Source organism: Seriola aureovittata, chromosome 16 (assembly GCF_021018895.1).
Source record: "Seriola aureovittata isolate HTS-2021-v1 ecotype China chromosome 16, ASM2101889v1, whole genome shotgun sequence".
NCBI lineage: Eukaryota > Metazoa > Chordata > Actinopteri > Carangiformes > Carangidae > Seriola > Seriola aureovittata.
The window spans coordinates 5,131,097-5,203,185 of record NC_079379.1 but is presented as its reverse complement, the minus strand read 5'-3'; the positions used below and the strand labels follow the sequence as shown (position 1 = coordinate 5,203,185).

General features: G+C 36.1%; 3 protein-coding genes and 1 long non-coding RNA gene across 9 annotated transcripts in view; all 4 read right to left on the bottom strand.

Annotated features, from left to right (window-relative positions):
* The window catches only part of LOC130183340 (vesicle-associated membrane protein 2-like), a 9,070-nt gene extending 8,320 nt beyond the window's left edge, over positions 1-750 (bottom strand). Inside the window, exons 1-2 of the mRNA XM_056398645.1 lie at positions 686-750; positions 322-442 (exon numbers count right to left, since the gene is read on the bottom strand). Coding sequence (XP_056254620.1) covers positions 322-323 — 2 coding nt within the window. The 5' untranslated portion in view covers positions 324-442; positions 686-750. The remainder of the gene's footprint in view (positions 1-321; positions 443-685) is intronic.
* Positions 751-20,778: 20,028 nt separating this feature from the next.
* LOC130183514 (non-homologous end joining factor IFFO1-like) lies at positions 20,779-41,112 on the bottom strand. 5 transcript variants are annotated; one of them, XM_056399042.1, is made up of 9 exons: positions 40,130-41,112; positions 31,941-32,001; positions 29,461-29,556; positions 29,035-29,178; positions 28,768-28,955; positions 28,559-28,673; positions 27,344-27,445; positions 27,070-27,200; positions 20,779-24,676 (listed from the first exon to the last, which is right to left on the bottom strand). In XM_056399042.1, exons 1-9 carry the CDS (start codon positions 41,110-41,112, stop codon positions 24,523-24,525), a joined length of 1,974 nt encoding a protein of 657 aa, XP_056255017.1. In that variant the 3' UTR covers positions 20,779-24,522. The 5 variants fall into 5 exon arrangements, with proteins under 5 accessions (XP_056255017.1, XP_056255020.1, XP_056255019.1 ...); XM_056399045.1 differs by having other exon boundaries at positions 28,559-28,670; XM_056399044.1 differs by having other exon boundaries at positions 28,768-28,952.
* Positions 41,113-43,669: 2,557 nt separating this feature from the next.
* LOC130183515 (glyceraldehyde-3-phosphate dehydrogenase-like) lies at positions 43,670-52,757 on the bottom strand. 2 transcript variants are annotated; one of them, XM_056399047.1, is made up of 12 exons: positions 52,657-52,757; positions 52,194-52,241; positions 47,312-47,411; positions 46,806-46,915; positions 46,584-46,674; positions 46,188-46,303; positions 45,778-45,859; positions 45,430-45,581; positions 45,134-45,212; positions 44,677-44,760; positions 44,226-44,323; positions 43,670-44,049 (listed from the first exon to the last, which is right to left on the bottom strand). In XM_056399047.1, the coding sequence occupies exons 2-12, from the start codon at positions 52,214-52,216 to the stop codon at positions 43,980-43,982; spliced, it is 1,005 nt and encodes a 334-aa protein (XP_056255022.1). In that variant the 5' UTR covers positions 52,217-52,241; positions 52,657-52,757; the 3' UTR covers positions 43,670-43,979. The 2 variants fall into 2 exon arrangements, with proteins under 2 accessions (XP_056255022.1, XP_056255023.1); XM_056399048.1 differs by having other exon boundaries at positions 52,672-52,690.
* An 8,436-nt stretch (positions 52,758-61,193) lies between these two features.
* LOC130184077 (uncharacterized) lies at positions 61,194-70,443 on the bottom strand. Its single transcript, XR_008829925.1, has 4 exons — positions 70,009-70,443; positions 69,220-69,400; positions 63,742-63,893; positions 61,194-62,102 (listed from the first exon to the last, which is right to left on the bottom strand). It is a non-coding gene; the product is annotated as an uncharacterized LOC130184077 (long non-coding RNA).
* Between the last annotated feature and the right edge of the window lie 1,646 nt (positions 70,444-72,089).

Sequence of the window (72,089 nt, the reverse complement as noted above, 5' to 3'; positions counted from 1 at the left end):
GTGTAGGTGATTCAGCCGGTGAGTCATGGTAATATTTCTGCAGGCTAACAGCAGCAGCCCAGACATTTCCAGAGCAGTTGCAAGTTTAGTTTTTGCAAAATTAAAGTAATAAAACAAATGATCAAAATGCAGGAAATATGAATGAATAGGAAATATGGTATAGTTTAAACACAGTGACACTACAATGACCTGGATGTTTCTTTAAGATCACAAACAAGCTGCTGTTTGGAGCCGATTGACTTAACTTGCATTTAGGATAGTAAACAGATAGTTAACGATTTTAGAGGTTTGTAAATAATTTTAAATGAATAAAGTACTCACATCTCAGCGGCAGGATGATGGAGATAATCTGAGTCCGAGAGAGAGGGAGGGAGGGTGAGAGAGATATAAAGGGAGAGAGAGGGAGAGAGAGAGGGAGGGCGAGACAGAGAGAGAGAGAGAGCTAGAGAGACACACAGAGAGAGATACTCCAGTTGAATATAAATGAAGGAGGATGACTCGAGTCTTCTTCTCTGTGCCTGATCTTGATTCACTTTCTCTTTCAAACAAAAAATTACAAATTACAATTGAAACAGCTGTCCAGACTAAAATTTCTGCGTCATACTCACACACACACACACACACACACACACACACACACACACACACACACTGTGTTGAGTGTTCCAGTCAGAGGCTGTAATACCTTTAACGGAAATAATTAAAAATAGTCCGTCAATAGGTGAAATTCAGGAAATCCTGTCCACACAGCCGAATCTGCAGCTCAGAACCTCTCAGACACATAGAGGAGTAAATGGTAAATGGACTGTACTTATATAGCACCTTTGCCACCACTCAAAGTGCTTTACAATGGAGGCCACATTCACCCTTTGACATATACATTAAAACGGTTTTTTTTCTACCATACACACACATTCACACACTGATCATACGTTCAGTATCTAGCAAACGGACACTTCCAAATGCAGATTGGACGACCCACTCTACCTCCTGAGCCACCGCCGTTAGATGCATACTGAACGGACTACAGTGAGATTAAAATCAAACGCACCCCCTCATTGGCCCAGACGCAGGTGTGTTAATTAACTTCCGTGTTCTGCGTGTTCGCTTTGATTCAAACGTGTCGGTGTTTGTGTACCTTCGTTGTTTCTTTTCATTTTGTCACCTGTAGGGCTTGAAAAGAACTCAATAATTGACATTTTTTTTGACTATAAAGTTAATCATTATATCAGCTGGATTTTTTCGGCGCTGCATTTACGACTTAGCTGGTATTTCGTAAGAAAACTGCACATGCAGTTTGAATCCTGCGAGAAGTATCATACAGACGTCTGATACAGGTAAGTGCAGTTTTACCATGTGCTGTATAATTACAGTATAGTGGGCTGTACACTGAGCAAACAGGAAAACACCTGTGTGATGTGTTGCAGTAAAACACCTATAGTATAGGTGAAAATATATTTTTAGTGACACTGTAGGTCCTATACAGTGTCACTAAAAAAACATTTTTCTTTTATAACTTTCTCTCTGTGTAGCTTCTGGGGCAGTACTGGTGTTTTACTGGACTCCATTATAATTAGAGGCATAATATGACAAACATTATATTCATTCAGTCGCCAGTTTATTAGGTACACCTGCTAAAACTAATGCACTCCAATAAAACAGTCCTGTGATAAATCCTGACTTCACCAAGGTTTCAATGCCCAGGTTTTCTTGATTGTTGAATTATTGAGTTTGCCCTAATTAATATAAATGAAAATGCCTCATTATAGAGCAATACAATCGCCTCAACCTTCATGAATGGAGGGTTTATTGCACAACTGTTGTATTAGATTCCACCAGTTTTAGCTATGTGTACCCAATAAAGTGACAATTGAGGGAATATGAAGATGCTAAATAGAAGAAACAACATACAATACAATATAATTTTTTCATAATCATAAACAGATGTTCCCATGTCCCCCAGTTTCTCAATTAATTGTCCATAAAATGTATTACATAAACATTGTGATATGAATTACATGTACTGTAAGCCGTGATCAGTGGTGGAAAAGGTATTCAGATCATTTACTTCAGTAAATTACAAATACTCCCTTACCAGTAAAAATGTCAGTATATACTAAGGCATAAAAATTTCATAGTATAGTAAGGCATAATAATGTCAAAAAAATGTCATAGTATAGTAAGGCATAAAAATGTCAGTATAGTAAGGTATCAAAATGTCATAGTATAGTAGGGCATAATAATGTCATGAAAATGTCATAGTATACTAAGGCATAAAAATGTCATAAAAATGTCATAGTGTAGAAAGGCATAAAAATGTCATACTATAGTAAGGCATAAAAATGTCATAGTGTAGAAAGGCATAAAAATATCATACTATAGTAAGGCATAAAAATGTCATAGTATAGTAAGGCATAAAAATGTCATAAAAATGTCATAGTATAGAAAGGTATAAAAATGTCATAAAAATTTCATAGTATAGTAAGACATAAAAATGTCATAGCTTACTATGACATTTGATTTATGATGATAATATCATAAAAATATCATAGTATAGTAAGGCATAATGTCATAAAAATGTCATACTATAGTAAGGCATAAAAATGTCATAGTATAGTAAGGCATAAAAATGTCATACTATAGAAGGGCATAAAAATTTCATAGTATACTAAGGCATAAAAATGTCATAAAAATGTCATAGTATAGAAAGGTATAAAAATGTCATAAAAATTTCATAGTATAGTAAGACATAAAAATGTCATAGCTTACTATGACATTTGATTTATGATGATAATATCATAAAAATATCATAGTATAGTAAGGCATAATGTCATAAAAATGTCATAGTAAGGCATGATAATGTCATAGAAATGTCATAGTATAGTAAGGTATAAAAATGTCATAGTATAGTAAGGCATAAAAATTTCATAGTATACTAAGGCATAAAAATGTCATAAAAATGTCATAGTATAGAAAGGTATAAAAATGTCATAAAAATGTCATAGTATAGTAAGGCATAAAAATATCATAGTATAGTAAGGCATAATAATGTCATATAAATGTCATAGTGTAGTAAGGCATAAACATGTCATAGTATAGTAAAGCATGAAAATGTCATAAATGTGTCATAGTATAGTAAGGTATTGAAATGTCATAGTATAGTAAGGCATAAGCATGTCATAGTATAGTAAGGTATAAATATGTCATAAAAATGTAATACTATAGTAAGGCATAAAAATATCATACTATAGTAAGGCATAAAAATGTCATAGTATAGTAAGGCATAAAAATGTCATAGTAAGGCATGATAATGTCATAGAAATGTCATAGTATAGTAAGGTATAAAAATGTCATAAAAATGTCATAGTATAGTAAGGCATAAAAATTTCATAGTATACTAAGGAATAAAAATGTCATAAAAATGTCATAGTATAGTAAGGCATAAAAATTTCATAGTATACTAAGGCATAAAAATGTCATAAAAATGTCATAGTATAGAAAGGTATAAAAATGTCATATTATAGTAAGGCATAAAAATGTCATAAAAATTTCATAGTATAGTAAGACATAAAAATGTCATAGCTTACTATGACATTTGATTTATGATGATAATGTCATAAAAATATCATAGTATAGTAAGGCATAATGTCATAAAAATGTCATACTATAGTAAGGCATAAAAATGTCATAGTATAGTAAGGTATAAAAATGTCATAAAAATGTCATAGTATAGTAAGGTATAAAAATGTCATAAAAATGTAATACTATAGTAAGGCATAAAAATGTCATAGTATAGTAAGGCATAAAAATGTCATATTATAGAAGGGCATAATAATGTCATAAAAATGTCACAGTATAGTAAAGCATAAAAATGTCATAGTGAGGCATGATAATGTCATAAAAATGTCATAGTATAGTAAGGCATAATAATGTCATAAAAATGTCATAGTGTAGTAAGGCATAAACATGTCATAGTATAGTAAAGCATGAAAATGTCATAAAAGTGTCATAGTATAGTAAGGTATTGAAATGTCATAGTATAGTAAGGCATAAGCATGTCATAGTATAGTAAGGTATAAAAATGTCATACTATAGAAAGGCATAAAAATGTCATAGTATTAATGTCATAGTAAAGCATGAAAATGTCATAGTAAAGCATGAAAATGTCATAAAAATGTCATAGTATAGTATGGTATAAAAATGTAATACTATAGTAAGGCATAAAAATGTCATAGTATAGTAAGGTATGAAAATGTTATAAAAATGTCATAGTATAGTAAGGTATAAAAATGTCATAGTATAGTGAGGTATAAATATGTCATAAAAATGTAATACTATAGTAAGGCATAAAAATATCATAGTATAGTAATGTATTAAAATGTCATAGTATAGTAAGGTATAAAAATCTCATAAAAATGTCATAGTATAGTAAGGTATAAAAATGTCATAGTATAGTAAGGCATAAAAATGTCATAGTATAGTAAGGTATAAAAATGTCATAGTATAGTAAGGCATAAAAATGTCATAGTATAGTAAAGCATGAAAATGTCATAAAAATGTCATAGTATAGTAAGGTATAAAAATGTCATAAAAATGTAATATTATAGAAAGGCATAAAAATGTCATAGTATAGTAAGGTATAAAAATGTCATAGTATAGTAAGGCATAAAAATGTCACAGTATAGTAAAGCATGAAAATGTTATAAAAATGTCATAGTATAGTAAGGTATAAAAATGTCATAGTATAGTAAGGTATAAAAATGTCATAAAAATGTAATACTATAGTAAGGCATAAAAATGTCATAGGATAGTAAGGTATGAAAATGTCATGAAAATGTCATGGTAAAGTAAGGTATAAAAATGTCATGGTATACTAAGGTATGAAAATGTCATAAAAATGTCATGGTATAGTAAGGTATAAACATGTCATGGTATACTAAGGCATAAAAATGTCATAGTATAGTAAGGCATAATAAGTTCATAAAAATGTAATACTATAGTAAGGCATAAAAATGTCATAGGATAGTAAGGTATAAAAATGTCATAGTATACTAAGGCATAAAAATGTGATAGTATAGTAAGGCATAATAATGTCATAGGATAGTAATGTATTAAAATGTCATAGTATAGTAAGGTATAAAAATGTCATAAAAATGTCATATTATAGTAAGGTATAAAAATGTCATAAAAATGTAATACTATAGTAAGGCATAAAAATGTCATAGTATATTAAGGTATTAAAATGTCATAGTATAGTAAGGCATATTAATGTCATAGTATAGTAAGGTATAAAAATGTCATAAAAATGTCATAGTATAGTAAGGTATAAAAATATCATAGTATAGTGAGGTATAAAAGTATCATAGTATAGTAAGGCATAAAAATGTCATAGGATAGTAAGGTATAAAAATGTCATAGTATACTAAGGCATAAAAATGTGATAGTATAGTAAGGCATAATAATGTCATAGGATAGTAATGTATTAAAATGTCATAGTATAGTAAGGTATAAAAATGTCATAAAAATGTCATATTATAGTAAGGTATAAAAATGTCATAAAAATGTAATACTATAGTAAGGCATAAAAATGTCATAGTATATTAAGGTATTAAAATGTCATAGTATAGTAAGGCATATTAATGTCATAGTATAGTAAGGTATAAAAATGTCATAAAAATGTCATAGTATAGTAAGGTATAAAAATATCATAGTATAGTGAGGTATAAAAGTATCATAGTATAGTAAGGCATAAAAATGTCATAGGATAGTAAGGTATTAAAATGTCATAGTATAGTAAGGTATAAAAATGTCATAAAAATGTCATAGTATAGTAAGGTATAAAAATGTCATAGTATAGAAAGGCATAAAAATGTCATAGTATAGTAAGGCATAAAAATATCATAGTATAGTAAGGCATAATAATGTCATAAAAACGTCATAGTATAATAAGGCGTAAAAATGTCATAGTATAGTAAGGCATAAAAATATCATTGTATAGTAAGGCATAATAATGCCATAGGATTGTAAGGTATTAAAATGTCATAGTATAGTAAGGTATAAAAATGTCATAAAAATGTCATAGTATAGTAAGGTATAAAAATGTCATAAAAATGTAATACTATAATAAGGCATAAAAATGTCATAGTATAGTAAGGTATTAAAATGTCATAGTATAGTAAGGCATAATAATGTCATAGTATAGTAAGACATAAAAATGTCATAGTATAGTAAGGCATAAAAATATTATTGTATAATAAGGCGTAATAATGTCATAGGATAGCAAGGTATTAAAATGTCATAGTATAGTAAGGTATTAAAATGTCATAGTATAGTAAGGCATAAAAATGTCATAGTATAGTAAGGTATAAAAATGTCATAAAAATGTCAGTATAGTAAGGTATAAAAATGTCATAGTATAGTAAGGCATAAAAATGTCATTGTATAGTAAGGCATAAAAATATTATAGTATAGTCAGGCATAATAATGTTATAAAAACGTCATAGTATAGTAAGGCATAAAAATGTCATAGTATAGTAAGGCATAAAAATATCATAGTATAGTAAGGCATAATAATGTCATAAAAATGTCAGTATAGTAAGGTATCAAAATGTCATAGGATAGTAAGTTATAAAAATATCATAGTATAGTAGGGCATAGTAATGTCATGAAAATATCATAGTATAGAAAGGCATAATAATGTCATAAAAATGTCAGTAGGTATAAAAATGTAGTAAGGTATAAATATGTCATAAAAATGTAATACTATAGTAAGGCATAAAAATGTCATAGGATAGTAAGGTATTAAAATGTCATAGTATAGTAAGGCATAAAAATGTCATAGTATAGTAAGGTATAAAAATGTCATAAAAATGTCATAGTATAGTAAGGCATAAAAATATCATAGTATAGTAAGCTATAATAATGTCATAAAAACGTCATAGTATAGTAAGGCATAAAAATATCATTGTATAGTAGGGCATAGTAATGTCATGAAAATATCATAGTATAGAAAGGCATAATAATGTCATAAAAATGTCAGTAGGTATAAAAATGTGGTAAGGTATAAATATGTCATAAAAATGTAATACTATAGTAAGGCATAAAAATGTCATAGGATAGTAAGGTATTAAAATGTCATAGTATAGTAAGGCATAAAAATGTCATAAAAATGTCTTAGTATAGTAAGGCATAAAAATATCATTGTATAGTAAGGCATAATAATGTCATAAAAATGTCTTAGTATAGTAAGGCATAAAAATGTCACAGTATAGTAAGGTATAAAAATGTCATAGTATAGTAGGGAATAATAATGTCATGAAAATGTCATAGTATAGAAAGGCATAAAAATGTCATAGTATAGTAAGGCATAAAAATATCATAGTATAGTAAGGCATAATAATGTCATAAAAACGTCATAGTATAATAAGGCGTAAAAATGTCATAGTATAGTAAGGCATAAAAATATCATTGTATAGTAAGGCATAATAATGCCATATGATAGTAAGGTATTAAAATGTCATAGTATAGTAAGGTATAAAAATGTCATAAAAATGTCATAGTATAGTAAGGTATAAAAATGTCATAAAAATGTAATACTATAATAAGGCATAAAAATGTCATAGTATAGTAAGGTATTAAAATGTCATAGTATAGTAAGGCATAATAATGTCATAGTATAGTAAGACATAAAATGTCATAGTATAGTAAGGCATAAAAATATTATTGTATAATAAGGCGTAATAATGTCATAGGATAGCAAGGTATTAAAATGTCATAGTATAGTAAGGTATTAAAATGTCATAGTATAGTAAGGCATAAAAACGTCATAGTATAGTAAGGTATAAAAATGTCAGTATAGTAAGGTATAAAAATGTCATAGTATAGTAGGGCATAAAAATGTCATAGTATAGTAAGGCATAAAAATATTATAGTATAGTAAGGCATAATAATGTCATAAAAACGTCATAGTATAGTAAGGCATAAAAATGTCATAGTATAGTAAGGTATTAAAATGTCATAGTATAGTAAGGCATAATAATGTCATAGTATACTAAGGCATAAAAATGTCATAGTATAGTAAGGCATAAAAATATTATTGTATAATAGGGCGTAATGATGTCATAGGATAGCAAGGTATTAAAATGTCATAGTATAGTAAGGTATTAAAATGTCATAGTATAGTAAGGCATAAAAATGTCATAGTATAGTAAGGTATAAAAATGTCATAAAAATGTCAGTATAGTAAGGTATAAAAATGTCATAGTATAGTAAGGCATAAAAATGTCATTGTATAGTAAGGCATAAAAATATTATAGTATAGTAAGGCATAATAATGTCATAAAAACGTCATAGTATAGTAAGGCATAAAAATGTCATAGTATAGTAAGGCATAAAAATATCATAGTATAGTAAGGCATAATAATGTCATAAAAATGTCAGTATAGTAAGGTATCAAAATGTCATAGTATAGTAAGGTATCAAAATGTCATAGTATAGTAAGGTATAAAAATGTTATAGTATAGTAAGGGATAAAAATGTCATAGTATAGTAAGGCATAATAATGTCATAAAAATGTCATAGTATAGTAAGACATAAAAATGTCATAGTATAGTAAGGCATAAAAATATCATTGTATAGTAATGCATAATAATGTCATAGGATAGTAAGGTATTAAAATGTCATAGTATAGTAAGGTATAAAAATTTTATAAAAATGTAATACTATAGTAAGGCATAAAAATGTCATAGTATAGTAAGGTATAAAAATATCATAGTATAGTGAGGTATAAAAACGTCATAGTATAGTAAGGCATAAAAATGTCATAGTATAGTAAGGTATTAAAATGTCATAGTATAGTAAGGTATACAAATGTCATAGTATAGTAAGGTATAAAAATGTCATAGTATAGTAAGGTATAAAAATGTCATAGTATAGTAAGGCATAAAAATGTCATAGTATAGTAAGGTATAAAAATGTCATAAAATTGTCATAGTATAGTAAGGTATAAAAATGTCATAAAAATGTCATAGTAAGGCATAGAATATCATAGTATAGTAGGGCATAATAATGTCATGAAAATGTCATAGTATAGTAAGGTATAAATATGTCATAGTATAGTAAGGCATAAAAATATCATAGTATAGTAAGGCATAATAATGTCATAAAAACGTCATAGCATAGTAAGGCATAAAAATGTCATAGTATAGTAAGGCATAAAAATATCATTGTATAGTAAGGCATAATAATGTCATAAAAATGTCATAGTATAGTAAGGCATAAAAATGTCATAGTATAGTAGGGCATAATAATGTCATAGTATAGTAAGGTATAAAAATGTCATAAAAATGTCATAGTATAGTAAGGTATAAAAATGTCATAAAAATGTCATAGTATAGTAAGGGATAAAAATGTCATAGTAAGGCATAAAAATGTCATAGTATAGTAAGGCATAAAAATGTCATAGTATAGTAAGGCATAAAAATATAATAGTATAGAAAGGCATAATAATGTCATAAAAATGTCACATTATAGTAAGGTATTAAAATGTCATAAAAATGTCATTGTATAGTAAGGCATAATAATGTCATAAAAATGTCATACTATAGTAAGGCATAAAAATGTCATAGTATAGTAGGGCATAATAATGTCATAGTATAGTAAGATATAAAAATGTCATAGTATAGTAAGGTATAATAATGTCATAAAAATGTCATAGTATAGTAAGGTATAATGTCATAGTAAGGCATAAAAATGTCATAGTATAGTAAGGTATAAAAATGTCATAAAAATGTCATAGTATAGTAAGGTATAAAAATGTCATAAAAATGTCATAGTATAGTAAGGTATAAAAATGTCATAGTATAGTAAGGCATAAAAATGTCATAGTATAGTAAGGTATAAAAATGTCATAGTATAGAAAGGCATAATAATGTCATAAAAACAGTAGACAACAATACTATACAACAATAGTATAGTAAGGCATAAAAATATCATTGTATAGTAAGGCATAATAATGTCATAAAAATGTCATAGTAAGGCATAAAAATGTCATAGTATAGTAGGGCATAATAATGTCATAGTATAGTAAGGTATAAAAATGTCATAGTATAGTAAGGTATAAAAATGTCATAGTATAGTAAGGTATAATAATGTCATAAAAATGTCATAGTATAGTAAGGTATAATAATGTCATAAAAATGTCATAGTATAGTAAGGTATAAAAATGTCATAAAAATGTCATAGTATAGTAAGGGATAAAAATGTCATAGTAAGGCATGAAAATGTCATAGTATAGTAAGGCATAAAAATATCATAGTATAGTAAGGCAAAATAATGTCATAAAAATGTCATAGTACAGTAAGGCATAAAAATGTCATAGTATAGTAAGGCATAAAAATATCATAGTATAGTAAGGCATAATAATGTCATAAAAACGTCATAGTATAGTAAGGCATAAAAATGTCACATTATAGTAAGGTATAAAAATGTCATAAAAATGTCATGGTATAGTAAGGTATAAAAATGTCATAGTATAGTAAGGGATAAAAATGTCATAGTATAGTAAGGCATAATAATGTCATAAAAATTCCATAGTATAGTAAGACATAATGTCATAGTAAGGCATAAAAATGTCATAGTATAGTAAGGTATAAAAATGTCATAAAAATGTCATAGTATAGTAAGGTATAAAAATTTCATAAAAATTTCATAGTATAGTAAGGCATAAAAATGTCATAGTATAGTAAGGCATAAAAATGTCATAGTATAGTAAGGTATAAAAATGTCATAGTATAGAAAGGCATAATAATGTCATAAAAACATCATAGTATAGTAAGGCATAAAAATATCATTGTATAGTAAGGCATAATAATGTCATAAAAATGTCATAGTATAGTAAGGCATAAAAATGTCATAGTATAGTAGGGCATAATAATGTCATAGTATAGTAAGGTATAATAATGTCATAAAAATGTCATAGTATAGTAAGGTATAAAAATGTCAGAAAAATGTCATAGTATAGTAAGGGATAAAAATGTCATAGTAAGGCATAAAAATGTCACAGTATAGTAAGGTATAAAAATGTCATAGTATAGTAGGGCATAATAATGTCATAAAAATGTCATAGTATAGTAAGGCATAAAAATATCATAGTATAGTAAGGCATAATAATGTCATAAAAACGTCATAGTATAGTAAGGCATAAAAATGTCACAGTATAGTAAGGTATAAAAATGTCATAGTATAGTAGGGCATAATAATGTCATAAAAATGTCATAGTATAGTAAGGCATAAAAATATCATAGTATAGTAAGGCATAATAATGTCATAAAAACGTCATAGTATAGTAAGGCATAAAAATGTCACAGTATAGTAAGGTATAAAAATGTCATAGTATAGTAGGGCATAATAATGTCATAAAAATGTCATAGTATAGTAAGGTATAAAAATGTCATAGTATAGTGAGGTATAAATATGTCATAAAAATGTAATACTATAGTAAGGCATAAAAATATCATAGTATAGTAATGTATTAAAATGTCATAGTATAGTAAGGTATAAAAATCTCATAAAAATGTCATAGTATAGTAAGGTATAAAAATGTCATAGTATAGTAAGGCATAAAAATGTCATAGTATAGTAAGGTATAAAAATGTCATAGTATAGTAAGGCATAAAAATGTCATAGTATAGTAAAGCATGAAAATGTCATAAAAATGTCATAGTATAGTAAGGTATAAAAATGTCATAAAAATATAATATTATAGAAAGGCATAAAAATGTCATAGTATAGTAAGGTATAAAAATGTCATAGTATAGTAAGGCATAAAAATGTCACAGTATAGTAAAGCATGAAAATGTTATAAAAATGTCATAGTATAGTAAGGTATAAAAATGTCATAGTATAGTAAGGTATAAAAATGTCATAAAAATGTAATACTATAGTAAGGCATAAAAATGTCATAGGATAGTAAGGTATGAAAATGTCATGAAAATGTCATGGTAAAGTAAGGTATAAAAATGTCATGGTATACTAAGGTATGAAAATGTCATAAAAATGTCATGGTATAGTAAGGTATAAACATGTCATGGTATACTAAGGCATAAAAATGTCATAGTATAGTAAGGCATAATAAGTTCATAAAAATGTAATACTATAGTAAGGCATAAAAATGTCATAGGTTAGTAAGGTATAAAAATGTCATAGTATACTAAGGCATAAAAATGTCATAGTATAGTAAGGCATAATAATGTCATAGGATAGTAAGGTATTAAAATGTCATAGTATAGTAAGGTATAAAAATGTCATAAAAATGTCATATTATAGTAAGGTATAAAAATGTCATAAAAATGTAATACTATAGTAAGGCATAAAAATGTCATAGTATATTAAGGTATTAAAATGTCATAGTATAGTAAGGCATATTAATGTCATAGTATAGTAAGGTATAAAAATGTCATAAAAATGTCATAGTATAGTAAGGTATAAAAATATCATAGTATAGTGAGGTATAAAAGTATCATAGTATAGTAAGGCATAAAAATGTCATAGGATAGTAAGGTATTAAAATGTCATAGTATAGTAAGGTATAAAAATGTCATAAAAATGTCATAGTATAGTAAGGTATAAAAATGTCATAGTATAGAAAGGCATAAAAATGTCATAGTATAGTAAGGCATAAAAATATCATAGTATAGTAAGGCATAATAATGTCATAAAAACGTCATAGTATAATAAGGCGTAAAAATGTCATAGTATAGTAAGGCATAAAAATATCATTGTATAGTAAGGCATAATAATGCCATAGGATAGTAAGGTATTAAAATGTCATAGTATAGTAAGGTATAAAAATGTCATAAAAATGTCATAGTATAGTAAGGTATAAAAATGTCATAAAAATGTAATACTATAATAAGGCATAAAAATGTCATAGTATAGTAAGGCATAATAATGTCATAGTATAGTAAGACATAAAAATGTCATAGTATAGTAAGGCATAAAAATATTATTGTATAATAAGGCGTAATAATGTCATAGGATAGCAAGGTATTAAAATGTCATAGTATAGTAAGGTATTAAAATGTCATAGTATAGTAAGGCATAAAAATGTCATAGTATAGTAAGGTATAAAAATGTCAGTATAGTAAGGTATAAAAATGTCATAGTATAGTAAGGCATAAAAATGTTATAGTATAGTCAGGCATAATAATGTCATAAAAACGTCATAGTATAGTAAGGCATAAAAATGTCATAGTATAGTAAGGCATAAAAATATCATAGTATAGTAAGGCATAATAATGTCATAAAAATGTCAGTATAGTAAGGTATCAAAATGTCATAGGATAGTAAGTTATAAAAATATCATAGTATAGTAGGGCATGGTAATGTCATGAAAATATCATAGTATAGAAAGGCATAATAATGTCATAAAAATGTCAGTAGGTATAAAAATGTAGTAAGGTATAAATATGTCATAAAAATGTAATACTATAGTAAGGCATAAAAATGTCATAGGATAGTAAGGTATTAAAATGTCATAGTATAGTAAGGCATAAAAATGTCATAGTATAGTAAGGTATAAAAATGTCATAAAAATGTCATAGTATAGTAAGGCATAAAAATATCATAGTATAGTAAGCTATAATAATGTCATAAAAACGTCATAGTATAGTAAGGCATAAAAATATCATTGTATAGTAGGGCATAGTAATGTCATGAAAATATCATAGTATAGAAAGGCATAATAATGTCATAAAAATGTCAGTAGGTATAAAAATGTGGTAAGGTATAAATATGTCATAAAAATGTAATACTATAGTAAGGCATAAAAATGTCATAGGATAGTAAGGTATTAAAATGTCATAGTATAGTAAGGCATAAAAATGTCATAAAAATGTCTTAGTATAGTAAGGCATAAAAATATCATTGTATAGTAAGGCATAATAATGTCATAAAAATGTCTTAGTATAGTAAGGCATAAAAATGTCACAGTATAGTAAGGTATAAAAATGTCATAGTATAGTAGGGAATAATAATGTCATGAAAATGTCATAGTATAGAAAGGCATAAAAATGTCATAGTATAGTAAGGCATAAAAATATCATAGTATAGTAAGGCATAATAATGTCATAAAAACGTCATAGTATAATAAGGCGTAAAAATGTCATAGTATAGTAAGGCATAAAAATATCATTGTATAGTAAGGCATAATAATGCCATATGATAGTAAGGTATTAAAATGTCATAGTATAGTAAGGTATAAAAATGTCATAAAAATGTCATAGTATAGTAAGGTATAAAAATGTCATAAAAATGTAATACTATAATAAGGCATAAAAATGTCATAGTATAGTAAGGTATTAAAATGTCATAGTATAGTAAGGCATAATAATGTCATAGTATAGTAAGACATAAAATGTCATAGTATAGTAAGGCATAAAAATATTATTGTATAATAAGGCGTAATAATGTCATAGGATAGCAAGGTATTAAAATGTCATAGTATAGTAAGGTATTAAAATGTCATAGTATAGTAAGGCATAAAAACGTCATAGTATAGTAAGGTATAAAAATGTCAGTATAGTAAGGTATAAAAATGTCATAGTATAGTAAGGCATAAAAATGTCATAGTATAGTAAGGCATAAAAATATTATAGTATAGTAAGGCATAATAATGTCATAAAAACGTCATAGTATAGTAAGGCATAAAAATGTCATAGTATAGTAAGGTATTAAAATGTCATAGTATAGTAAGGCATAATAATGTCATAGTATAGTAAGACATAAAAATGTCATAGTATAGTAAGGCATAAAAATATTATTGTATAATAGGGCGTAATGATGTCATAGGATAGCAAGGTATTAAAATGTCATAGTATAGTAAGGTATTAAAATGTCATAGTATAGTAAGGCATAAAAATGTCATAGTATAGTAAGGTATAAAAATGTCATAAAAATGTCAGTATAGTAAGGTATAAAAATGTCATAGTATAGTAAGGCATAAAAATGTCATTGTATAGTAAGGCATAAAAATATTATAGTATAGTAAGGCATAATAATGTCATAAAAACGTCATAGTATAGTAAGGCATAAAAATGTCATAGTATAGTAAGGCATAAAAATATCATAGTATAGTAAGGCATAATAATGTCATAAAAATGTCAGTATAGTAAGGTATCAAAATGTCATAGTATAGTAAGGTATAAAAATGTCATAAAAATGTCATAGTATAGTAAGGTATAAAAATGTTATAGTATAGTAAGGGATAAAAATGTCATAGTATAGTAAGGCATAATAATGTCATAAAAATGTCATAGTATAGTAAGACATAAAAATGTCATAGTATAGTAAGGCATAAAAATATCATTGTATAGTAATGCATAATAATGTCATAGGATAGTAAGGTATTAAAATGTCATAGTATAGTAAGGTATAAAAATTTTATAAAAATGTAATACTATTGTAAGGCATAAAAATGTCATAGTATAGTAAGGTATAAAAATATCATAGTATAGTGAGGTATAAAAACGTCATAGTATAGTAAGGCATAAAAATGTCATAGTATAGTAAGGTATTAAAATGTCATAGTATAGTAAGGTATACAAATGTCATAGTATAGTAAGGTATAAAAATGTCATAGTATAGTAAGGTATAAAAATGTCATAGTATAGTAAGGCATAAAAATGTCATAGTATAGTAAGGTATAAAAATGTCATAAAATTGTCATAGTATAGTAAGGTATAAAAATGTCATAAAAATGTCATAGTAAGGCATAGAATATCATAGTATAGTAGGGCATAATAATGTCATGAAAATGTCATAGTATAGTAAGGTATAAATATGTCATAGTATAGTAAGGCATAAAAATATCATAGTATAGTAAGGCATAATAATGTCATAAAAACGTCATAGCATAGTAAGGCATAAAAATGTCATAGTATAGTAAGGCATAAAAATATCATTGTATAGTAAGGCATAATAATGTCATAAAAATGTCATAGTATAGTAAGGCATAAAAATGTCATAGTATAGTAGGGCATAATAATGTCATAGTATAGTAAGGTATAAAAATGTCATAAAAATGTCATAGTATAGTAAGGTATAAAAATGTCATAAAAATGTCATAGTATAGTAAGGGATAAAAATGTCATAGTAAGGCATAAAAATGTCATAGTATAGTAAGGCATAAAAATGTCATAGTATAGTAAGGCATAAAAATATAATAGTATAGAAAGGCATAATAATGTCATAAAAACATCATAGTATAGTAAGGCATAAAAATATCATTGTATAGTAAGGCATAATAATGTCATAAAAATGTCATACTATAGTAAGGCATAAAAATGTCATAGTATAGTAGGGCATAATAATGTCATAGTATAGTAAGATATAAAAATGTCATAGTATAGTAAGGTATAATAATGTCATAAAAATGTCATAGTATAGTAAGGTATAATGTCATAGTAAGGCATAAAAATGTCATAGTATAGTAAGGTATAAAAATGTCATAAAAATGTCATAGTATAGTAAGGTATAAAAATGTCATAAAAATGTCATAGTATAGTAAGGTATAAAAATGTCATAGTATAGTAAGGCATAAAAATGTCATAGTATAGTAAGGTATAAAAATGTCATAAAAATGTCATAGTATAGAAAGGCATAATAATGTCATAAAAACAGTAGACAACAATACTATACAACAATAGTATAGTAAGGCATAAAAATATCATTGTATAGTAAGGCATAATAATGTCATAAAAATGTCATAGTATAGTAAGGCATAAAAATGTCATAGTATAGTAGGGCATAATAATGTCATAGTATAGTAAGGTATAAAAATGTCATAGTATAGTAAGGTATAAAAATGTCATAGTATAGTAAGGTATAATAATGTCATAAAAATGTCATAGTATAGTAAGGTATAATAATGTCATAAAAATGTCATAGTATAGTAAGGTATAAAAATGTCATAAAAATGTCATAGTATAGTAAGGGATAAAAATGTCATAGTAAGGCATGAAAATGTCATAGTATAGTAAGGCATAAAAATATCATAGTATAGTAAGGCAAAATAATGTCATAAAAATGTCATAGTACAGTAAGGCATAAAAATGTCATAGTATAGTAAGGTATAAAAATTTCATAAAAATTTCATAGTATAGTAAGGCATAAAAATATAATAGTATAGTAAGGTATAAAAATGTCATAAAAATGTCATAGTATAGAAAGGCATAATAATGTCATAAAAACATCATAGTATAGTAAGGCATAAAAATATCATTGTATAGTAAGGCATAATAATGTCATAAAAATGTCATAGTATAGTAAGGCATAAAAATGTCATAGTATAGTAGGGCATAATAATGTCATAGTATAGTAAGGTATAAAAATGTCAGAAAAATGTCATAGTATAGTAAGGGATAAAAATGTCATAGTAAGGCATAAAAATGTCATAGTATAGTAAGGCATAAAAATATCATAGTATAATAAGGCAAAATAATGTCATAAAAATGTCATAGTATAGTAAGGCATAAAAATGTCATAGTATAGTAAGGCATAATAATGTCATAAAAACGTCATAGTATAGTAAGGCATAAAAATGTCACAGTATAGTAAGGTATAAAAATGTCATAGTATAGTAGGGCATAATAATGTCATAAAAATGTCATAGTATAGTAGGGTATAAAAATATCATAGCATAGTGAGGTATAAAAACGTCATAGTATAGTAAGGCATAAAAAGGTCATAGTATAGTAAGGTATAAAAATGTCATAGTATAGTAAGGTATAAAAATATCATAGTATAGTAAGGCATAATAATGTCATAAAAACGTCATAGTATAGTAAGGCATAAAAATGTCACAGTATAGTAAGGCATAATAATGTCATAAAAATGTCATAGTATAGTAAGGCATAAAAATATCATAGTATAGTAAGGTATAAAAATATCATAGTATAGTAAGGCATAATAATGTCATAAAAACGTCATAGTATAGTAAGGCATAAAAATGTCACAGTATAGTAAGGCATAATAATGTCATAAAAACGTCATAGTATAGTAAGGCATAAAAATGTCACAGTATAGTGAGGCATAATAATGTCATAAAAATGTCATAGTATAGTAAGGCATAAAAATATCATAGTATAGTAAGGCATAATAATGTCATAAAAACGTCATAGTATAGTAAGGCATAAAAATGTCACAGTATAGTAAGGTATAAAAATGTCATAGTATAGTAGGGCATAATAATGTCATAAAAATGTCATAGTATAGTAGGGTATAAAAATATCATAGCATAGTGAGGTATAAAAACGTCATAGTATAGTAAGGCATAAAAAGGTCATAGTATAGTAAGGTATAAAAATGTCATAGTATAGTAAGGTATAAAAATGTCATAGTATAGTAAGGGAAAAAAATGTCATAGTATAGTAAGGCATAAAAATATCATAGTATAGTAAGGCATAATAATGTCATAAAAACATCATATTATAGTAAGGCATAAAAATGTCACAGTATAGTAAGGTATAAAAATTTCATAGTATAGTAGGGCATAATAATGTCATAAAAATGTCATAGTATAGTAGGGTATAAAAATATCATAGCATAGTGAGGTATAAAAAGGTCATAGTATAGTAAGGTATAAAAATGTCATAGTATAGTAAGGTATAAAAATGTCATAGTATAGTAAGGGAAAAAAATGTCATAGTATAGTAAGGCATAAAAATATCATAGTATAGTAAGGCATAATAATGTCATAAAAACGTCATAGTATAGTAAGGCATAAAAATGTCACAGTATAGTAAGGTATAAAAATGTCATAGTATAGTAGGGCATAATAATGTCATAAAAATGTCATAGTATAGTAGGGTATAAAAATATCATAGCATAGTGAGGTATAAAAACGTCATAGTATAGTAAGGCATAAAAATGTCATAGTATAGTAAGGTATAAAAATGTCATAGTATAGTAAGGGAAAAAAATGTCATAGTATAGTAACGCATAATAATGTCATAAAAATTCCATAGTATAGTAAGACATAATGTCATAGTAAGGTATAAAAGTGTCATAAAAATGTCATAGTATAGTAAGACATAATGTCATAGTAAGGCATAAAAATATCATAGTATAGTAGGGCATAATAATGTCATGAAAATGTCATTAGTAACGTCATAGTATAGTAAGGTATAAAAATGTCATAGTATAGTAAGGGAAAAAAATGTCATAGTATAGTAAGGCATAAAAATATCATAGTATAGTAAGGCATAATAATGTCATAAAAACGTCATATTATAGTAAGGCATAAAAATGTCACAGTATAGTAGGGTATAAAAATATCATAGCATAGTGAGGTATAAAAACGTCATAGTATAGTAAGGCATAAAAATGTCATAGTATAGTAAGGGAAAAAAATGTCATAAAAATGTCATAGTATAGTAAGGTATAAAAAATGTCATAGTATAGTAAGACATAATGTCATAGTAAGGCATAAAAATATCATAGTATAGTAGGGCATAATAATGTCATGAAAATGTCATAGTATAGAAAGGCATAATAATGTCATAAAAATGTCATAGTATAGTAAGGTATAAAAATATCATTGTATAGTAAGGCATAAAAATATCATTGTATAGTAAGTCATACTAATGTCATAAAAATGTCCTAGTATAGTAAGGTATAAAAATGTCCTAGTATAGTAAGGTATAAAAATGTCCTAGTATAGTAAGGTATAAAAATGTCATAAAAATGTCATAGTATAGTAAGGTATAAAAATGTCATAGTAAGGCATAAAAATGTCATAGTATAGTAAGGAATAAAAATGTCATAGTATAGTAAGGCATAACAATGTCATAAAAACGTCATAATATAGTAAGGCATAAAAATGTCATAAAAATGTCAGTATAGTAAGGCATAAAAATGTCATAGTATAGTAAGGTATAATAATGTCATAAAAATGTCATCCTATAGTAAGGCATAATAATGTCATAAAAATGTCATAGTATAGTAAGGTATAAATATGTCATAAAAATGTAATACTATAGTAAGGCATAAAAATGTCATAGGAAAGTAAGGTATTAAAATGTCATAGTATAGTAAGGTATAAAAATGTCATAAAAATGTCATAATATAGTAAGGCATAAAAATGTCAAAAAAATGTTATAGTATAGTAAGGCATAAAATTGTCAAACATTTCATAGTATAGTAAGGTATAAAAATGTTATAGTATAGTAAGGCATAATAATGTCATGAAAATATCATGGTATAGTAAGGTATAATAAGTTCATAAAAATGTAATACTATAGTAGGGCATAAAAATGTCGTGGTATAGTATGGTATAAAAATGTCATAAAAATAGTAAGGCATAAAAATGTCATAAACACTTCATAGTATACTAAGGTATAAAAATGTCATAGTATAGAAAGGCATAAAAATGTCATAAAAATGTCATACAATAGTAAGGTATAAAAGTGTCATAGTATAATAAGGCATAGAAATGTTATAGTAAGGCATAAAAATTTCACGGTATAGTAAGGTATAAAAGTGTCATAGTATTGTAAGGTATAAAAATTTCATAAAAATGTAATATTATAGTAAGGCATGAAAGTGTCATAAAAATGTCACACATAAGTTTATAATACCTTTATAATGCTGTCAAATGTAGTGCAGTAAAATGTAGTAGAATATTAGTGTAAAGTTGTTGGTCAAGTGGAAACAGTTAAAATGTTCTAACACAGAACTTGAATAAATGTACTGAATTTGTAAACAACAAACTGACACAACACACTCTTTCAATGTAATTTATTCAGTGCAGCTTTTCATTTAGCTTCATTAAACTGATCAAACATATAGCTCAGCACAGTGACAGGAGAAAAAACATGTTAAAGACCTCATGAAAACAAATACAAGCATTGACTTATTTTACCTGTGAAGTGATGGAGGATATGACCAGCCACACAGAGAACACGGAAACAGCATTTCTCAACAATCTTATTGTATTTCATTCATGCAATTAGTTATGAAGAAAATGGGGTTTTAGTGCCTTGCTCAGGGACATGCTGACAGACTGAACCTGTCTCAGAGTTAAAGAGTATCAGTTGATTTATTTTGCTCCTTTTGTTCACTTTGTGTATCTTCTCCTGTTTAATCACTTCATGAGGTCTTTAAGTCTTTTCTTCCTTTCAAACTTTGTTTTCTGCTCTCTCCACAGATGCTATTTACATTCTGATAATATAGATCTCAACAGTTCAGTTAAAGCAGCATCTGTACAGTTTGATGAGGTGAGCGATGTTTGTCTATTTTTGCTTTAAAGTATATTGTACACTTGCAGTTGCTTCGATTCTCTTTGACATAAAAGGAACAATATGACTTTTTAAATTTTAGTCCTTTACTTTTCTTCACAGGGAACTGAGCTGGAGAAAGTCTAAAATAAGAGCAGAGTATGTGGAAAGAAGCAATTTCATTTTTATTTTTTTTTGTCGTCTTTATTCGATTAGGAATTAGCTCAGAAAAGAAAGCTCCAGGACTAAAACTGAAAGTGTTCCTTTAATGGATCTGTGTCTTCTGTGGTGAACATGGCAGGTTACTGGATAAGCAGACATTCATTAATGAGAGATGTGATGATGATTGAAGTGGTGAACTGTAAAACATTCACTGAGCATGTCAACAAAGACACAAAAACTGGCACCAACATATTTAAAACCATGATTTTTTTTAAGGTTTTTTGAGTGTTTCTGTCCGTCCGCCCCCCCACCCCCCAACCCAATCCCCCCCACCTCCCAGATATTATATATACAAGTCCTCGCACATGAAATTAAGAAAAGTAAATTCACTTCAACTTTAATCATTTCTGGAGGAGTATTTGCTCCAAAACGACTGAAGAAACCCCCTTTTAAACTATTCTAATGCCAGTTCTACTGCTACGACATTACTAATAGTTCAATCAACAGCTAAAATAGCATGTTATAAATAAAATGTTAAATCTGACAAGCCTGAGCTTAATTTACATCGTAAGAACATGACACTTACAGCATTATTAGTTCACAGCCTTATTATATACATTACATACAGTATTCAGCATTTACAAACTGTACATTTGAGGACAAAGATTTCTTAAAATAGCTTTTCACTTTTCTTGAAGACAAAAATAAGCTCTTAAATTTATGTCTCAAAATCACAGACAAGTCCCTTCCAACAAATCTGTCACATTTTACACTATTTTTCTTACAGAATTGGATGAACTGGGTTGTATGGGATTTTGAGGGTAATCGATAAATTGATAGGAAACCCTCACATGGAGGTTTGGCTTTTATTGATGGCCAAAACTAAAAAATGTGACACCTTCTCTAAGTTTAGCTCAGCTTTGACATGGATTCTTCAAGTTTACTGAACTACTAATATATATATATAAAAAAAAACAGCTAACTAAAATTACATGTCTTCACTTTTGTTTAGTGGTTTTGATCTGTCTTCCACACAGGTCAGACTGTTTGTTATAGACTGTATTTACAAGCCAAACAAAAACAGCATGTGGTACAGATCTGAGGTAACATTGACTTTCTGTTAACCCCTCTCCCTGTCACATGTAAAATTATTTGTGGACATTCTAAGGGTTAGATAGAAAAAAATGTGATCTCTTTAGTTTATTAATATATACAATATATTATATGGACAGTGTGGTCAGGGTTTTAGAAATTTTCCCACAGTGCGACTTCACCTCTGTAAGAAATCTTTGGCTAAACTCAAAATAAATCTACTAAATCTACTAAACTATTATTATATTATTCATTGAATGTTTTCTATGACACGTGTCTCTGTACATGATGGTTTATATGCTGTTTTAATGCTGTATGAAAGAATTTTCTATATCACTAGGAAAATCATTTTTGTGGAGAAATATTTAATTTAATTAGTAGTAAAATTATTTATTATTGTTTAACCTAAAAAAAAGAGTCATATTTAAGGATTTTGATTTAAAAAAAAAAATTAGAATTCACCTTCAAAAGATATACGTAATTCTCTGTAATTGTAGAACGTAAAGTCACATTCAGGTCATCGAAATCCCAAATTTCCACAAACTGAGAACGTGACTCCATTGTTGTTGTTGTTTCCTGGTTGGGGTTATAGTCCTGGGTGGGGTTTGGTGGTTCAGATTCAGAAATTAGTTAATAAAAGTTACCAAAAATCAACTTTTAAAATATTCTTTAAATTAATTTTTGTTGATAAAATTTTTTTTTACAATTTTTGTACTGTGACATTAAATAGAAAATAGGTGGATTACACCCTCCGGATATTTATCCAAATAAAAAAAATTACTTATCATTAAGCTCAATTTTAATTTTAATGCCAGTTGTCTTTTTATCAGAGAAGGTGTCATATTTCATGAGTATTGCATATCTATTTAAGGCAAGCTGGGCTTCGATAAGTGGAGATTTCTTTGCAAAATTAACTTTTAACCTTACTTGGCCTGTACAGACCCGGAAAATGTGGGATAAAGCTTCTACTATACCTGCAACATGTTAAAGCTGCTACACATGACAGGAGCAGAAATAAGAAAAAAAATACAGAATAAAAACAAACATTTCATTACAATAAGTAGAAATAAATGATGAAAACGGTTCATATAACAGCTCTTAACTCTTATAATGAACATTTTCTCATGTGCAAACTATTTCTTTGTGCGCTGCCTCCTCTCTGTGCTCTCACTTTAAAGGCATTATTACAGAAACTGTGCAAATTATTGGCTCCTGCACTAAAGAGCAAGATCAGTGTGCAAACCTAAAGAAAATAGGTCCTGTTTATCCATGGGCAGGAAAACAGAAGCAGAATCAGTGAATATTTCTCTCTTTTGTTTTCTAAGCCTTGTAAGCAAATTACTTTTGTGTAGGAACGTTGGTGTAAGTTTCCTGCCTCCTGAAACAGACACACATCCACCTTTTTTTTTAATCTAAATCTTCTGCTGTCATGCCAACTGAGTTTGTGACCAGGAAAATTTACCAATATCAGATAAATTGGTCTCAGAGAAGCTTAAAGATCAAGGAAAGACCTTTTACATCTGCTGATTTTAAAAGAATTTCTACCTTAGGTCAACAAAACCATCCTGGACATGTTGCAGACACGTGGAGTTTTACAGTTTTACAACAACTTGTATTATTTTCCACAATTTCAGGCCCTGTCCACACATACATGGGTGTCTTTAAAACGTAGCTTTTTCTATGCGTTTGGCCTTTCATCGACATGCAAACTCCAGCCAGAGTGAAAACGTTCAAAACCTCTGAGTTGTTGGCTTGTAACATCAGTGTTGTTTTCATACTGAAACTGGTGATACCTTTTTTTTTTTCAGGCTTCTGATTGTCCAACATGGCATTATAGTTAGGGTTATATCGCCGCCTGTTGGTTTGGCATGCTCTCAACTGAAGATTTTTTTTCTTTTTTAAAGACCGGAGAAGTACCTGTGTACGTGTGGACCAGGCCTCAGGCTCACAAAGGGCACTAGATGAAGAGAAGTTATTTCAGAGTACCAGCTGTGTGTTAGGGTTTCCTCCAGGTCAGAGGAGGGATGGTGGTGTTGGCGTCGCAGTAAGAATCGCTGCTCTCAGGGTCGGCAGGTAGAGCCGGCTTCTTCCTCTCTTCCTTCTCGCTGTCTGTGTCGTCCAGCGTCAGTGTGTTGAGAGAGGTGGACTTCCTGTGAGCAGAGAGAAGAAGAGGGAGATTAATGTATCTATAACCTTTGCTGCTGCCTATCTTTCCATTCGAGTCACAGAGCTAAGCTTCAGTTTTTCTGAAAGGTAAACCTCTGGTGATCTTTGTAAAATGCATTTAACTCTTGGTTAAATCATCTCATGACAAGGTCCTTTCCGTTGCTGTTCTGGACCTTTCGATCTTATCACAGTATCTTCCTCAGCAGATGCCTGAATGTTGTGTTGTTTCCATGGTCAGCAATTAACTATAAAAACTTTTTGTCCATATTGGAAACTGATTTAAAATGCCCATATTAATAATAATTTGAACAGCTACACTTGACGGCATGTGCTGAAATTGTTCTGCTGCTTTTTCAAACTCACGTGTGGATCTTAACATCCTGTAGGAGGTATTTTAAAAACCCTACCACACTCTCACCATCTGCATTACAAGAAGTGTCAAAGATTTTTATATTGTTTACCACATTGTAGCTGTACTTCCTAATCCACACAAAGACAGTAGCTGGAAATTACTTATCAGTTAAATCTATAATGATGCATTGTTACGTTCCATTATTGAATACAGTACTTTCTCGTGTTTGGAATAGGAACTACAGAAACAGAAATCTTAGTTGTGCAGTGGACAGAATAATGTTTAATCCAGATGGTCAGAGGAGTCTGTCTTAAAAGGAGTGGTAACCTTTGCTCCACATCCTTTCCAGCTTCTCAAAAATCAACACAGGATTTTCTTTGAGAAAAACTGAGGCTCAGCTCTGTGACTAAATGTGACTGTAATAATACATGAGGAAGAAAGAGTGAGCTTTTACTCCACTGTACAGTACTGGCCTCCCTCTCTCTCTGCTCACTCATGTTTGTAGCTGTGGCGTGCTGACTAGTTGTTGTTTGATATCTCCAGGGTCAGACTGGAGACAGATGGTGGAAGGAGATTTTCTGACTGTGCTCCAAAACTCTGGAAGAACCTTCTGCTGGAAATCAGGTGAGAAACCTGTGTCCTCTTTTTCTAATTGGCTTCTAAAGGATTTGCTCATATTTTCTCAAGTCTATTTTGATAAATAGTCATGTGTCATATGTGCAACCAGTGATACCTAACTAATAGTAACTCCAACAGTCCTGTAATAAATCCTCCGTGTTTTCAACTGTATGATTCATCTGGACGATGTACAGTCTGTGGTGCTGATGTGTTGAACTGTGTTAGAGGTGATTCTATTATTAACCTGCCATCCTCATTGATATAAACTGGATGGACAAAATAATAGAATCACTTGTCAGTATAGTTCAACAGCACCACGAACAGCAGCCTCCAAAATCATCACACAGCTGAATCATCGCCTCTCTACAACAGCTTCAACACAAAGTGAACATTATAACCTTCATGAAGGGGGATTACATGCAGACTCACTGTTTTACACTACATTACATTTAGTTAGGTAGATCTAATAAACTGGCAACTGAGTGTACATTAAGAGAGCTATTGGTCGCTGTAATCCTTCCTCCTGTCCACAATGACCCTGTAGTGAATCCTTTACAGCTGTAAAAGACAATCCACAAGCCTCATTCTAAAGTTAATTCAAAGCTAAGATGAAGCTTCTTCTTTTGAAGTATGAAATTCCCTCTTCATGTGTCCCTGGTGAGTTTCCTCACTGAGTCACAGAGAAGGGATATGTCCTAGTAGTTGCTGGTGTTGTGTCAAAATCTGTTTCCCTTGTTAATGTGTGGTTCCCTTTAACATATCCTGACCCCAGCCACAAGGGGGAGCACAACTAGAAATACTATGACATGGGAAGAGACATCAAAGACTACTGAAGCCACATTATAGATTTGGGTCCAACTTGACATTTTGTGCAGAAAGAGCTGAGAAAGTTGTTCATTTAGTCGTGGTCATGATCACAGCAACTAATCTCTCTTTCAGCATACATATGACATTTCACTGTTGTAGTCCATCCTTTGACTTCATTCTGAGCTTCTGAGACTCCACATCTGATATTTAGTCGGCCCTGTTAATATCAGGGGTAGAGGGAGACTAAGAACCTGTCAGTGTAATGACATACAGTTCATCAGAAACACAAACTGTAGCTGCCAAAATGACCAGAAACTGGAACCAACACTTCTCTAAGACAGTTTTAACAAAAACTGAACATTAAAACCTTCATGAAGATAGATGCTAGTGAAGGGCTGTTGTATTAGACTGCATTCGTTTTAGCTAGATGTACCTAATAAAAAAGTAACACAGCACCAACTATTGGCCACAATCTACCTCATTCAAACCTTGAGTCCTTCCAGTTTGTGGTCATTTCCACACTTCCAGCAAGAACAAAGCAGTGTTGTTCATCGTGTGTGTGTGTGTGTGTGTGTGTGTGTGTGTGTGTGCGTGTGTTACCTGTCTTTGCTCTGTGTGATGAGTCTCCTGCAGGTCTCCATCTGGACATCCAGCCCTCTCTTCATTGAACACATCTCCATGTACTCATGCAGGTGACGGTTCATGTCACTCTTTGCTGTGGCCAGTTCCAACTGAAGGAAAACACAAATCCATCAACACTGATATTATCACTATTAATACACTAAAAGCTATAACTACTTCAACTATATACATCTCGTATCAGTGTGACTGTCAACATATTTGTCCTCATAACATAATAAATCCAGTGCCTCACCTCTATCTGATCGATGGTGTCCTGGTATTCCTTCTCTCTGGATTTGAACAGCGACTCTGTGTCTTTAATCACTTTCTCGATGGACTCCTCCTGTTGCTGCAGCTGGAAACAGTCAGTGTGTGTGAGGGGTAAAAAAAGGAAAGATAATAAAACACTTTGAATTCACACTAACATAACTGACTTGTCAATCATTAACATAAAAATATAAACCAAAGCATGTGTAGGAGTGGGCTTAATACAGCCCCGATAACACGCAAACAAACTTAAATATCAATAATTGTTACAGCTGCAACCAATGATTATTTCCATAATCTATTAATTGGAAAAATTATTTAGCACTTTGGTCTTTAAATGTCAGAAAACAGTGGAAAAATGTCCATCACAGTTTCCGACAGTGACATTTTAAATCACTTGTTTGTTGTTTCGTTCAACCAAAACCCCAAAATTTTGCTGTAAATTGATGTAAGAAGATGCAACCAGTAAATATTTGGTGGTTTTCTTTGATTAATGACTTAATTAAATTATCAAAATTCATTCACAATATAAAATCGATTTATCTTTTTGGCACTAATAATAATAATGTTAACGATACAATTATTTAAGTTGAATACACACAAGGAGAGCAATTAAAAAAAAGGATTTAGGGACGTACATGTCAGTCAAGCTAAGTCTGTTGTTTAAAAAAAATCAGCCAGAACCAGTGAAGACACTTGAATCTTTAATCTGTTGTTTCCCTGCAGCGTTTCTCCGCTCCTCATTTATCTGGTCATTAGCTTCTTCGTCTTATCTGGTTAAAAACAGCTTACAGGTTACTAGGATAAACTGGAGCCGTCCGCGGCATCAGACTCAACTCAACAACAAAAGCAACCTGCTGTTGACTGTTTTAACAGACTAAAAACAGTTCATCCACCATCAGGTCAGCCAAGTGGGACGAAGTAAAACTACCCCTCACGGGAAACACTAGTGGTTTCTCTGACGGCGGGAAAATAGATCTGCATAGAACTGAATAAGGAACACTGCAAATTGCAGACAGACTATTTGATGGCATGTTTCATTCAATAATTATTAATTGCAGCCCAACCATGTAGCCATGTAACTCTAAAAGTTTTTGCTCTTTATAAGAGGATTAAATCTTCTTCATTAAATCTTTCAGCTTTCCTTTTAGCTATGTTTGTGAGAATGTGTGTAAGTGTGTGTGTGTGTAAGTGTGTGTACCTCTCCCTGTGTTTCTCCCAGTGAGTATCCAGAAAAATCTTCCCACAGCAAGAGAGTTTCTTCAGTTTCCTCCCAGGCCAGACTGTCACAGTCATCCTCAAACTCACACTCCCTTCTTGACAACACACACACGCACACATTTTAGATGTATCAACAACACAGTGTTTTAGTGTTTGTATTTTGATCATCTTTGGCTGAAAATGACTTACAGCTGATTCAGCATCTTCTGCATCTGCTCGTTAATCTGATTGGCCGATGTGCTACACGACTCCTCGTCTTTACCCCCGCCTCCCTCGCTCTCAGACATGCTCAGTTCATCTCCGTCCCCGCCCTTTGCTGACTGGCCACTATGTTTCCTGGCCCGGCGGTTCAGAGTGGAGGGGGGCGTGGCCACCTGCTGGAGGAGGGAGATGTGAGAACGGAGACAGTTTTATTTATAAAATGAAAGATGATTTTTTTCATCATCACAGACGAACCTGGAACATGTTCATCATGTCCTCGCAGTTCCTCTGCTGGGCCACATCACAGAGGCGGGCGGTGATGTCGATGCGGCGGCAGATGTCCATGTCCACTTTCATGGCCTTTTCCTGGATCTTACTGTCCAGATCTGACAGGTTCTGCTGGAGGGACAACATCCCTCTACTTTAATGTGATTACAATAATCTGAAATAACCTCACCTTTGTGAGGTTGTCAGGGTGCAAACTATTCTGTGGTAACAGGAAACCATAGATAAAAAGCTTTTTTTCAGCTTGTGAAATCTTTCATTTAAATGACTGAAAACATAAATATTTAAATATTCAGGTTTAAATTTATGAAATCCTTAATGAGTAAACTAAAGATATTCTGGAGCCATTTCTAAACCTTCCTGTCAGTTTCAAACCTTTTTCATTCTTGGACTTACGTTGCTGACGAGACCTTTGAAGAGAACGAGCTCGGCCTTCAGCTGCTTCACCCGAAGAGCCAACTCGTCCTGACACACCTCACTCTCCTGCAGGTCCTACAAACAGATAACATTGGTGTTTGTGATAATAAATATTACAGTTGTCTGCACATGAATGTAACTGTGCTGTCAGTTTTACCATCAGAAGGTTCATGGATTAATCTCAGTCTCCTGACAATATTTTCTGCTTTACCTATCACGAACAATCAAAATACAAATATGAATACTTTGAGTTTGGTAAAGATGTTTAGGACTTCACCTCAAGGCGGGTAGAGATTTAACATTTGCTGAAGAATGGTTATATATCTTATTATATTTTGTATATAGCAATGTAAAACCTGGAAACAATTTTCTTTTCAAGCTGGTATGCAGAGCAAATGTCATTTCTTTAAATAAAGAGGATGTGGCTACCATTCAAAAGCAATTTCTACATGGCAATGCTGAAGCAAAATTTTCTGATATTATGAGATCATTTGAGTCATATACTTGTGACTGCTCTTTAAAAAACATGGTTGACAATTTCCAGAAAACCTTGCCATCTGTTCTGAACACTGTTGGTCCACTAAAGGTTAAGAAGGGGACGAGTGACAGAATCTCCCCATGGTTAAACAGTAACAGTGTTAATGAGATCAAGAGAACCTGTCGGGCAGCTGAAAGAAAATGGAGGAAAACTAGACTCACAGTTCACTGTAATATATATATAGGAAGAATGCCAGGCAAGAAAAAATTACTTTTCCAAGATTATTACAGAGAACGCTGGAAACTTTAGAATATTTTTCTCCACTATTGACCAGCTAGTCAACACTGCCCCCACCCCCCTGCAGTTCTCTGCATCAAAATATGAAGAACTGGCCTTTTTTTTCCTTCAATAACAAAATTGCTTCAATCAGAGCCAGTATTACTGCTGATGTTAACACAGATGATCTCAGCAAACCCTGTAAAAAAAATGTTAGCATGGGAAAAATCACCTGTATTACTTTATCTGAGCGTTCAGGGACTGTCATTGAGTGTAACTCCTCCATCTCACGTATTGACCCTGTACCAACAGCATTTTGTTAAACCAGTGTTCAACAGTTTTTTGAGTCATGTACTGAACATTATTAATATATCTCTTCAAACTGGTATCGTTCTAGATGCCTTCAAAACAGCTGTTGTAAAACCTTTACTAAAAAGAAAACCCAACCTGGACAGTAATGTTCTGAGCAGCTAGTCTGATATCAAACCTTCCATTCATTAGTAATAAGATACTTGAAAAGATAGTTTCAGTGCAGATTAACTCAGAGAACAGAGAACACTGAAACTGCTCTGACTAAAATAATCAGTGACCTCAGACTAAACTCTGATGGAAATAGGGTCTCAGTTCTTGTTCTTAGACCTGAGCGCAGTGTTTGATACGATTGACCATAATATCTTATTCAATCGTCTTGAAAAGTTGGTCGTTCTGTGTGACTCTGTGTTAAACTGGTTCAAAACATCACAGGGAGAAAGTTTTACGTCAGTCTTGGAGATCATGTGTCTGAGAAACACGACATCTGCTGTGGGGTTGCTGGGTGGAGCTGCCTTGGCCCATTATTATTCTCACTGTACATGCTGCCACTTGGTGACTACACCATAGAGCACAATGTATGTTTCCATAGTTACGTAGATGACACACAACTGTACATCTGTTTGAATCTGAGGTTACAAGTCTTCGGCTTTATCTTGGATTCAGATCTAAGCTTCAAGTCCCACCTTAGTAACATAGCTAAAGATTGGTCAACGACGCTGAAGGTTTATTCATGCTTTCATTTCAAGCTGACTTGATTACTGCAATCCACTTTTTACTGGACTCCTGAAAAAAAACACTGTGAGACTTCAGCTCATTCAAAACTCTTCAGCTCGGCTGTGATTCAGAACCAAGAGGAGAGAGCACATCAGTCGAGTTTTAGCTGCTCTGCAATGGCTTCCTGTTAGAAACCTGTTAGATATCAGAAAGGCCAGCTCACCAAGTATTTTTAAAAGAAAGCTCAAAACTTATTTCTTCACTTTAGCCTTTAACTAGCTCTGAAATTTTGCATCACATTTATGCACTGCTCAGAATTTTTAAATGTCTTCTGATTTACTGATTTATTATCGTATCTCATTTAGATCAATGTTTATGTTCATTATATGTATTTTCTTTTCATTTGAAGCACTTACTATATATCATTTCTTTGTTGTAAAGCCCTTTGTGCTACATTTCTTGTATGAAAGGTGCTACACAAATAAAGTTTATTATTATTATTATCATCATTGCTACATTCTCCACATTATTTGTTGTGTTGAAGGGAAAAGAAGACAGGGAGGAACTAGATGTAGGTGGGAAAAGCTGATTAAAATACTGTTTTAGTCTGTTCACTGACCACTTAAACCAAGGTAAGATCACCTATGTGCACTCTATATGTAGGTTGTAGTAATATTACCTCCTCCAGTTCTGCCACCTTCTCCTGCAGGTCCACTCTGGCTGTGTACTCCTCCTCCCACCTAGAAACACACAAAAATGAAAAATATTGATGAAATATTCATCAGGTTTGGGGCAGAACATCTGTTTGTAATCTTGTAGAGCTACACAAAGATTTCCCATGTGTTTTACATTTATTAAATCAAGGAAAGGTTTGTCACATTCATTCATAAACACACAGATATTTCAATTAACACCTCAGTCTTCTATTCGTGAAAGACGTGACACTGATTGAAGCTGCAACTATAATTTGGCTCATAGACAATGACGACTGAACCTCTTGCATCACATGAACATGACTTCATCTTCAGATGGGTGAGGAGACGGGTGAAGAGTTTCAGCCTGTGATTGGTGCAGCTGCATGACCTTCCTCTCTGCAGCTTTAAGACAGGACCCACCACGGTTACCTGACTGACCTACACTGTGCAGCATCAAGGCTCCTCCCACCATCACCAGTATTACTCAGCATGAGTTACATAAGGAGACCATGCAGCGTGCATGTAGAGCATGTGCAGCACGAACACCACGCAGCAGCACCCAGTCGGTCACTATGGAGAAGACATAAATAAACAGAAGGAGTGGAGAGACAGAGAGACTGCAGGTCTACTTCAGGACTAGCAGTAACACAGAACTGCATCTTTTATCTGTGTTTTGGGATTTTCTCTTCATTGTGATGTGACACATCTAATCTGTAACACTTATATGAACTCAAAAATATTAAAAGGGCCAGTGAACTAAGAAATCTCCTTTTATTACAGTGACAACATCCTCAGACCCCACCACTGATGAGGATCTAAGAATGTCAGTTTTTGATCAACCAGCTGTTTAGTTTTCTGCTGCTTCACCTACATGTTTCAAATGGTTTTGAACAACTGCTGAATTTGGCTTTAGACTGAACTGATACATTTTCTTAAAACAGCACTCCACCAATTCACCAAAAAAGAGGGTGTGGCATAATGATTGACAGTTGGGCAAGGGTATGGGCAGGACCTCGATACTGCGGCTCCACCCCTTGATCACTACTGCGCAGACTTTGGCTCCAAATGATGTCACAAGCGCAAGATGGCAGCATCAGGATATTCCTACTTCATTTATGTACATTGGGAGGAAATTGAGATGTGTCAGCCATATTTATATACAGTCATTGGTTCGGTCAGAGATTGGGATGTGTCATGCTAGTGCCAGATGATGCGGCAGAGATGTGTGGGCTACAGATGTCTGGTAATCTCACTTCTTTCTAACATCATTTGATTTTTGTTCATTTTCAAACTTGTAGTCTTTGAACACAAGGCTTTATACAACTGTTTTCATCTGCAGGCGTAGGTCCCAGAGCCTGGAAACAGACTTTGTTGTGTAAAATTGGTGGCGTTCCCCTTTAAACACCATCATCGCATCCTCTCAGCTGTCCTGGCTTCCTCCCATTCTTGTATCTTTTTTGTCCTTCACACTAACACTACTCAGCTCAGCTGCTATAGCAGCTAAATTATGACATCCTGTCTCTGGTGAACGATCTCAGATTAAATTATCCTTCCTAATTTGGGAGATAAACTACAGGTCATGTGTTGGTTACGTACATTGAGTGAAACGTGACTCCATGCAGAGTTTTGCTGGTTATAGTGATTAGAAACCACCAGCTGTGTCGTAATTAGGAGTATTTAACTGAAAGTGGTGTAATTGCAGCTACAGTGTGAGCAGAGCCAGAGAGAAAGAGACACTCAGAGACAGATATCATAGCCAGAGAGAGAGGGGGTGTCACAGTGGGAGAGCTGATGTCCTTGTAGCTCTGATCGGTTTGTCAGTCTCAACACGTGGCTCTGCAGTGAGGCTGCTGGCTGTCATTGTGTTTGAGCAGCTGGTTTCTCTGTATAAGCGATGACGTCATAGCTGCTGGATGATGCGAACACTTATTAAAACGTAAAAGTGTCATAATATCTCTATAATAAGTAAATCACATTGTTACACACTGTGACCGTTTTATTTGGGAATTTTCCAGGCTGCTGCACAGCGCTCATGAGCCATGATGTCAGCAAATTAGGACATCATGGAGAGGATGATGTGAATTTTAACTGTCCACTGCAGACACAGCAAAGCACTTTGTTGTGGCAGCTGTTTGCCAATGACTATGTTCAGAGCCAGGAGATTTTGTCTCCTACCAACAATCAATGCTGATTTCCTTCATCTTTCCATAAACTAAACCAAGTGGTTTTAGTTGCTTAACCTTGATAAGACCTTAATCATAAGGGGTGTTGATCAGAGAAAAATTTATGGTAATGTGTCAATTTAATAATTCTTGCATTAAAAGGTGCAGTCTAACATTTTGGGAAAGGCTCATTGTCTCTCTGAGAGTTGATGAAAAGATTAATACCACTGGTGTCTAAGCTGCAGCCAGGCGCTTATCCTACCAAAAAGACTGAAATGAGCAGAAAACAGCTACCCTGACTGTCAAAAATACATTACAGCTCACTGATGAACACCTTTTCCCATTCATTCACAATAATGTAAATAACATAAGATGTAGTTTTACAGGGAGTTGTGTGCTATGGTTCCAGCCCAATTAAAACTGCAGCTGTAAATTAGCTAAGCTAAGCTAATAACCTCCTGGCAAACATGAGGGTGGTATCAATATTTTCATCTAACTCTTAGCAAGAAACTACGTCTTCTTTAATCATAAGGGTAGTGTATCATTAAATTATATGTTTCATTCATTTCATTTTTGGTGTGAGGGACTTTTTGGGTGAATTTAGTGTTTACTGTTTGAGTATGAATCCACCAAAAATAATCTAATAGAATACCTCTCAAAATACTTGAACACTTTGAAAAAGCAGCATCACACAAATAACAACTGTGACCAAAAACTAAAGGAGACCTGGACTATCCTTCACAGGCATGATCAACAGGCTAATAATAGCACTGCTAACAGGCAACGCGGGCAGCCTCTTTGTATCTATTTACAAGGTAACACTCTGGTTTTATCACTCTCACTCACACACACACACACACACACACACACACACACACACACTCACACTCACTCACTCACTCACTCACTCACTCACTCACTCACTCACTCACTCACTCACTCACTCACACACTCACACACACACACACACACACACACACACACACACACACACACACACACACACACACACACACACACACACACACACACACACACACACACCACAGGAGATGATACTAGAAAGCTGAGAGTTTACATTTGCCTGTTTCTCCATTAGTGGTGAATGAGCATTTAAAGACTTTAGAGACAAGCCAAGAGTATGTGTTTATCTGTAGTACCCGGCCAAAAGTATGTGGACATTTGCTCTGACCTCAATCCCATTCAACATCTTTGAGATGAAATGGAAGGCCGAGTGCGAGCCAGACCTCGTCACCCCACATCAGTGTTGGATGATGTTCTTGTGGCTGAACTGAACTGGAGCAGATCCCTTTAGCCAGTCAACACCTGATGGGAAACCTTCCCAGAAGCGCAGATGTTATTATAGCAGCAGATCAATGTTTGGCTGTCCACATACTTTTGACCATGCATGGCCAAACAAAGCCTCAATGAACTGAACTGAACTGAGAGCAGGAAAGAAAGAAATGCAAGGAGGGTTATTGCAGCTGTGTGGTTTGGGGGTGAAAATGATAATGATGATGTTAATGATGATGTCAGCGCCTGGCTGACGCTGCAGAGCGTCACATGGGATGGGGGTGGGGGAGTGGGGGGTGAGATGGATGAGGAGTCAGCAGCAAACAATTTAAGAGCAAGAAGGAGAGAGAAAGACAGAGAGAAGAAGAGAAAGACATTTTAGAGAAGAAAGAGGGAGAACATGACCGTATAGAAACAGAGAGAGAGAGAGATAATGAGACACAAGAGAAACACTGACAGAGACAGAGGGTAAAAGACAAAATGGAGAGGAGACAGAGGTAAAGATGGCAGACTGGGTGACATCACTGTTGGCGGTCACAGGCCAGTGCTGCATTGCAGGCACCGGGACAAAAGCTAGCAGGGAGGAGGAAGACAAGGAGGAGAGAAAGAAGGAGGGAGAAATGAGGGAAGGAGAGAGAGACAAAAAGAAGAGGACCAAGACAGAGGAAAGGAAGAAGAGGTGGATGGGGGACAGCAATGTGAGGGATATCATATAGGAGAAAACAACAGCTCATGTTGAACCTCTCCCCAGACAGTTCCTCCTCCCCTCAGACAAACACTTGCAGTCACAGCAAAATGAAAGCTGGACTCCTTTAACCTTACTGGAAATGTCTCTATTACAGAGCTGCAACATGAGAGGTCGTTTGTTCTGGGACATATTTTCCCCACTGTCAATATTCCTCAACATGAACACAGTGCCTCAAGCTACCACTGAGAACATTGAGGTGATGTTCTCAGTATGTATTTTTCTGTTTCTGTTTATTTCTCTTTTTTATTTGGAGGTTTTAGGAGGTTATAACTTACAAATAGAAACTGATGGGTATATCTAACAGAGTTTTTAGGTACAATGAGTTTAAATTTCACAAATTTTTGTTAGTAAGAAATATATAAAATTCAATTCAAATAATAATCATAAAAAAATGTTGGTTTCTGGTCAAAATGATCTAACAGTGGTGGTGGTAGGGGTTTTTCTGTATTACTAAAATGCTGGATATTGTCCTGCTGAGGATACCACATGTATGTTACATGGCTATCAGTTTAATTATTTTTAACTTTGTTCTTGAGAAATCCTGTTTTTTTCCCCAATCATTATAGTACAGTAGATGTTTCTATAATGAGCCTCAACTACCATTGCTCTGGAGAGAAGGTCAATCAAGTTTAAAACTCTTGAGTGTTAAACAGCTTGTACCTTTGACTTTTATCAAAGAACCTAATGTTTTCTAACACAGTTGCTCATCTTATGTACTGATGATTCAGTCAGGACATGGAAGAGTTGAATTGTATGGCATCAGTCACCTCACACTGACAGAAGACAAAAGAATGGGACATTTAGTTACGGAAGCCTGGACACCTCAAATCGAACTCCCACTCCCCTACAACAATCTGATGTTGTGAAATGAAAACTACAGCCATCAGTGTACAAAACACACACATCTGACTTGTCCAGGTGCAGATTTACTGCTTCCCAAGACTTACAGAATTTTCCCTTTAAATCTTTATTACATTTAGAAAAGAGTCCAAATCAGCTCTTATCAGGTGCAGAAGTTTAAGAAACAGAAAGGACAGTTTCCAAAGGGAACAATGCTGCGAGTTTTTGGAAAGTGAAATAAAAACTACAACACAGGTTTTTGAAGTGTCATCCCTCCTCACTTCAAATCAAACAAACAGTTCTCCTTGTGTGAATCATTCTGCCTCACGATTAAATCACATTAAGGAATCCACTCAAGATACTGTTTAACTCGAGAAATTACTCAAGTTCACTTTCATAGCTTTCAAACATGTAAAACTCGAATATAGTTTAGTGCAGCACTAAAATTTAAAGCAGTCTTTGAACAACATACAAGTCAGAGTGTGAGTTGTTGCTGTTCAGTAAAACATCCTGCTGCTTCTGAAATCGATGGGACTGAAGCTCTGTCTTGCAGTGTCGTCCTGCCTCAGCAGCTGAAGCACAAAGTGGTGAGGTCAGTGCTTTTTAGCAACACACAGCAGTGAAGGACTGTACGTTAATGTGTGTCAGAAAAACACAAAGAGGCTGCATGCTGTAGGACACTAAAGACTAAAAAGAGTTTAAAAATTGCCTCTTTTTCGACAGGTTTTACACTAACAGCACTTTTACACTATACCTCTGCACAAATAATTATATTCCTTGAGGCTAAATATTTTTGTTTCTTTTACATGCTGTTCCTTTTAACCTATCATGTAAGATCCTGCTGTTAAACAACAGTAAAATTAGAAGGTGAAGGCTCAAAGTGATTAAGGTCCTAAAATTACTTGACTGCTGGTGTAAGACTCTGCTCCTAATTTTCATTATCTATGAATTTGCTAATAATAATATTGCCAATAAAGTTATAGATAATAGTCAAAATGCTCTTTATAATTTCCAACAGCCAAAGGCTATATCTTTAAATGTCCTGTTTTATCCAAAACCCAAATATATTCACTTTTCTAGCATAAAATATTATATTTAAGAAGCTAAAATGATTATTTGATTATCAAAATAGTTGCTGATTAATTTTCTGCCAATCATTTAATCAACTAATGGAATAATTGTTATGTCTTTATAGGGGTTGATATAGCTGTAAGAGTGAAATGCTTAAATTTCATAACTGTCAAATATTAAATAAATTCCAGTATTTTACAGTAAGATGACTATTTAGCTTAAAAAATGAACAGAATCAAGAGTCCATAGTTTATGTCACTATAACAATACACACTATACACCCTGCAATTAAATTGAGAAACTGATAAATCGTGATGAGAACATGTCAAAGTGCTTCATCACACTGAAGCAAAAACACATGCACCTCCAGTTTTTTTTTTTTTAAATGATGCCTGAATCTTCTTCCTGCGAATATTGAAGACACTTATTGTGAGTCCCTTTGGACAAAAGTGTCTGATATATTAATGAAAAAGAAATCCTGTAAAGCAAATCTTGCAAAAAAAAAAACAGCCCTGCTCACTGATTTGCAATCATGTCCTCAACGACACAACGAAATGGGGGACAGAGACATTAAAGATTAAGGGAAAGCTTCTGCTGCATAAAATATACGACCAATTCCTTATGGGGTGACAGATTATTATCACCACATCATCCAACCCTTTGCAGTATCATGTTTCAGCTGCTTAGAGGGATCAATGAATAAAGCTTTCTGTGCCAAAATACACTGGGGAAAAGAAGCCAGCTTAGTACTTGAGAGGGACATTAGCTTGCTCAATAAAATACATTCATAGACATTATAAATGTATAATATTTTAGTTTTTTTTTTTTTACAGTAGTTTTTTTATATTATGCATCTGTTTTGTACTTTATTTTGCTGCTTTCTCTCTCATTTAAATTCCTGACATAGAATCAAAAACTTCTTATAATCTTATAGACTATCATTGTCTTCACCATAATTCATTATGTACTGACTTACAAAGTGCATTAACTTACCAGAATTATCATTTACATTATATTAAATAAATCAGCTGCACTGGTGTCTTGTTAGTTTCAGCGTCAGTAGAACTCAGACTGACTGGTGGTTTCATATCTCTCCCAGAAAAGGTGCTGAGCACATCCTTCATAGTGCATTTATCTTTTACAACCTCCCCTCTTAAGTCTGCACATCTCCAGTCTTTTCCCTTGGCACAACACATCATCCAGAAAATATTATGACCTTCAAACAGTGATCATCATAATGCAACCTGACACTTTGGTTTCTTGCTTTCTCCTGTGGAAAACTCCTCACATCTATTTGAAGCATCACAGACACACAGGTGACCAAGATGATGCATTTTACATACTGACTTTACATGTCAGCAGTCACTGCATAAAATCATGTTGCAGGTCAGGAGCTTCAGTTAATGTGGCCCCTTAATACCAATCGATAATGGTTTGAATGCCACAGCCTTTCTGAGTATTGTTGCTGACTATGTGCTACCCGTTATGGCCACAGTTTACCATCTTCTAATGGACATAAACATGACAGTGAGTTCAGTGAATTTCAGTGGCCTCCCTAGTCATCATATCTGAATCCAGTAGAACACCTTTGGGATGTGGTAGAACAGGAGATTGGCAGCATGAGTGTGCAGCTGACAAATCTGCAGAAATGATGTGATGCACTCATGTCAACATGGAGCAGAGTCTCAGAGGAAAGTTTCCAAAATCTTGTGGAATCCATGCCACAAGGGAGCTGACGCTATTTGGAGAACAAAATATTGTAAGGTCTCCCTAAAAAAACTGCTTGGTGAGTATATTACTGGGAAAAATATTCTTATTGTGAAATCACTTTCAGCCATATCACACAGTCCTGGGATATGACAAGAGAATGAAGCTCTGAACAGGTTTAATCTTTCCACCCTGGCAAACATACATCTCTGCAGAAAACACAAAATTCTCCTATAGCACAAAACATCAGCAACGTGAGTGCCAGAAGCATACATCATCCAGGACTGCAGCAATAAAAAATAAATCAAAACAATCTATAACCTGCTGATAAAAATGTTTAAACAGTTCTCACCTTCTCTTGTACTCGTCTCTTTCTCTCTTAACCTTGGCGAGCACGTTGTACAGGGCCCTGATCTCCGGTGTGATGGTGTCAATCTGGACCCCGACACCATCCGGGTGCGTCCAGGAGACACCAGGCCCCGTGACGCACGACTCCCTCCCGGTGCCAAACCTGCGAGTGTGGTTGAAAGACCAGATCGTCCCGGGGAGGAAACGTGGCGGAGGAGGGAGGGTGTTGTTGGTGTTAGTCCCGGTGTCAGCAGCGTATTTCTCATTGATGTTTGTGATGGTTTTGAACGGGTCGCTGGGACTCAGAGCCGGGCTGATGGAGAATCCGGACGTGGTGAGGTTGGAGTTTGAATCAGTGGAGACTGCGATGGGGTTGAAGTTGCTCCCCAGCAGGTATTTGTTGTCAAAGAGAGGAGGAGGGTTCAGGGTTGGAGACAGAAGGCCGCCCGGCAGGTAGGCCGAGTTGTTGGCATTGTGGAGCGGGATGAGGCCCGGTCTAGCTGGGATAGGCCCAATAAATCCAGTCTGGACCCCCATCTCTTTAGTCAGTGGCTTCTGGTGTCCATCTCCTCCGCTGTTATCCTCAAGAGCCTGCTGCAGCTGCTTCTCCAGCACCTTGTTCCTGCGCTCCAGCTCATGCACTTTAGCCAGAAAGCAGCGGAAGCGCAAGTTCAGGGTCTTCAGCACGCTGATGTTGGATCCCAGGTCGTTACGCAGCGCAGTGGCCGCTGGGGGCACGCGGTGCAGGGGGTTGCTCAGGTGCAAGTAGGCGAGGCCCGATGGTGGCAGAGTGCCCAGGTCCAGCCCGGAAAACCCATCAGGCCCAAACCCGGCGTGATCCCCGAGGAAGTAACCTGGCTCCGGGATGGCGGAGTCGTTCTGGCCTGTCATCTGGTGGTGGTGCTGCTGCGGTGCCAGAAAGCCGCTCTCCCCCAGGACCGGATTCATACTCGAGTAGGAAAATCTGAAGTGCTCGAAATCCGGCATGAACCCAGACTTCTATGGATTCAGCTCGGCAAGTAAGTCCGTGTAAAATCTGTTTACTGTAAGGAACCAGAATCAGGCCCAGCAGCCTCTTTCCAGTCCTCCTCCTGATTTCACCTTTACGCAGAGGAGCTGTGGGCGAACAGACAGATGATGCGGTTAAAAGGATGCTTTATGGGCCTAAAAATTACAAGACAATATTGCAGTAAACCCACTCTAGCCTCTAAAGTCGCATTTACATCCTTGGTCCCTGCAGCAAAATGAGATTACGGAGTTTACTTTTACGCAGGACTAATTTCTAGGCGACAGATCGCAGTAGCGACGGGCAGTCATAAAACTGTTTGTTCTTATCCTTTGAATAAAGCGCTAAGGAGATCATTAATGAAATGTAAGCAACGTACCTGGAGGAAACGTCAGAGGAGGAAACACTAAGTTTGGCACAAGAAATAGATATTGAGGTGAAATCAGTCTGTGCAGAGTCGAGCTGAGGTGCAGCAGAGCTCAGGAATAAACACAAGTGAATGACTGCGGCTGTAGGTTACCGTACTGACTGTGAAAGAGGAGCACCGGGCAGTTTACCTACCGTAACAACCGTAGTAGAGGGGCACGTGTCTGCGGGCGATTATTATGGGAACTTAAACCTTATTGTGTTTATCCTGTATACATAGCCAAATGTGTTTAATGCCCATTGTTAATGGGCTAACGTTAACTGTACTGTACTCATTATGAGACTGTTGTTGTTTACTGGGAGGCGTCCAGTATTCAGTTAACCTTATTTTAAAAACACACATATACACAACTGTAAACTACTCACTTTGCACTTCAAGAATAACTCAAGTTACGTGAGTTAGTTAGCTAGTTAGCATCGCGAAACTGATGGTCGCTGCAGTGATTTAACTAGCAGCACAAGCTAACGTTAGCTAACTTTAGCTAGTTGTAACGGCTGACTTCGAAATGTCAACTAACCTCGTTTAATTGAGGAGGAGATGGTTCCAGCATATCTGAGGAAAAGGCCGCCAAAACTGACATATCTAACAGTGAAAACAGTAGAAATTATCAACAGCACTGCTCTCGCCTCCATGTAAATACACCTATGAAGCTCGGTGCACACCTATACAAAGAAAGTCCTCAACATCATGGCGGACCCCATTCACCCTAACCTAACACCAGACCCAACCACCGCCTCTTCACCCTCCCAATGACTGGAGGACTACGGTCTTCTCCACCGGGCTCTGCCGCAGCTTCTTCCCCCAAACTGCGGAGCTCAAACTTTGTGGTGTTTGTATCCGTTATGTTGATTTTTAGTTTAAATCTTTTATTTGTAGTTTAGAATTATTCTTATTCTTATTCTTATTATTATGTCCTAAGTTGCAACGTGTTCCATGAATGAGATGTTCCTGTATGCTGACATGCATTTGTGGAAATGACAATAAAGCTGAACTATCCAGAAAATAACCCACTCACTACCCACATATCTTCTCTTTATTTTTCTTGGTGTCGGGTTAACTTACTTTCCACCTGCCTGATTATATATATTATATTCTGCCCTTTTTCCCAGAAACCAATTTCTCTGCACTAAACTCAGTGTCACTGGGCAGTACAAATGAGACAGATTTATTATGACTGGCTGTAAAATACAGCAGGCCTCAGACAGGTGATAAATTAAAGGAAAAGCAATTATAGTAGACTTTGGAAATTGACATCTAACCGGAACACCTGTGCTTCATACGTCGATTTGTCTGCAGAGGAAAAACGTATATTGTGCTCACTAAACACACTTTGTATTGTATTAACGTTTTCCTACTGAGCTTAAAGTTTTACCTTGCACCGTTGTTATTTACTGTATGACAGTGCAGAACTGACAGTTTATGTAGATCATGGATGTTGTAGATAGAAAGCTATTAGCTAATAAATATTTCAGCAAGTCAGTTAACAGAAAGGCTATTGAATGAGACAAATGATTTAAAAGAAATTATAAAAGGAGTGACATGTTTCCCCAGAAAACTTACAGTACATCCTGTTCTCCTCTATGTGCTTCAGTCTAAAGTTGGATAAATTAAGTGCCCAATTACATTTTGGCCTTTATCCCAGAAATAAATTAAATATACTGCACCAAACAACGTCACTTGTCTGGGCAAGACCAAAATAACTTAGCTTTACGATTCTGGCTGAAAACTGTTCAACAACCCACTGTTTAAAACTGAATATTTGACCAAATACATACAGGTGACCTGAATAATTAAGATTTAGGAGTAACGTGTTAAGACCTCCGTCGAGCACCAAATGTGAGAATATCTTTTGAAAGATAATTTCATCCTTTTCATGCCTTCAGTTCCACCAACTTGGAGAATTTATGACATTAAGTATTAATATACAGTTTTTGTTTTGTCTTTCAGATATTTCAAGGCTGAAAGCAGCAGAATAGAATGGCGGACTCTGAAGGGAGGAGCACCAAACAGTTCAATTTGAACTCTTTCAAAATAAAAACAGACCTATTGCCCATAGGGATACACGTTAATTGTGTACAGCATAGCATAACACATGATAAAAACTGCAAGTCTTTCCACAAACTGAGGACTTTATTTTCATGTTAAGTGCTTAAAAAGGAGCCACTATGCATGTTTAGTGCAACAAGACCATTCAGTACCATACAGTTTAGTGATGGAAACCCATCTGTACAAACACTGTCTGCTGCAGTCCTCACTGCTGAACAGGACAGAACAAAGGTGACTTTGATACAAAAGGGTATTATCATCAGCTAGATGTTTGTCATCGAGGGGTTTGCTCTCGGGACGGACGGCATGGCATCCAGTTACAGGTGAAGGAAGAGGGAATCATGGGAAGGAACGATGAGTCATGACAGGAGACTTTTACTCCTTGGTGAACATGTGACTGACCAGGTCGCACACACGGTTGCTGTAGCCGAACTCATTGTCATACCTGCAGTGGAACAGGGATTGAGGAAGGTTAAAGAAAGAAATATACGATGTTCATGAATGGAAAAACATCTCTCATTAGACAGAAAAACAGTCTGCAGAACAAGAAAAATACTTAAAAAAAAAAAAAAGGCTTTAATTCTCATAATTCAAAATTAAGTGACATCAGCATTTACTCACCATGAAACCAGCTTGACAAAGTTGTCGTTGAGTGCGATGCCAGCACCGGCGTCAAAGATGGAGGAGTGAGAGTCGCCGTTGAAGTCTGTGGACACAACCTGAAAGGAAAGAGATGAACACGGGTGTTTGTGAATGATGTCTGCAGTGTGTCTACATTGTGTGTGTGTGAATCTGCATAAGACATTGTGATGAGTTTAGAGGAATGCTATTTCATGTCTTGTTTGGGCCTGAATACATTCAAATCAGCACATGCTACAGCAAATGAATCAGACAGTAATAGATTCAGCTTAAACTAAGTTAGTTTTTAGAAGTGTGCTGCCATCCAGTGGCATCTGTATAACACCACATACTATCAATAACCTGAACCGTCAATTACTTCCTGCTGTTCTTTCTATACAAGTCTAAAAAACACCTATGATGAAGATCTTGTAGCTATGCAAGTATTTTGTACCTGGTCCTCTGTGTATCCCAGAATTCCCTTCATGGGTCCCTCAGAGGCGGCCTTGATAACCTTCTTGATGTCATCATACTTGGCCTGAAGGAGAAGACATTTCAAATTAAAGATAATGGGAGGAATTACATCAGACACAAGAGTCTGAGGGTTAAATTTTCAAATGGCAGCATTAGAATTATCATTTTTGTTTTAAAAAAAAAAAAAAAAAAAAAAAAAAAAAAAAGCAGCTTTATTTCAAGTGTTTATTAAGCATGTCAAAGTCTACATAAGAGAATAGTCCTGTAGTGCAAATCTATCTGAACAAGGAAGGCTGGGCTCAGATTTTATACCCCATATTTAAAAATGTAAAATCCAGATAAAATGAGAAAAGGTAATCATCAGCTCTATGTTGTTTCGTAAGGAAAGCAGCCTCCTCACGAGAGGTTATATAAAAAAGGTTATTAGAGATACTTACTGGCTTCTCCAGACGGACAGTCAGGTCAACAACAGACACGTTGGGGGTGGGGACACGGAAAGCCATACCGGTCAGTTTGCTGCAGCAACAAGACAATCAGAGTCAGATCCAAAGTAAGACCATACCTCATTTCCTCCACCATGCGAGGGTCAGAGGTCAGGCAACAAAGCTATACTTTGGGTGTGTCCAATTGCAGAATCTCCAAGTCAAGTCAAGTGCCTTCTTGTGCAGCATATTTCTAGCAACTGCTCTTGTGACAGTGCTCAGACAGACAAGCAAAGAAAGTAACCGTGTACCCGTTCAGCTCGGGGACGACCTTGCCCACGGCCTTGGCGGCTCCTGTGGAGGCGGGAATGATGTTCTGGGAGGCACCACGTCCATCCCTCCACAGCTTACCAGAGGGACCATCAACGGTCTTCTGTGTGGCGGTGATAGCGTGGACTGTGCTCTGGAGGGAGCAGACAGGAAGGTACATTTTGAAGACATGTTCGTGATCTGGCATGTTTGGTTTCATCAGATGTCAAATCTATTAGCAATAAACTTCTGCTTTAGTTTAAGCGTTTTCCACAGCTGGTCTAAATACAACAAATGGTCAGCTACTGCTAGGTGATCACTGAGCAATCAATGAAGTATGAGTTCTTTACCATGAGACCCTCAACAATGCCAAAGTTGTCATTGATGACCTTGGCGACGGGAGCCAGGCAGTTGGTTGTGCAGGAGGCGTTGCTATGGAGACAAGACAGGGAGTACATAATCTTTGAAAGCATCCAGATGTTCACATCTGTCCTCAGCAGGTCTGAAAATACTGAACATGCTGCATCACACTAGGAAGTGAGGCAGGAGCGCCATCTGTCCTATCCAAAAAGGTCATTATCATCAACCACTAAAATTAAAACTATGGAGGATTTTAAGACATTGTCCTGAACTACAATATCAACTATTTGTGACAAGACTAAATTAAAAACTATCAATATTTGTATTATACATCTACTGCAGGAAAGTGAAGAGTCCAAGCCGGAGTCCTGCAGATCCAGTATCATCAGCAGAGACTCACCTGACAACCTTCATGGAGTTGTCGTACTTCTCGTGGTTGACACCCATGACAAACATGGGAGCATCAGCACTGGGAGCAGAGATCACCACTCTCTTAGCACCGCCATTCAGGTGAGCCTACAAGGAAACAAGAGGATGGAGGTCAGGTAATGACAAACACGATAATTATGCTCATCAAATGAAACATGAAATTATCTAGCATGCAGTACTTCTATACACACTGAACTCCCTTCATGCTCTACAATAAAACAATTTAGTGCACACGTGGTGTTAGATACTGTTTCTGGGTCAAAGTTCACATGCTCTTTTTTCACAGTCTACAGTAGTAAAACAAAGACACTAAATTAAAATAAATAAAATACAGTGAAATCAGCCGGGGAACAGTTGGCAAACTTACAGAGGCCTTCTCGATGGTGGTGAACACACCGGTGGACTCCACGACGTAGTCGACGCCAGCATCGCTCCATTTGATGTTGGCGGGGTCCCTCCTGCATGTAGTGACAGACAGGAGAGGTTAGACACTGGGACTGTGGAGGAAACGGACTCACAGGGCGATACTGCTAAAATACTGGGGGGGGGGGGGGGGGACGGTGAATCTAAAAGTGTGACGAGTACGTACTCGTGGAAGACCGTGATGTGCATGTTGCCGATGACCAGCTTGCCGCCCTCGGCCTTCACCTCTCCGTGCTTCCACACACCGTGAGTGGAGTCATACTTGAACATGTAGACCTGCAGCAGCAGAGGACAGGAGGAGAGGAACATTTAAAAACATGACCTTCATCTTGCAGAAAAAGATATTTGAATAAAATAAGACTTGTGTGTCTTTGAATCACAGTGTTGTTGCGCCATGTAGAATCAAAATCTCCACAGGTAGGTTTCCAAAGCTACATATTAGCTCTCCGCCTCCAGTTAATGTCCTAAATTACCACCCCCCCCCCCCCCCAATAGATGATTTTGCAGACATCTCACTAATCTTGTCCTCAATTTACACTTAGCTATCCACTTACAGGACCATGCATGTCCTCAACACAGACAGCCAACATCATTTCATCCAGAATGAGCACTGGAAGGGCTTTGAGAATCATTGCTACAAAACGATCGTCAACGACAGCCAGTCCCTCTCACCATGTAGTCCAGGTCGATGAAGGGGTCGTTGATGGCCACAACCTCGACCTTGCCACCTTTGGCGGCGGCACGGGTCACCAGACGGCCGATACGTCCAAATCTGAAAAGCACGAGGAGGACACGGTGAGCATGGATGAGGAAAACCCAGAGAGATTAGAGCGGAGTCAGAGTGTGTAAAGGCTCAATTCCCCTGACAGTTCGGAAAATTCAGAGGGAAACCAGATAAAAAAGGTCTTTAAAGATGATGTTTTGATAGTTTAACTGGGGGTTAATGAAATCATATTTACAGCTTTTGATCATTTGAAGACGTGAATTGTTTTGCCAGTATCAGATTGAAAGAAAAGAAAGGTGTGCCACTTGGACAAAAAAATAAATTATAAATCAAATAAAAGCTTGAGTCGTTGAAGTATCTGTTTTTATCAGATCGTCTGCTTCACTTTTACTTTTTACTTTTACTACTTTAGGTTCCTCTGGCTCCAAACCCTCAAACTGATCAATTTCCAACCAAATTAAAATCTAAAAGCCGGCTTCATCTTCCCTCTGGACCAGTCATGCTGCTGCATCCACCTCCTGTATTTCCCCTCTCTGAGCAGCAGGTGCCACTGAAACTCAAACCGCAATGCGAGTCACTGCAAAGGACAAACGGGCCATACAAGGCCTGCCAACCTTGACTGGAGATAACAATAGTTGGCACGGGTAGCTGAAAGCCTGTTTACGCCTAATATGGCTGCCGTTACAGCAGGTCAAACAGCAGGGGGGCCTGAAACTGGAGAGAGGGGCGAACGAAGGGCGGAGATGTTCATCGTTCAGGAGCGGAATGGATTTTTATTTTACATGTTAACCACTGTACTGACTAGATTCAACCAGAAAGAAAAAAAAAAAAAAAAAAAAAAAAAAGCAGACAGAGCTGTAGAGCAATAATAATGTGCGATCGTCTGTGAGAAACACAGTGAGCTAAAGAGGAGGGATGGAGGAGACTCCTTTCCCCTCAATTTAGCTTTAGATTACGGAGCGAGATGAGGTGGAAGTGCACCTGTGGACGACGACGACGTGACCTTCCACACACTGAGCTACAAAAACAAAAGGTCAAACATCTACTGCAGGATTTACCAGTGATGAAGTTTAACCAGTGTGGTTCAAAAAGGGACATATACACTACATATACTACAATAACAAAGCCTTAGCAAGGAGAATCTGGTTTGGTTTTTGCTTCTCTGCAACTGCCTGATGATCAAAACCCATGTTCCATTCATTTTATGTAAAAAAACAAACAAATGAGTTCAGTTCAAGTTCACAGCAGAGTTGCCTCATAAGTAAAGTTAAGCTGGAGAAATTTCTATGTTTGCATGGTTTACGAATTTACTGTTTAACCTTCACGCACAAGACTGCAGCAGTCACGGAGAGGAAACACGCGCTGAACCGGGCGGGTTAAACTGACCCCAGTCAACAGTGGATGTGCAAATGAACACTAAGTTCTTGCAGGAAAAGTCAGAAGGAAACACACTTATAGGATCATTTCAGCCCCAGGATGAAGAACCAAGCGTCTGAGCACGTTATTCACAGCAGGTTTAAGCAGTGAGGAGATTTAATGCCTTGCTCAAGGGCACTCTTGAAACACCATGATGGAAAAAACCCGGATGTTTCAGGAGAACAATAAAGTTTTGTAGCCAGTTTCTTAGTGCAACATGTACAGTTGTACAACATGAGCATGAGAGGGAGTACAGAGCTGCATCATAGGTTTAAGTAAAAGGTTTGCAGAGGTGTTGTCGTCTACACTGCCTCATTAACAGAGAGGCCAGAATAATAGAAAAATTCAATGCAGTGAAACCAACTGGAAATAAACTTTACCTTGTATAGTGTTTTTTGTTCAGACTTGTTCCTCTTCTGACTAGGTTTTGATATTTTTTGAGTTTGCATTTAATATGGCGTTGATTTAGACCCATTATATCATGAACATCTTACTAAATAATGCAATCCAATCAGAGCTGAATCAAAATCTCTCTGGCAGTGTTAGTTCTTAATTATTAGGGCAGGAAATGTATAAGAACAAACTGTCCTTATCACTGATACTTCTGGTGAAGGACTTTAAGCTCAGAGCTTTACAACCTGATGAAGTGTCTTATGTAAAGTACTTTGAACTGATGTTGTTGGAGATTTGATATAAATAAACTTTCCTCGCCTCCGTCACAAGAAGAAAAAGAAGACAGCAGAAACTTCACACTGTTATCGTGTTACTGTAACTACACTATTTATACTTCACATGTTGAGCCCTGTTATGTAACGCTGTGCGTCTCCAGCACTCAGGAGTCACGTTACATACTTACTGTATGTTCTTATGAGACCGTTTAATATTTCACTTTGTGACAGAGACAATCCTGCCAGGATCAGAGGCCACGTCTATCTAAAAGACACCACGGTTATAAAAAGTAAATATCCATACACTCTCCGTTCATGTGAACGAGTTCATCCCTGTGTCTTTGAATATTGATGCTGTCACATATAAAAAGGCTGGTGTCAAGGAAACGGCACAAAAAAGGTGTGATCACATTAACCTTTCATCCAAGGAAACTGCTCACACTCACACTTTAGGACGGGTATCCAGCACCTGTCCCACTGAGGTTTTGTGAATATGACCATGACTACTCCAGGCTTATGTGGATGCACACCAAGGATGTTTTCTTTATCTAGATCCCCACAGAAATATATGAAAGAAAACATTTTAATGAAAAGAGCCGGATCGTCCTTAGGCCAAGAGCAATTGACACAACTGTTTAAATCAAAGCAGCTGAGGCAGATTGGAGTCTGAAGAAAAACAGATGCTTGCAGATTAAAAGCACTTAAAACTGCAAGTGACAGGAGTAAAGTCTTTGAGTTTGGAGAACTGTCTGCGGAACGGTTTCAAGATTCAGGGGTGTTGCCAAGTAGGAAAAGCAAATCAGGCAAATAACAACATGAATTTATATGCAGTTGCAGAGCTTTTTACGTGTGGACAGCTGCATCTGCCTTGTTCAAGAACAAGAACCTGTTCAATCACTGGCAGAACATGCAAGTCCTCATAAAAAAAAAAAAAAAAAAAAAAAAAAAAAAAAAAAGAGCCAAAAACTCTAACTGAACCATTTCAGATTTTGAGATTCTGGAAACCTTTAGTCTCCCCTTCTGCCCTTTTACACAAACAGAGGGAACCTGAGGGAAAGTGTCAGCGGACACGCAGCTCTCCTCAGTTAGTTTTGGGAAGCCACCAAGCAGCCAGAGGACCAAATGGAGCCGAGCCCATCTTTTGTTTCAGAGGCTCTGTGTTGGAGTTGGTACCGGGCCAGGATCAAGGAGATAAATCTCCCTGCAGCTCGACAGCAGTTGCTTCACAGAGGAGGAGAGAAAATGTTTCGCCGGTCGTCTCAGAGCCCGAGCAGCGTCCATAAACCGCCGGCCGGATGGTGTCTGAACTTCAGCTGAAAGGTTAGAGCATTAAAAATAGTCGAGGGGAGAAGAAAAGGAATGTGACAGCTGAGGAGAGCAGCGATACTGACGGGGGGGTGGGATTTGAGGGTGTGGAAGAAGAGGGGACACCAACCGTGACAGCACAACACCACTGGACTATAAATAGCCAGAAAATAGACGGGTCCAGCCCAGAGTCCTGTCCTGTCACTGTCCAGCATTTGGACAAAGAAGGTCTCCAATAAACAGATACTCAGGTCGGGCTGCACTTTAGGGAACGTTATGGATAAGACTGTCACAGTTCAAACTTCAGTATTTAGACTTTGACTGCTGAACCCTATTACTACCAGTTACCTTGCACTTCCATGTGGTTGGATGACCTTTGACCTTTGGAGCAGGGATTTAGGAAATAAAGGCTCTTCTGCTCTTGCCCTCACATCATGTGGATCTGGGTCAGAGCAGCAGCTAAAAGCCCAGTATATGAAAAAGGTCCAGTGAAGCAGAGAGCTCATGTATCAGCTGGAGACCTTCCACACTCAGACCCTTCTCACGCCAACGGGTCCCATTTCAGACATGAAACTAGAGAGGGATTTAAGGACTTGAGGATTTCTGGATGCTGGCCCCTGGTTTGTTTAGCGCCAATCTATCATCATCACTGCCCCTTGCCAAATCAAATAGTTTCCCCAACTTTAAAGTAATGTTAGTCTAGCAGTAAATGTCTGAGGTTGCAGGGTGACAGGACTGTAATCTGTCTCTGGTCGCTACATGAAGCCAACGCTTCAGTCTTTTGGGGATTTGTGAATATGTCTGTACATATTCTTTTTTTTTTTTACTATGCGCTTTCTGTATCTTGATTTTCACAAGAGCAGTGACCAGATGCCCAAGATCAGACTGTCCTCTCTGGATAATTTAATAATTTTCTTTGGGTTTTGACAAATTAGCAACGATGACATGTCGGTGTCCTGCAGGGTTTTTGTGTTTGCCCTTTTTGTGCTTCAGAAAATTAAGAGTGAGCACCTGATGACTGGTTGAAACTTTGTGGAATCAGTGATTCATACACAGTATTATGGTATGAGAGCTGCAACAATTAGTTGATTAACTGATTAGTCAAACAAACAAAAAACGAATTGGCATCTATTCTGATAATCAAGTCACTTTTTAAAGCGACAATACCAGATATTTGCTGGTTCCAGCTTCTTAACAAGTGATTGCAAGGCATCACTTTGGGCTCAGGTAAGTTGTGACAGGTGTTTTCACCACTTTTTCACATAATTAATGGAGAAAATAATCAGCAGATTAGCTGGTACTGAGAATCATTGCTGGTTGCAGAACAGTAGCCTATGTGGACGTGAGCTTCACTCTGAGCTTGTCCCAGACTCCAGTCCTCACCAGAAGACAGCACTAAATAAACTGACAGGAAGTTAAAAAGGAAAGAGCATCGACTCACCCGTTGATTCCGATCTTCACCATTTTGTCTGATGTGGTCTAGTCCTCACTGAAAGAGAAAGAAACAGCAAATTCATTTTCCAACCAAAACAAGACAAGACTAAATTCCTCATGTAAAGCTGGGATGGTGCAGAAAGGAAGCAAGAAGACAGATACTCAAATGAAAACTCTGCAGGACTAAACAAAGTGAAACTACAGAAATACTGAAATAAACTTTTAAATCATCTTAAGATATAAAAAAAAAAACAGCTTGCAGTTAAGACGGAAGCCCAGATCAGAGGAAAGTACAAGAGGAGAGCTGACTGAACAGCTACTACACAAACTCATCAGCTTGTCTTTATGGCACTTCATCTTCCACCTGTTGCTCAGAGCAGATAAAGCCGCAACCACAACTCTCCCAACTCTGCCACTGCGTTGTTCTGACAACTTCAGTCTCACAACGAGAAGAGAAGTTAGAAAAGTACCGTTTGTGAAAGCACCTCAGTCTCTGTCCTCCCAGGAAGAAGTGAAAGCGGGGACGAGCTGAGGTGTCACCGCCATTTATCCCCGACGCGCGCCGCCGGACACGCCCCCCTCCCCTAAGAATGTCAAGGTCGCTGTTTGCCAGAGTTTTAGTTAAAGCACGAGACAGCAGGTTAACAGGTGACAGAGGTTTTATATCAGCTGAGAGGTTTGACAAAACACTTAAACTGACCCGGACTCAGGTAACATTGCAGTTTTATTTCGACATATGCGATTTGTATTGGGCTATTTTCTAATAAATACAATTCCTCCGCCAAGGTAAGTAGTTCCTGTTTAGATGATAAACAGTGTGGTAAGCAACCAGCGGCACGTGGGCAAAAAACTGGCCCTCCAACAAAAATGTGTGGCCCCTCAATGAAAGAATCAAAAATCATATTTTTTCCACAAATTTACTGTAAATACAAACATTTACAAGTAAAACCACTAAGTATGACCATGTCACATTAAATTTGATCAGTGATTTGCATCACAAACAGAAACAGGAGCCAGTCTAATACACATGGTGTGCTGATAGATAGATAGATAGATAAATAAATAAATAAATAAAGAGATATGGGATTGACTGTCTGACTGCAAACTGGGTGTTACATCACAAGGTTACTGTGATGTTGTGGAATAGGATTGGTTGTTGTATGAACATGAAATCAGTTAACATTTTTTTTGTATGTTATGTGTACTTCTTTGTGTATTTGCCCTGTGTTGACTTATATAGTTGCTATGTACCTGTAAGTCAAATGAGAATAATGATGTGCAGGTCTCATGATGTAACACAAAACATACATTTCCCTACATGTGTCCTTGTCTGTCTATTGAGTATCATAAATGCTCTGTCTGTTTACACACCTGTTAATTTATTCTGTCATATAGTATCATCATATCATTATATTCCACTGTACACCTCCATCAGTGCAGCTGCATTATTCTCACATTGTTTTTGTCATGCAGTAAACACCAAGTCTGATTTACTGCCACTGATCTGACAACACAGAGGAAGAGCTGAATTTACAGTGAAAGAAGTCAGAAGCTTCCAGTGTAGTTGAACCTTTAACTACTCCCCCCCCACCCCACCCCCCACCCCCCACCCCCTGTCCAGTCTCATGTTCACTGTAAGACACTGGGGGTCTGTTGACCATGTGATGCTGAGGAGCTCACTGCTACGTGAACCACAGCACGAACAGAGAGGAGGTGTGGAGGAAATGTCACGGCAGCTTCACTCAGGCTTTAAGCGACCATAGTCATTTAGTTTCCATTCTCCTGCTGCTGCTGCTGCAGGCCACTTAAATTAATATTAACTTACACTTTTTTTTAAATTATATTTTTATCATGTTTAAATCAGAGAAATTGAAAACAACTAGAGTTTTAATATATAGTTTAAAACAAACTAATGTGTTTGTGAGCAGATATAAGTGTTTGTTAACAACTATAACTCCCGTGACTCCCATAAACGGAGGCTGGTATATAAGCAGATAATGAACGACGATATAGTTAAACACAGTTGTTATAATATTAAAAAAATGATAACTAAACTTACTCTCCCAACTTTGAACAAGTGAGTTAATCCATTAAACATTGATTTAACAAACTTCAGGTGAAAGTTGCCTCAGTGTTGATGTTTAAATTGGGATTAATAGGTTTATTGCTCTTTGCTTCACTATAAAATACAACCAGTTTTAGTCTTGTTTTCTATTGTCAATTATCAATATTCATTCATTCATTAAAATAATCAGCTGTAAAATACAATGAAATAATTACTGGTATTTTAACAAATATTTCAGCTGATTTATCATCAGCTCAAACAATCAAACGAGGACAAAGACAAAGGCTGTTGATGTTTCTGTTGCTTGACAAACTGTCTGTGTGAAATCTCCTGTGTATCCCTCACAGTGCATCACTGAGACACTGTCCAAGTCTATTCCTGGAGAATCTGTCGGCAGGCCAAAACTCTACGGATCATAACTCACATGTATTACATTCTGTCGACACGCTGGTCAAACACAGCGGAGCAACATCTGGCCGGACTGCTGCTGACAGGGTGGACGGGACATCAGGATCCAGCTGATGAGATTTTAGACATCTTGTCATTATGGCAGAACATTTACTTAAACATCTGAGGCCATCTTTACTATGTTTGTTGTTATTAGATCAGAGAGAGACAGGAAGGTTTTGGGAAGGTAACTGGTGGTGATGTGAAACACATTTTTCATTTTGTTTTTAACAGAGACATGTTTTCATTTTTCTTTTTTAATTTTGCCATTTTTATTTACAACATCTCCAGTTCACTAATTCTCCAGTTCAACAACCAAAACAGTTTTTAAGTCCTTTGGGGAAACACTAAGTCATTAGAGACAAGTCTCAGGTCTGTTAGGATAAGTCTGAGTCAAGTAGCAACTTCTTCTGATCTCTGAATGCTGACTGTAAGAAACAACATCTGCATACGAATTATTTTGCTCTCCTGTGTCACAAGTGTGTAGCTGTGATGAAGGTCTATGAGTAGATCTAATCTAAACATTTTGAGGCTGTGTGTCTATGCAAGTAGAATTTTGTTTAATTTATTTAATTTCTGTGGCTTAAAACATGAGGCTGGTATTATTCTGATTATTATTATTGTGATCAAATCCCATGAAAAGACCAAAAACAACACGTGTGACAGTCTCTCAACACTTTCTGAATTCCCAGTAAACTGGTTGTTAATGAAAACATAAATCTGCTCTCAAACATATAGCTTCATTTCTCAGCAATTCCCTAACAGCTGGGTGCTGTAGTTTTTAGGAAACTTTACTCAAATAGGAAATGGTGCATTTTATTGGAACTATTTTCAGCGGCGGATTAATCCGGTGAATATTTCAGCCAGTAGGACAGTGTGTGTGGGACTTACTCACAATAAATTACAATGTGTGTTAACGGTGATGAAGGAACATGTCTCACCTATGTGTTTTTAATAGTTTTTGGAAAGAATGGAGCTCAATGACACCGAGGAATAAGATACACCAGGCTGTGATACACACACATACTTGTTAGTGTGATCCAAGGATGTTGACAAGAAGAAAAGCATAAAATACTGTCAGACTGTGTGAGTCATGTATGAGATCCAAATCATTTCCACCAGAACCTTCCACCCCTGCAGGCCCATGAACAAACCGTTCTTTAAGTCAGCGAGTGTGGGGTGAAGTAAAGGTCAGCCTATAAATATGACAGAGCCCGAGCTCTCTTCATATAGTCTCTATATGTCAAAGGGTGTGACATTTGGTGGGAGGACAGGGTGAGCCCGTGCACCACTGGTCGGCGTCAGAGACAACGTGAGGAAGACTGGAAAACAAAACGGGGGCCGGAGGTTAGACTGGAGGTTTGAATAAAACGTTAGAGTAAAATACAAGAACACTGAGATAAGATACAGGTGGTTCTTTTGTGCGAGCACATGCGTCTCGTGGTGTAACAGTGTACTTACCTGCAGTTTATATAAGACCTTGGTTCCAGACATGCATTGTCACCGGTCAGTGGTGCATTCCAGCTGCACTGATAATTCCCATGATCCCCCACAACCGTGCTTTATCAAAAAAAAAAGGAAAAAAAAGGGAACCTGGTTGCCATGACAACACCTGTGGTTAGACAGCTGGTTAATAATTCAGGTCTGGCTCTCTCCTGTCTGGTGTTTGTCTTTCTGCCGCTCAGACTCTAAAACTGTTGGATTCTGGGTTTTTCTGACTTTTCCCAGTGAAGCTCTTCAGTGACCTGAGGCTGCGCCGTCTCATTCTGTTGTTACTGTTCAATTTGATTTCTGCTGCAGATGAGCTGAACAACTTCACTTGCACAACCTCTTTTAATTCTCTGAGATTCAAAGACTTTCACAGAGAACAGAGCAAATTCCCTGACATGTCCATTGTTGGAGGAATAATCCCTTCACTGTCAGCACTGCTTTAACAGTCTATTGATAAGAAATTATGTGTTAACGTTACCAAAATACAAACTCGTCCACAAAGATCCGCCACATTAAATAACTAAACTGGTTTCTGTGTTGCTGAGGTGTAATACAAATACATTTAGAGGTCTCATATTTTACACTTTTCCTGTGTTTTATTTGAAGTGTTGATTCATAAGAAGATATATTTGTGGTTTTAAGAACCAAAAACCATCTCAGTGTAGTTTTACATCTCCTCTCTCAGGCTTCTCTCTGGAGCTCTAGTAACAAGTCAGTGAGCCAATCAGAAGCGAGGAGGCCCTGAACCTCTCTTCTGATTGGCTCACTGTCCAATAAAAATATAGCAGATTTCAAGTAAATATTCAGAGATACAAAATCCTGCTCTGTGACCTTACATTTTGAAATTATGATACTAACAAGAGTCAGAGAGCTTGATGTTATCACTTATATCTGATTAGGTTCTCATTATTTGGTTTCCAAAATAAAATTACTTTTAAATGACTGGAAAAAAAACCCACTAACAAATAGAGTCTGACCTCTGGATGATATTCTAGCCTGTGGTGAAAGTCACCCTCAGTGGTCAGTGTGGTGGTGCTCATGTCTGCTTAAAGTACAGATTATAAACTAAATCTTCTGTGTCTTGAGCTGGAATTCATATTAAATACGTTACATCTAAGAATGTTTCTGATGAAGGTCAAAAATCATGACTGTGTTTTTGTTTAAATCTCCATTTAATGGCTTGAGACAGTTGCACCTTATTTATCGTATCAGCCATTGATGCTTTGGATTGCACAGCTCCACAGAGTTCAAGCCTGTATTCAGTAAAACTACTGATCAGTGCACAGTCTTCTGTTTCTGAGCTCCCATACTCACATATTAAACTGGCTTCTAAGGCAGGAAACGTCCGTTAAATCAAGAACTTTCATTCATTTAGTAGCTGTTTCTTGAGCTTTCTATCATATCTCACGATCTTCTTCAACAGATGGAGAAGCCCAGTTGTCAGAATCACAGATGTTCAGATTTGTCATTTTTGGAGCATTTGAAGGACATAAAAGCTGAGACTAAAAGCTCATCTCGGCATCTTGCAACTTCAAGACAACTTCCATCTGTTGAGGAAGATCAAGTTGTGTCAAAGAAAGAAACTCAGGACTTATGTATAGTATTTTGTTTTTTGTTGAACTACTGTGTCTAAGGTCAAGAATCACTGCCACAGGAGTGTTAACTGAAATGCAAAAATCAAGAAACTACTGTGTAAAAGACAGTTCACAAAAAGATGAAATGAACAGGCGTACAGGGGGCAGCTTGCAGGTTAACACACCCAGAAATCAGCAGGAGTGCAGGACCTCAGCAACAGGTAATCCACACAAGTAAGAAGACACAAAGAGGCTGGAAGTTTTCCTGAGAACAAAACAAAAACCATAAAGTACAAATAATGAATTGAGAAGAAGAAGAAACCCACCACCTTCCACCTTTATACTGTGTTGGACGTTTTTCTTTATTTCTTCCATGAAGAGATTGAATCTGAGTCGCCCCAGGAGTCTCAGACTGTTTATGGAGATGACCTTTTATAATTTCATTTTAAGCTGATGACATTTATAGCTTTTCCTTTTCATTAAAAGGTGAATGTGACATTAGGTGCAGGACAAAAGAAATAGAAAGAAAGGTCATGAAGCAGACTTGAGTCTGGATGACGGGAGTGGGCGATGAAACCTGCTGAGCCACCGGGACGGCGAACACACAGCCTCCTTCTCACGTCTGCATCTTAAAGACATTTTAGAAGCTTTAACCTGAGTGTGATGAGTTTAGTTTAAACCTCCTGAGGGGCATAAGAGATGATGTGCTTTATATTTCTGTTTTGCACGAGTGAATTTAAACAATTATACAAAGAAAACGGCACCAATAAACAATAAACCTCATCAGGATATTAAAAAAAATATGACACATGCACCTTTTTATTGACTGTTTAGAAAACGTCTCAGTAACGAGTCAAATATAATTGGAGAAACTGTACGAAGGCCCAAAACTGAAAAAATATAATGATAATAGGCTCATTATCTGTGAAGTCCAAAATATGACTAAATGCACCAATTCATTTTTCAATAATTGTAATGTAAAAATAAAAAATAAAAGTTGATATGTTTTCTTTAACCATTTATGAGTTGATAAAATAAAATAAAACTTCATTTTTATTCTTCTATTTCATATTACTTTCACTAGGTCCTTTATTTTCCGACCCTTGAATTTATTCTATTTTTTGGACTCATCGTATGGAGCCCCAAATCTGACAAAATATAATGATAATAATTATTCAACATGTCCAAAACATGACTGAGTATACCAATAAATAATTTTAATAATTGAAATGGAAGGTAAAAAGAAAAATTCATTTTTATATTTCCTTTACCTTTTACTCAGTTGTTTTTCTTAGGACCGATCAGATGATAAAATAAACAAAAACTTAATTCATCATACTCTTCTTTTTATTATTACTTTCACTAGCTCCTTTATTTTCCAACTCCTACATTTTCCAAATCTTTTTTGGTATATGGAGCCTCAAATCTGACAAAATGTGGTAAAACATTTAAGTTAAATATAAGTGAATAAATGAATTCAGTTAATTAAATGATGAAAATGGAGGGTAAAAACAAATATAAAGTTTTATACTTTGCAGTTTCAGGGATACACACAGGACCTCCTCCTCGTTATGGAAATGCTTGTCAGATGAACTGAAGCAAACGAAGGAAGCAGCTAACTGATCTGATCTCACAACCTGCAGGAAAGAGAGAGAAAAGGAGGGACAGATGTAAGAGACGGAGGAGGTGTGGGAGGAGAATCGATCCATGTACAGTCAGGAGGAGAGACTCTCCGACTGCAGACTCTTGAGCTGTGTCTTCAGGGGCCACAGTGAAAGAGAAAAACCATCAGCAGCTCCACATAAACACAGATACACAGTCCAGTAAAACAAAAAACTGAATGAAGAGAACACACTTTCACTGCTATGTGGCACCCTCTAGTGAAAATATTAACAAGGTGCTGAGACACCAGGAGACAAAGCACCTACACATCTGGAGCATTTAAGTTCTTGACCTTTGGGAAGAGTTTGTACAAAACAATCGAATCTTGTTTCTGTTTATTGAGTAAAGTCTTTGCTTTGTCGTTTCTTGTTTAAACGATACTGTGTGTTTTTAAACTGGTTTGTTTTTATTGTAATTATTATTGTGTGGACTCCAGAAGACGTGAACACTAATAGGGATCTAAATCAAGATAGTATATAACAACAGCAGAGAGGTGTGGAAGGGGACGAGGACCATCACTGACTATAAAGAGAAGAACAGCCAGGCAACACCAGGTGATGTGGACAAGGCCAATGAGTTCAACCTGTTCTACAACAGGTGTGACACAGCCTCACCTGTTCTCTCTCCCACTGCTTCAGCTGCAGCTTCTCCTACAGCATCTCCTCCACAACCCGACACTGCAGCTGCAACTCCCTCCACACTGAGGTCAAGTCTCCTGTCCTTTACGGTGGAGGAGGTGAGGGCGGAGCTCAAGAGGCTACGTCATGGAAAGGCAACAGGCCCGGATGGTGTGTGTGTCTGAGGCTGTTAAAGGACTGTGCAGCCCAGCTGGCTGAGCCTCTCCACAGGAGAGCCTTCAAACTGGGAGGGTCCCGGTCCTGTGGAAAACATCATGTCTTGTTCCGGTACCTAAAGTAGGACGACCTGCTGAGATAAATGACTACAGACCTTCACATCACACATCATGAAGACCCTGGAGCGGCTGCTTCTCCACCTTGTGAGGCAACAGGTTGAACATGCACTTGAGTCCCTACACTTTGCCTCCAAGGAACATATTGGAGTGGATGACGCCGTCCTTTACATGCTCCACGGGCCCATTCTTACTTGGAGGAACCAGGTGGCGGCTCTTTTTCCTCAGGAAGCTCAGGTCCGTCTGCAGTGAAATGCTGCACATTTTTTATCAGTTTATGAGCTAATGGACACATGAATTTCCCAGAGGGAATAAATAAAGTATCTATCTATCTATCTATCTATCTATCTATCTATGTGAACACTGAGCAAACTCCATCTGCTGAGAAAGACACTGACATGTGGTTGAAAGCCCTACAAGAAAAGCTAATAAGTGGACCTTTAGTTAAGATAATTTTTTCTGTCTCTAAACTAAATAAAATAAACAAACAAACAAACAAACAAACAAACAAACACAAAACTAACCTAAATTTGCAAACACACCAACATAAATGTTTTGATATGAATCACTGAGTATTTGAATTTTGTTGGTCACATTCCTGATTTACAAGTGAACCAGGGTTTGTGAACAGAAGACTCATGGATGCATATCACGTGACATTGCACATTCTAATGTCTCAGACGTGTTACTGATCATTTTCTTCCTCCTGTGTTCACTCGTTTATCGACCACTCAGAGGAATCGAAAACACTGACATACTGTCAGCTTTTTAGTTGAAATGTTGAACTTGTTAGCAAACAGTTTTTGCTGGATTTACACATCCAGCAAATTTGGAGCAGCATTATCCTTCGTGTGGAGGCCACCTGATGAATCTAAGTACTCCCTCTCTTGTAGCTCTGTGTTCGGTCTCCACCAGCTCCTGAGATAAATATCCGTCTCTTTAGCTGCTGAATGCTCCACTGTGTTCAGCTAGTCTCTAACTGTGTCTGTCTGCTGTTTGCTGCGGAGAGCTTAATTGCTGAAAACAGCTGCCTGTTGTGGCCAAAAATAAAGCAACGAGAGCAGTGAATGCAAATCACAACAGTCCAGCATGAGCCTGGAAAACCAAAACTATGACCTGGAAGACGCTGTAAAGCTCTGTGCAGCTGAGGCACCTTGCTGTGGCATGATAAAATTTAGATTATGTTATGACTCTTATGTTATGACGCTTAATAAATTACACAGCTGTTTACATGGGGATAAAAGTCAAAGAAATTAATTTTCGGGTGTCACGTTGTCGTTATTTGGCGCCGGCGGAGTTTGAATCTCACTCTCACACTGTAGAAAGACTCTAGAGGTCAAACAAACGCGCAGTGTGAACAGAAATGGAAATCAAACAACAGCTGACTTGCAGATCATAACTAGAAACCGGAGCAGTTTGTGATTAACTCGTTAAACGGAGTCCCGCGCGGCTGCCACCTCGCAGGCCGCCATTTTAACCCGTCTGGATTAGACCATCCGTCTTCATCGAGCCGCAGTGTCCGCCTCGGCCAGGCCGACTAAATGTAAGAGCTCTGCTGGCAGACGGAGAGTGTGTCGTCCTTGTCTCGTCCTCTGTTACAGGAAGGGGCCTCTAATCAGCTCTGCAGAGAGGATGCAGGGATAACTGGCAGGAAACCAGTTGAGGAGAGGTAAATGAGATGGGACGGATGCTGCCGAGGCAGGCTGAGGTGCGCCGTGTGGGATTTTTCATTCAGAATTCATTCACCTGGTTGTTTATTAGTTCACACTGCGAAAAAAAAACACAGAATGACATTTAAATAAAGGTTTATTCAGATAAACAAGTGATTTGTCATAATTTAAACAAAACCTTTACAGATGATGTTTTTGTTTTGAACATTTTCTCATATAAATTTTATTTTATTACATTTTTTTTATCCTTTTGTTCCCCATATTTTAAGGGAATTTTGCATTAACTCACTCACCTTCCTTTTTACTGTCATTGAATAATTTGACTCTTGCATCTTTTTATTCATGAATTCTGTCCTTCAACACTTAAGTGGCTGACACTCTTTGAGGTTATGTCAGGTTTCATGAGGTTATCAAACAATTTAATACTGTTCTTTTGTTCATTATTTAATTCAACATGCTGAAGAAGAAGAGGAAGAAAAGCTTCATCCATCTGACAATCTTACAGTGTGGCTAGTTTTTTTTATTTTTTTTATTCTAGCTACACCCGATGTTGCTCTTATCATACAACTTAAAAATCTCTATTGTTTTCAAAAACCTCTAATAAACCTGGTCACAGAGCTCAGCTAAATGGTTTATCATATGGCTGGTTTGAAGCTTACACTGGTTTATGGGTAGAATGAAATATTTCCTAAAGTAAAAGCAAAGATCTATCTGCTACAGAGACAGACAAACCTGACCTCTGACCTCTTAACTGACACCTCACAGTTGACATTTATCAGATGGGGCGCCGTGATGAACTAGCACTGCTGTGGAGTCTGACATGTTGACATGATTTTCAAAAGATACATTTAAAACTGAAAAGAAGTTTGATGGAGTGGACGGGAAGTGCAACAACGTGCACATCCACTCTAAAAGGCTTATTTTTAAATGACTTTTAAATGGTTTTTCATTTAAATATTCGTACATCGTAGACATTTCTAGAGCCATGTACAACATAGGATCTCACCTCATAAATATCAAAATTGATGTTTCAGGGGGAAAAAAAAACAACAACAATATGGTCATTCCATAACAACATTAACCTCCCAGATAAGGTACAAGGATTTTCTTGAAATAAATAATGTGACGACTTATATTAAATTCATGTCACTTTGCAAAATTCTACAGCTCTACTTCAAAAAATCTTCTAGTTAAAATTTTACAGGTGTTGCCAAAAGTATTGTCCAGTTTATTAAGAGTAAGACAGAGGTAAATAAAACCCTTTTTACAACTGCTTTTGAGTCCCTGTTGATACTAACACGTCTATATGATTCCTTTCATTTTGTCTGTTAGTTATTTACCTGCTTGATTTCATTTTAATAATCACATTTTATTCTAAATGTCTCTGTAGAGCACTTTAGTCGACACCTGGTTTGGACCAAGTTTTCAAGGTGCTCTGTGAATAAATTTAACTTGACTTGATTAAAGACTAATGACTTAATAATATGATAAGATTTCTGCAGCAGTCGATAACCTTCATATATGTATTCATCCTTTCATCATTAGCATAAACAAGACTGGCAGCTGCACACAGACAGGATGACAGATGGACTTCCACACAACATGAAGGGATTCAAAGCATCTCACTTACATCATTGCCTTGAAACACATTATACTGTTAAATCCCACACACACACATACTCTCTCTCTCTCTCACACACACACTGATAACTTAACTGCCACTCTGTATGTGTCACCTGGGCTTTGTGCCGTCTCGGGCTCTGTCAGATTTTCACGCCGAGGCGTCGACAACCTCGTCACCTCCGCTGCTTATCTGCCGCTCTCTGCGGAGACTGAGACTCGGGGCTGGTCTGAGGTCTGCTGCTGTCGCTCATGTCGCTCCTTCAGCCTGTGTGAGAGGATGAAACCACAAACACAACCTGCAGCAGACGTGTAACAGAGTTTAAAATACTATTGTGACCAGAGGAGCAAAGTTTCAGGTAAATACTTGTGTAAATATAAGTTAAACCGGTAAAAATGTAAATGTCAGACACAAAAGTTCATGATGTAATGGAGAGCAGAGCTTGATTTTACTTTTTATCTCCAGATTTAAGGATTTTTATGTTTTCAGATCAGTTGTAGAATAAGAGGACGGAGAGATGGACAGATAGAAAGAAATAAAGAGAGGAAGGTTTCAGTGCATCATTACAGTGGGCTAATTTATCCAGACGTCGACAAGGGCAGAATTTGCATTTGCGACTGGCGGGTTTAAGATTTTCATCCACAGTAGTGACTGAATCAACAAGAGTTTGAAATGCTGACCTGTAGACCTGAAGGACTGAGCGCTTTGATACTTTCACAGTATTAATATAGAACCTAGACCTGCTTTATTATAAAAAAAGACATGGACATCTCGCTTTATATGGGACCTTTAACAGCAATTTTTAAAGAAATTATTTTCTGTATCTTAAAACTAGAAACAATAAAAGGTAAAAGGGAGGCCACTGCTCTAGAATCAAGTTAAATGAACTTGAGGATACCTTGGCCAGGTAATGACACCTGATCCAGCTTCTTGGGTCGATGAAGACCATAAGCTGTAATAAACAAGCTCCAGAAAAAAATGACCTTTGAGCTATAGATTGAAAGATTGAAACTCAAAGCTCAATCTTGATTTTTACAAACAAAGATTACAAAAATTAAAATGACTTGATAAGAAGAAAAGAATGGCACACTGCATCACAGGGACGGCTTAACAAACATTAGAGAGTTGACTTGGACATTTTAATGTTCACTCTGGACATTAATAGATCCCAAAGTGTTTCCAGTGGAACGTGGGTTTTGTCCCCTATCAGTTAAATTAGATGCACTTTCAGAAGAGATCTGGCCAGTGTGAACAGGAGAAATGACGACAGCAAGCAAAACCTTTTCTAATGTGCATGTAGACGCGACCAACATGCCCACTTAAAAGGGTTCGGGTCGGGGGTTCAGCGTCGTCTCCGAAGTCGCTGCGACAGGATCCACGATGGACAGTCATTCACTGTGACACAGACCGAAGCTGAAACCTTTTTTGGAAACGTTCTTTCTAAACATTGGCCCACTGAGCTGCCAAGGCTTTTTACAAATAAGCCATGAGAGAAACCGGCAGCAGCAGCAGGCTGTGTTTGATCAAAGTACTTCATTTAGTGAAGTGAATTCAAAAGCCAAAACCCAGAAGAGAAACATTACCACACATTCATCAGACATTATTTACATTTTAGCCAACGCTCTCGACCAAATCTGCAGCGTCTTCAAGAGCAAAATCAGTGTCTCAAGTGTCCTGGTTCTACACAAAAATACATGACAAGGTGAAGCAGAGATGCACTTACAGAAAGAAGACGAACTAGACTGTCTTCAAATGATTATCCATTTTAAAAGATTGTATTTATAATGAAGGTCAGTTTCAGTTATAGTTGTTAATTCCTAGACATGCTGTTGGTAAAAATACCTGCACTCGAACACACCCTGCGCAGTGATTCTTTTTGAGGTGTCATGTTGTGTGATTTTTAGTGGACACCATTAGAAAACTTATTTCCTGTGGCTCTGACATAAAAGTTTACGGCTGAGACTGGTTCCTGTCAGAGGAGCTGAGTCACTGAGTCACTGTCATAAACTGAAAACTCATCTCTTTCCAGGTGCAGCACGTCACCATCTCGTCATGTCACCTTGGTCTTTTCACTGAGATCACAATCCAAAAAGTCTCCAATCCAACATCCAAGCATTTATTTATTTTCCTTCTATGTTCCCTGGAACGCATGTCCAATGATTTACTCCTGTCTTTGACTAAACAGGTTCTGCACTGTGCATCCGTAAAGCATCAGGAGAATTATACCATCTTCGCTGTTATGGATCTATATTACAGTACACTGGAGCTATGAAGCCTAGACTGTCGGTTTAAATTCGGAGGTCTTTAAATCCATACTGGGTGAACTGTGCAGCGCTCACTGCGCTTTTATTACATAGTCCCTCGACTAAGATGATAAAGCAGGACAATCATCAAACACATACAGTCGACTAACCAAGGATCTGTTTTATGGCCAAATTGACTGTATGTTTTACTGTTGAAGACCAGACTGAAGGCGAAACAAGCACAGAGTGAAGATGGCAGCAGCACAGACCTGGCAGATATAAAGAGTCTGCTCATGTCTGATAAGTCTTAAACTTCAAAGAGTCATTGATTTCAAAGGAATTGCGTTGACATCGTCTTGTATCCAATTACTGTTTCCCCCCTTAAACTGGGGTACTGTGTATAAGACGGGCTGCACAGTTCACCTGATGTCGATGGGAAGAAAACTTCAACGTAAAGCTTACACCTGCAATAAGGGATTTTTTTTTTCTTTTTGCTCACGTCGAGGTAGCAGGAACAAGCTGTGAACGTCATTGTGATATGATGAACTTGTTGGCAATTACACTTACAGACTACAGCAACACGATCATTCATTTGGAGTCCTGTTTGTTTCCACCTGATGAATCTAAGTCCAGTGTTCCCGCTCTTTTCGCTCTGTGTTTGGTCTCCACCGGCTCCTGAGGGAAATCTCTAGCTCTTCATCTGCTAAATGCTCCTCTGTGTTCACCAGCTGCTCTCTGACTGTATGTGCCTGCTGTTTGCTGCTCCAGCAGGTAGAGTCCAGTGGACTATGAAGCTCCATAAAGCCAAGGGGAGTGGTTCAGTGTGGTTATCCTTTATATTCAACACTATGAAAGACTCCTTTCACACTGTCACCATGTTTTATCATTGTCTTTTCATACATTATTATTTAAAAATGACCGTTTGCAGTCTCTTTACAGTCAGCACTTTGCAGTAGAGTGCCAACAGGAGGAAAAATACCTTCCCTCCTGCTCCTCGGTCTGTTAAAAAAATGCAAGGGAAACAATCAAACCGAGGACAGAAGATTTTGCCTCTTTCGGACCAGATGAGCGCTCTGTCAGAGTTTCTATTACACAGAGGCAGTGAACTCGACCCTCAGGAGTCGTTTGTTTTGGTTGCAGAAGCCTGACGTGCGGCCTGAATGCGGCTTCAGAGGCCTTTTGGCAGCAGCGGGGAGCCAATCAGCAGGACAACGCTGTGAGCAGAAAACAAAGAGTATCGATTCGGCCAGACTCGAGTGTGAGATCAATCGTTATGGCATTTACTGTGAGCTTCGTGAAACCCATATAAGCTGCTGCTGGACTCTCTGTCTCCATGTGTGTGTGTGTGTGTGTCTTTGTCTGTGTGTGTGTGTGGGTGAGGGTGTTAGTATGTGACTGTTGGATCTGTGTGTGAATATCATCAGTCATGTGATGATGCTGCTGCAGTCAGTCGTGGTGAGGAAACACAGCGCTGTGTTTGTGTCGAGGTTGAACTAAAGCGACAGCGTCTATGGAGCTGAACAGAGGAAGTTCTCTATAGCCTGCACAACTCATGATGTACTTTTAAAATCAATTATATATACAGTCACTTTATTAAACCATCAGTTGATTCTAGTAAATGAATCTGTGACATGGACTTTTACATAACTTCCCTGAAATTTAAGGCAACATGACGTTGACTCTGAGCTTCGCAGTTCGCCTCGTTTCAAGACAAGTTTGGACTAAATCTACATCCTCCCGTCTCTACTGTATTCAACAAAGCCACGCTAACATTAACTGGCAGTTCATGCACCATCTTGGTCATTAGTGAAGGTGGAGACTCCACCGCCTCCTCCACTTCAGAAAATTGTTGCGAATGTGTGATCACATGTAACACTGCAATCATTTTCACTGCCTTGTATAAACATGACTGAGGTGCTATGCATAAAAGAAACGCAAGATGTTAAGATGCTGTTGCGCAGCTGTATTGATTGTAAAACCGAAGGAAACAGGATCTATTCTTTCAGATCAGCCTGCAACTGATTCTTCATTGATTTAGTTTCATCGGCCGTCATTTATCAGACGAACGTACGGCAGAAAACCGTGCGTACGACCATTTCCACGCAAGCTTCGGCATTTATCAATTTGGACGTGAGCGGGAGCTACGATCAGATCTCACGTCAGGTCTGAGCTCGTGTACGCAAATCTGAGTCTGGATTTGCGGTGCAGCACAGCAAAATCTGTCTGAGTCTGAAAATAATTATTAAACAAACCTCAGCTGTCATTAGCATAAACAGTCACATATTTAGAACAGATCAAAACGGATTCTTAAAACGAATAAAACAGGATAAAAAAAATTTGAATTTTAAAAAAGCCCACGTTTTTTACTGATGCCACTTTTTTGTACAATAAAACAATATGATAGGCTAAATAGCCTAACATGACATCTAATTATTGCACATTAAAATTTGAAATAATAATAAATACAAGCAGAAATGTGTGTTTGCAAATTAACTAATGGCAAAATTGTGTAATTGTTTTTGTTTTTTTCAGATGGGTATGACACAACTGGAACAACAATTAAAAGCATCTAGTGAGATAATCATTGTTGCACTGTGGTTGGTCAGATGTTTACTCACTCCCCTATTTAAACAGATGCCTTGTGTTTTGTTGGGAAACAGTGAATAACTTTGTTTACCAAAAAAACTCCAGAGGGAACCTTTAATGTTTCAGGCCACAGATGCTGCCCCCTATAGACAGTTTACCCCTCCACACTTTCACTCTAGGTCCACTGTAGTTTTGTGTTTCCTATATAATGTAACTTCCTCCTCCTCAATTTATTTTGGATAATATCAAAGTACACTTTTTATATTTACTACATGTATTTTGATGGGAATTTCTGCCTCATACTTAGTATTGTAGATCATTTTTTTTCAATATAATGATGTTATTCAACTGGTGTTCGAACCTTTGTGCTGCTGTTCCTTTCTGGCATCAGTCAAATTGATCTCTTCCTTTAAATCTGAGCGTTAAAAGACAGATATACTTCAGATCTTACATTTAAAATCTAGTAAAACCTAGTGACAAAATTATATTAAAATTAAATCAAAATTTGAATCAAGCCAAGTGAATTTTATTTACATAGCCTGATATTCCCAATCTGTTCAGTCTATGACACCCCATATTAATAGACCCTGGACAACAGTGAAAATGCTAGAATCACTGCTAATGACTAAATCCTCTTATTTCTGTGTTTGATTATTGCTATGATTTATTGTAGATATGACTTATAGAGTTTAATGCTATCATTATCATCATCAGATATACCTGTGATGCAGGTAACAGTATATGTCTCATGAATAATGTCATACCTCTCTTTTCTCTCTCAGCCCCGCCCCTCCCGTCCTGCTGAAGAAACCCTGTGTGTGGAGGCATCTTTAAGCAGTGGGACTGAGCACTTAAAGGAGTTAGTCCTCCTCTCCGGCTGCCAAGGACAGGATTACCCAGCAGACAACCGCACTGCTGCCTTCACCTTGTCCTGACCCGCCCGCCCTGTCATCCACACACAGACACACAGACACACAGACACACACACATTCACACACAGATACGTGAAGACAATCCTCTCTCCTTCAACAACGACGCCGAACCTGGAGCGGATCCTGAAGCGAACGTCAAAGCCTCCACATGGCAGAGATATGACTGAGTTCTAACAATAGGGAATCTTGGAGGTACAGTATTTTATTTTGAAAGTTAAGACATCAAAGAAAGAAATCAATAAGTTATTCTGAATACTTACTCTCTCAAACATTTCTTTGCTATATTTTTTTTAATTTATTCTTATTCGCTTTACTTATTTCTCCCAAGCAGCGGATGTGTTACAGTTTCTGATAAGTTAAAGGTACTTTTGATTTCATTGTATGTTAACACCTATGAAAAAGAAAAACTTCCCCTGCACTAATTCCTTCAGTGTCTGTCTATTTTTAAAAAAATGATTCAGCCTTTTGAAATGAATGAAACTATATTTATGAGGTGTTTAAAGATGTATATGTTCAGTGAGATCCAGGCTTGGAGCTGAGAGCCGGAGACAGAGTTGGACTAACACCTTCTCAAGATTTATCATTTATAATAAGAAGAATAGAGAAAAACACCAGCCCTACCTTCGTCCTGTGCAGCAGAGTGATGAGTGGTTCCCTTCACATTTCTTGTCCTTGTGAGGACGTCTGGCCTGCACCGTGACGAGAGGACAAAAGAGAGTGGACACTGTTTCAACACACGGGTTAAATGCTCATTCTTCATGCGGTTTTCTTCTTTTTGTTCTGCAACTAAAAAGCCATCTAACAAACTATTGTCCACTGAAGGGCCTTTCATCGTTTTCTTTTGTCCTCACACATCCCCTCACCAACAGACAACCAGCTGTACAATTATGCATTCATGCACACAAACAGTAACACACACACACACACACAGCTATAAATAGTAAGCTACGTTTCCACATACATCACTTGTCAGTTCCCTCCATCTTTCAGCTTCTTTCTCACCTTCCCTCACCTCATCTCTCCTCCTCCACCTCCTCTTCTTCTCCTTCGTCTTACCTCTTCCTCCTCCTCCTCCTCTGCCAGAATACTAATGAACCTCTCCTCTCCTCCTCGTCACTCCTTCCTCTTCATCTCAAGTTTTTTTTTATTTCCTACAGAAGCTCATATTCCCCATAAATTTTCTCTGCTTGAATTCTTTGTCCTCATCTCTCAGCATGACTCATAGACTTTACCCTCCTCCTCCCTCCCTCCCTCCTTTCCTCTCCTCCTCTTCATCCCTCCATCTCTTCACTCTCTCAGGCAAGTTTTATTTGGAAAGCATCCACAGTTGCTCGGGTTTTACCTCCTGTTTCTTCCCTCCTGTCTAATTCCCCCATCCTTCTTTCTCCTCTATTCCCCCTCCATCTTTCTTTTTCTTTTCTGTACAGATAAGATGTGAACACCGCCCACACTCTCTCCATCTCCTCCCCACAGACGACTTTAAATTAGTCAACCTGAGTCCACAGTTTGACTGTGATTGGAGCAAAGTGCTACATGTGCAATTTGTTCTCTGCACCGCAGTATATGTGCATGTACATGTATGCAGGACATTATGTTGTCATGGTGATGTCTGTCTCAGAATGTGAATGTCTGCAGACTCATCATGTGACAGTTACCTGGATACTGTCCACTCCGTACATCCAGATCAGATACTCTCATTACAGACCAACATCCAAATACATTTATTTCTAATAATATACCATATATTTTATTTATGATATTATCATATTATTATAGCAGTGAAATGACTTGTTTTACCTTCGTGATTTTGCATCATCTCTTTGCATTCTAGGCTTTTTAACATTTTTTAACATCGTGCTAGGGTTTGAGGTTAACACGTGAAAAGCAAAAATAATGCATATTGATTAACACGTGAAATGACAGGAGGAATCGTCGAGTTATTCAAACACCATTTGGTGACACCAGGCTGCAGTGACTGACTCGTACAGAGAGTGTGAGTGTTAATTCCCAACTGGTCTTTGTAAATTCTGCAGGTTTTTGTGTGTTGCCATGTAACACCAAGAAAGACTGAGTGAGATCTCACTTCTTTGTAATTAATTGAAAATTTCCTTTTCAGATCTTTTCAGTCAGGAGATAAAATATTAATGTTCACTTATGAAAATCAAGAAGCTCAGAGAGAAACTAAAAAAATCTACTAAATTAAGTGATTTTCTTGATGCCTCTAGCATGAGATGATATCAGCCTTTCAGTGAAATTACATCATTAGAGCTGCAACAATCAATTACAACAAAAACAAAAGAAGATTAACCTAAAAATTCTCTGGTTTCAGATTCTTAAATATAAATACTTCCTGGTTTCTTTCCTTCATGACAGTTTGGGTTTTGGGCTTTCTGTCACCTGAAGATGTCATCTTAGACTCTTGGAAACATTTTCACAACTTTTTGACATTTTATTGAAACGACTTATTGATTAATCAAGTGAATATGATCAGATGTATCATTAATAAAAAATAATCGTTAGTTGCAGCCCTGCATATATCATCCAAAAAAAAAGAAACAAATTCTAATTAAAAACTAATCATCAAAAATTTTTGATTTAAGTTTTGTTTGACACGTATTAGACATCTAGTGTCACTGAATACAAATCACTGGAGCACAGTTCACTGCAATGAACCTCTGTTTGGTTATATGTGTTTAATTGAT

Coding starts and splice junctions, on each gene's coding strand:
- LOC130183514 (XM_056399042.1), bottom strand. CDS start 41,112: ATGCCGGATTTCGAGCACTTCAGATTTTCCTACTCGAGTATGAATCCG. Junction 27,446..28,558: donor TGGGAGAAACACAGGGAGAG/GTACACACACTT, acceptor GACTGTTTCCAG/CTGCAGCAACAGGAGGAGTC. Junction 27,201..27,343: donor ACACCATCGATCAGATAGAG/GTGAGGCACTGG, acceptor GTTTTCCTTCAG/TTGGAACTGGCCACAGCAAA.
- LOC130183515 (XM_056399047.1), bottom strand. CDS start 52,216: ATGGTGAAGATCGGAATCAACGG. Junction 46,916..47,311: donor TCATCGACCTGGACTACATG/GTGAGAGGGACT, acceptor CTGCTGCTGCAG/GTCTACATGTTCAAGTATGA. Junction 44,761..45,133: donor CTGTCCGTCTGGAGAAGCCA/GTAAGTATCTCT, acceptor CTTCTCCTTCAG/GCCAAGTATGATGACATCAA.